General features: G+C 49.4%; 1 protein-coding gene across 1 annotated transcript; it reads right to left on the bottom strand.

The window, feature by feature from the left end:
• Window positions 1-27652: 27652 nt before the first annotated feature.
• LOC106499407 (heparan sulfate glucosamine 3-O-sulfotransferase 3B1) lies at window positions 27653-58882 on the bottom strand. The gene is made up of 2 exons (XM_067308420.1): window positions 58209-58882; window positions 27653-29102 (listed from the first exon to the last, which is right to left on the bottom strand). The coding sequence occupies exons 1-2, from the start codon at window positions 58715-58717 to the stop codon at window positions 28484-28486; spliced, it is 1128 nt and encodes a 375-aa protein (XP_067164521.1). The 5' UTR covers window positions 58718-58882; the 3' UTR covers window positions 27653-28483.
• Window positions 58883-71659: the final 12777 nt, after the last annotated feature.

The raw sequence follows: 71659 nt of genomic DNA, 5'->3' as shown, positions 1-71659 counted from the left end.
CAAGCAGCAGATGGCTGCACCGGCCCAGGCTAGCCCAGAACTAGCCCAGAAGCAGGGTGCGCACCTGGGCACCAAGAACTCTATGAGCAGTAACCAGGTGCTCAGGGATGCTTGCGCTGGTTGCAGAGAAACTCATTCTCAAGTGGCTGAGGTGCATACAGATCCTTGGGGCTTGCATTTATTAACATGACAGTTTGTTGTTTAAGATGGGGGGAATATTCTAAATAAGCTTGCAAACAGGATTTTTTTCCTTACCAGAGTGACAGCTTTAATATGCTAAGTGTATTCCTTCTAGCTACAGTGTACATGCAAAGAATTTCTGAGCAAAGTAATGACATATACCTGCATATTTGCTAACTTGCTAAAGAAAATCCAAAAAACAAAGACTGACATGGAGAAAAGACCCCCAAATCTGAGCTAGTTATTGTTAAGTGGTTCCTCAGGCTTGCAAGGCTTGCACTTCTCAACTCTACAAGCACTGAACATAATGGAGCCACTTGTCTTCGTGTTCATCAGAGGCATGTCTCTCTGGGGGAACACAGGGTCTAATTCTGAGTTTAGCTGTGCTCTTGTGGCTGCAGTGGTCAGGACCGCAGAAGCGGTGCAGGCGCTTCCTTCCAGAACGATGGCTGGCAGGATGCAACAGCGTCATCATGAAACCTCCCTGTCTTTCAACACAGAGTGTGTGTCATTTTCCAGAAAGTGTCATCACATTAGAAAGCCTCACAGCTGCTCCATCCGAAAACCATAACCAGCTTTACCAACTACACCTTAAACATCCTCAGGAATGGCAAAGATGATATGGAGTCAAGGGATGAAGCTAGGCCTTGAAGATCTGGTCTATCCTGTCCCACTTACAGCCATCACTGCCCAGCTGCTTGTGGAGCTGTGCCACTGGGACCACCAGAAGCAGCTGCCCACCCACCACATTTCCCCAGTCCTGCTTCGGGGCTGAGCCACCTACTTTCACAGCATGAGTGTCGCATGCAGGGCCATGTCTCCCTCTGCTAACACCATTATACACACTGGCTCTTGAGCCTGCAACTGTTGCTGAGCTAAAAGAGCTAGGGCTTTTTTAGGTGAAACAATAGACACATGCATTGTGAGGTGCAGAGAGCTTGGCTTCAGTCTCCGAGGAGAAAGGGTCCAGAAATGTCATTGTAAATCTAAGTTGCACCATAAGCTGGCCATGCTCAGCTTGAAGATGTAACATTGGTATACCTCATGCAGATTCATGTCCCCAGTAAAGCCCTGTGCTTTGCACTTAATTAAATGAGAAGGCAGATTATGCAGCTAGTATACGCTACATGCCATCATGCATTTACTGGAAAATTTTAAAATTTTCATGAATCTCCAAGCACTGAAAAATCAAGGCCATGTGTTTTCAATGAGAAGATCAACTTGATACCTTTGCTTGCTTGTCAGAGTGGCCACAAAATTCAAATGAAGTCTTCAAGTCTGCCAACATCTTTTGATCAGCCACACTACATCAGAGCATCTCCTCTGCTAGGAGAAGCCAGAACAATGCCGCCTTTAAATTAAATTTGAAATTAAGTAACTGTGTATAGTCCAACCTGATCTTTCCTTGAAGTGAAGCCCACAGAGAAATGGTGGAGCCACTGCCTTCACACTGAGGAGGAGAACTTCCTGAAAGCAAATCAGTTGGGGTCAAATCAAGCATCCAGCTGCAGTGTAGCTGCTGGAGGAGTTTTCCCCTAGGACTGCAATAGAGACAAGCCTGCACAGTGACAAGATCTGTCAGAATTAAATGGAGCACAGAATCCACCCAGCAGAGACCCCCGCAGTGAAGTGCTGCTGGAGACTGAACAGATTGAGAAGAGGCACCCTGATTCAGACAGAGCTCAGCAGGAGCAGGAAGAAATACTCCGCTTTGTGAGCAACTGAAGGAGCCCAGGTTTTGTGTGCAAAGGAAAGCTTGCTGGTGACTGAGGCTATAACATCCTGGCACTGTCTGCCGAATCCAGCCCTGGTAACTCCCAAACAAAGGCCTGACCTGACTCTGCTTTTGCACCAAGCTGCGTTTTACCTTTGTGACACCCCACGGTTTTGCTCTGCCTCTCCTGTCTTGGTTTTCCTTCCCCTCCTGAAGCAATTCCAGACTTGCAGGGCTATTTGCTCCTGTGTCTGGCAAGTAGGAATCTGATGCTTAGCTTCTTGCAGCTCCCGGTGCCTCCTGTACTGAGACCCAGGCCCATTCACATGGCTAATCCTCATGGGTGAGCTCCACCATGAGTTCCCCCGTGACCCAGGACGTGCTCCTGGGGAAGCATGGCACTGGAGAAGCCCAAGGACAGAAATTCCACTGTAGAATAATTCAGGGTGGGAGGAACCGCAGGTCACCTCAGCCAACCTGCTCCAAGCACAATCCCATCATTCCTTGTCAGTACCATCCGGCCTCCTCCTTCCTCCAGACCCGGAGGCAAGTTATACTATATAACCCTTTGTCTGACATTAAAATATCTCATTTTTCCCTAACACTTCTCCAGAGCAATTAGCACACTCAGAATAAGTCCCACTCCCTGTTAGCAGTGTGACCACCGATGTCCTATTAGCTGGATAGAGGAGCACAGAGGCACCTAAGGGACATTTGAGAGAAGTACAGCAAACACCAGTGACAATAACCACTGTGACCAAGAGAGGTGGATTCATAGGACACACTAAGGAGAGAGCGGCTACCTTTAAGCATTACACACATGTGGCCATCTTCTGCCAGCCTAAATACTATTGAAATTTAATGCTAAGTATTTCCTATTGACTGGCCTTCAACCTTTAGAGACGCTGGCCAGCAGGAAATACGTGGTTCAGGCATGTCAGTGTGATTTAAACTATCTAAATATGTCCCTAAATCTTCATGTATTGCCCAACTTTATGGTGACAACTGTCCCACCACTTTGAAAGATTCAGATATCCCAAAGCTGGGAGCAGGACCAATTCTCCAAGAGCTCACAGACACAAGATTAAAACCTAAAACATTAAGAGTCTTCTGGGGTTTGGGTTTCCCCCACACACTTCCTCTCTCACTGGAATCAGGGAGTGCAAAGAAGCAACTGTGAAAATAAAACTTGGTTTCTTTTAAGAAAGTTACTTGAACTTTTTGAACTTCACGTTTCATTCCCATTTAGGGCAAAGATCCAAGACAGTTATTCCTGTACTTAAACCAGGTTCAGTCATCCTTAGTAATTAAGGGCACTAGATCAAAAATGAAATTTATCGTACCAGTAATATAACCACAATGGATCTTCATAAAATTTAACCACATGGAGAACTAGGTTGCCTGAGATCTGCCATTCAAGCAGGTTTTATTGCATTTATATATAGAATCATGAAAAATAAATTAAGAATGGGGATGACCCTTTGTCTACCTAGAGGCCTAGGAAAGATGTTTGCCTCTGATACAGTTTGAAAATTAGCATTTTATAGGGCCCGTCATGCAAAATAATTTAAAATTCTGTAAATAACATAAGTAAATTAACAAGAAATAGTGACTACAATGAATAAAACATAAGATAAGTACCCTTCCATTTCCTCTGAAGCCTTGAGGAAAAAAGTGACTACATTCAGCTCCTTAGGGAAAAAAAATTGCAAGTACTCAAAGTGCTAGTAGAATACACAGATAATTTAGAGAAACATGGAAAAGTCAGTCTGAAGCTTCTTCAGCTCTCCTAAAAGAAAAGCCATGTTCTTGTGCTGAAGAGCACAACCATCTCCAATCCCAAACCACTTTCCCACGTTAGCACAGGGCTCTCCCTTCTTCATTAAGTCCATCTGAGAGCCTGGACATGCCTGAACAGCGCTTGTGGGGCTCTATCTGCAAGGCAACGTGTGCCTCTGTAATAAGTCACGTAGACTTATCTGGGGACAGAGGAGCAGTTGGCCCTCTATTAGCATGGTCTGATGGAGTTGCCCACTTGCCTATACAGCCTCCCTTCAAAAAGGCTTTTGGTGTGATTTTGGTCAAGAAAGTTAGTTGTTCATCTGTGGAACAAAGCACATTTCCCAGAGGAGAGCTATGAGGTCAAACGCATTAGAGCTGGTGAGGCACTCAGTCAACATAACTCGTACTTTTACATTTACACTTTGGATCTGACCTTGAAGCCCAAACTTGTCATCTTTGGCCAGCAAAGCCAGGGCAGGACTCCTGCAGGAGCATGCCTTCTCAGAGGCGCTAGCCTTATCAGATGGGCTGGAAATATGACAGCAACAGCCTCTCCCAGGATGTTTTGGCTTGTGATCCTAGATGAACACCTGGAAGCAAAGAGGAGCCTGGAACAGATTAAATGAATTGGCCAGACTTTCTCATCTTGTTAACATGCTGTCGGCTTCATTTGTGTTTTGGGCAGGGGTTCAGAGTGGATCTTTATTTGATTTAAACCAGATAGCCCATCACAAATCCAAAACTCCTGCTCATATCAGCATCACCCAGATACTGCCCCTGCAGAAAAGGGTCTTTATGACAGAGGCATCTCTGAGGAATTCAAACAGCATACATACACATAAGCTAGGATTTTGCTAGTTAACAGAATAATCTTCTCTGTCTCTTCTTCTCCACCTTTCATTCTCCTTTCCCACTTCTCTATTTCCAGTTTCACTGCCCCAGATGACAGAGACATTCAAAAGGTGGCAGCTTCCAAGCCCATGCAGCAGGCACACATCCTAATGGGGCTGTTGCTGTTTCTTGGGAGCCCTAACACTCTGCTGTACCCCAACAAGGGGCAAGTGATGAAGACATCTCCTTGGAGAACTCACAACCACAGCCCGTCCGTATGCCATGGCCAGGATCCTGTTGGTGCATGGTGTCCCATTACCTCCAACAACAGCTGTTATTAATTTTCTTCCTGAGAAGCAACTTTTTTTATCTCTGTATTTATGGAAGTGTCTCAGCGGTCCTGACAGAGGTAGAGTTTTTGTAACCGTCCCATGTCTTCAGGAGATGGCCAGGAAAAGTACACCCAGCTGACACCAGCAATGATGTACACACATGCTGTAACACTTCTGAGCCATTATCCCAGTTTCACCCCCTACACACTCACAAATACTTTCTCTCAAAGAAAACAATGTTCATAAGATAAGAATTGATTTAAAATTTAGTTGGGTGCCCAAAATTCAACCATTCACTATGATTAACAACCTCAAGCCTTTGCACTTTTGACCGCGTGGTAAAGGCGAATACACAAACACATTCAGCCTGAGAGATTTCAGGCCTGGTGTTTTTATTTTCTTCATTTGCTTGGTGCCTTTCAGTGGCACTGTCTCTGTTAGGAGTGCCCGTAGCTGATGTAAGCGAAAGGCTGTGTAGGAAAGGATTAGCTGGCAAAGAGAAAGGTGATGTGTTACACCACCAGCGTGACAGCAAGAAAAGCGTCAGAGTCTGTGGCTCACGGCACGTGCTCCAGCCAGGGAACCTCTCCAAAAACATACAACATGTTACATTCATGTAACACCAGAAAATAAAAAAGCATAATGCAGATGAGGACCTCTGACAGCAACACCGCAAGCATGAGAAAGTCAAGGACTATTGGCCTTGCAAGCTCTTTCTGTGCTGCTCCCAGAGCAATGGGTTACATGACCTGCGAAGTCCCAGCCTAATCGTTTGCATTTGCAGGTAACAAATAATAGCAAAACAACCCATGAGAAACGCAACATCTTCCCTTGCCCCTATTCCTGCCGAGGACCCAATATCTCATTGATTGTTTCCATGTGCTGATAGTGCTGAAAACTTACTCCATGTGGTCATTAAACTGTTAACATCAATTACCAAATCAAGCAAACGGAAGGATTTTACTCAAGTACCATTACTGCGAGATATGCCTCTGTGTACGACCTTCCAGCAGGCATGTAGGCCATTGAGTTAAACCGTATGGGAGGTATGGGCTTGCTGCTGGAAGAGCGCTTCATTCACAGAGAAGAGGAATGGTCTGGAGCCTGCACTTCCCGGGGAAGCCATTAGCATCTTCTTGTGTCCTGCACAGCCCCAGGCTTGAAGCAGGAAGACTTTGGGTTCTATCCCCAAGCTCTGTCATTCATTCGTTTTGTGATCTGGGGCAATGTATTTCCCATATTTTTGCCTCAGTTTCCCTAGCTTTAAAATGGAAGGGAGCCCAGCCAGCTTCTACAAACTTCTTTAATATCTGTGGGTAAAAAAAAAAGCAAAGGTCTTACAGACCAAACAGTTTCAGGTACCAACAGCTAATTTTATTTCCTTTGCAGTACCAGAAACCTATTCATTTCCCTACTTAATGACTTTTGGTCAAAGCACCCACTGCTTAAGTCTTTTTCTCTCAGAGGATACCAGCATTTAAAGCTCTGCCTAAAACCAGGCAGAATGGTTTTGTTGTTAAAAAATATTTTCCATTGAAAAAATGACCATTCGTATTCTCTACCACTTTCCCATTTTCTTGCCCTCACATACCAGTGCTACTGATTTGGATTTAGTCTGTTTAAATGCTATTGAGAGCCATGGCGAAAACAAGTTTGTTTGTACCAGAATTCCCTTGACTATCAATATTTTTGGAAAGGACAGTCCAATTTTACTTCATTTTTTCCTCAAAACTGTTTTTTAGGCTTGCAAAGTATTTTATTTTATTGAAGACAGACAGAGACCTAAAAACAAGGATGACACAGCTTAGTTCATGCAAACCAAATATCATTCTGGAGGAAGGGGCAGGGAGATTTTATTTCCTTTCTTTTCTCAAAACATTGCATTTTTATCTTAAATTTGTAATTGCAGGCAGAGGGGGAAGACATTGCAGGATTTTTTGGCCCCAGGGGAAAAAAAACTTATTACTCAACAAGCTCTAATGTTGAGAGATGCTAGGTACAGCTGAGCATTCCTGCTGCTCCAAAGAGCGGGGACCTCACTGCCGTGCGCCCAGCTACATTGAGCTGCCCCAGCAGGAGAAGCTGAAACGAGGAGACTGCACACACAACACGTACCCCGCCACTGTTGTCAGCTCAGGACAGTTCACAGCACCCTGGCTCACAGAGCTGGGGACCCCGCAGCCACTCCTGAGCTGTCACCTCCTCTTTAGCATCCCAGCACTCAGGAGGGGACCGGTAAAGCCTTGCTTACAGGGTTTTCCTAGGAGAAAAAGGATCCCAGGGACCTCAGACATTTCAGCATGTAGGGATGGACTGCTAGGCCACTGGTTTGGGGAAAGCTGCAATTAAATCCACATTAAACTTGGCTATTCTTGGCCCAGGGTTGGTTTGAGTGTTGGCTAGATGATGCAGGTCGTTTAGATGCTTGCAGGCACATTAGTGCTTTAAGGGAACCAGAGCTGAAGAAGGCTGCTCAGCAAAGTGTTCGGTAATTTGTTACTCCTGCAGCAAGACTGGCCTGGTTTACACCAGGAGCCCATCCTGGAAGGGACCTTGACTTCAGACACATCAGTGAAGGACACTGCAAAAGGGACTCCAGGAACCACACTCTGAGACCCAAAGTGCAAGGTGGTACACAAGAGAGAATTAATCAGTCTGCACAGAAGAAGAAATTCTCCTTACTAGTAAAGGAAACAGCTTTTCCCACATCATGAAAAATTTAAGAAAGCCTGGCCTAGCTGTTTTCTCTTGGGGAGAGTTAAACAGCAGCCTGAAGAGAGAGGCAGACCTTTCCCTTTACACATAAACAGCAGGTTTCCTGCAGCATCTCAGTGAATTTGCGAGACAAATCCCCCTTGTTACTCTCTGAAAATCCAGGTGGACGTTCATCCTTTCCTCTTTCCGGAAGAGGAGTGATTAAAAGAGGAGAAAGCCTGCCTTTTCAGTGAATATTTTGCTGAGACCGAACTCACGAAGCTGCACCACTCCAGCCCGAGCTAATCACAGTATCTCTCACACGCATGGATACAACGTGGGCACTTGCTACTCTGAGTTTCTAGGAAAGAGGCTAAATCTGGGGAGTTCCTAGCCCTGGAGCCGTTCCTAGTAAACCAGCAGAGTGTCTGACCAAGGAGTCTGCATCATATGAATACATAAATAAATAAATAATTGGGATTTCGGTTCTTTCCAGTGGTTCGAGGTGATGGGAACGTCATTCTCCTTGTAGCTCATTTCCCCCGCAGGTAAAACAGAGACAATAACGACATTATAAGGGTACATGCATTAATAGTCGGTACTGGGAACCACACAGGGCGTGCAGACAGTGGCTGTATTCTCCCATCCCGCAGGTCGCTCCTCAGCGGGAGACCCGTGTGTTTTCCCTGCAACCTCAGGACACAGGCGAGGTCAGAGACGCAGTTCTCGGCGCGGGGCCGCAGGGCTCCCCGGGGAGCCCCGTCCGGGGCCCCGCTCCATTAAATGCCATTTTGGAAACACCAAGCAAACTCAACGGGGGCTTCAGAAAATGGAAAGAGGGGCAGGCGGCGGTGCGCACGGAACAAGCGGTGCTTTATACCAATATCTGCACCTTCGCTCGCATCCCCCATTAGGCCAAACAAAAATAAAGGCACAAGCTTTCCATTTTCTTCTTTTATTACCCACCTTCAAAAATAAAACAAAACGCTGGTCAGCCCCAGGATTCCTTTTTTTATGGAGGCCGTCCTGCCATGCTATTGCTCCACAAGGACGTTATTAATGCCATTTACAGCTCGCCTAATAACCGAGCCCCTCTGCCTCTCCGTAGGCAGGAGCCATGGAAGAGTCATTACAAAGGTGATCACAGCAAAAACCTAATTCTGCCTGGCTGCATGCTGGCAAGGCCAAAGCAGCAACCGTTCTGCGTCCTGGCTGTAAAATCAAATTAAATTAAAGATCCCACTTCACCAAAGGCCTAATACTAATTTGTGTAACGTTTCCATTAAACAATGCTGCCTACAGAAAACATGCACTCAAGCACTTTGACAATTTAACAGGGAACATTCCAATAGGAAACATTATTAGATTTTCCTATTAAGCTGCTCAGGGCACACAATCACTTAATAGACGTTAATTACATTAGCAAGGCTGCAAATTCAGTCCTGGTGGAATCTAAGTGACTTTTGCAAAATGACTCAGTACTGAAATTTCTGTAGTGACAAAAGGTAAAAAGCGTAGATAGAAAATTGGAACCAAGCCACCATGTCACCACTTTTTTAGCAGTGGCTTTAAAACACTTTTATGTACTGGCGTACTTTGCTTTCACATTTCCAGAGCAATATTTTCTATAATTTCCCAGGCTGGCAAAATAATCGGAGAAAGCTCATGATACTTGATTAATGGCTTTTTTTGCAAGTGGAAAGACTGGCTGATGTTAGAAACAGCAAAAAGGCAGAATATTTCAATTTACTTTTTTTTTGAAGCCATTAAAAGTATTTCACATGTCTTTAGAACATGCTTGTGTCCCATTATGTTCAACAGGGATTTAAATGCACACTTTGAGTTAACAAGGCATATAATGATTAGCTTAAATCAAGATCTAATTATAAAAGATTGTTGACAAATGATTTCAGACAACATGTAAATGCAAGCCAGACAGTATTTTGCTTGCACCCAAAAGAATTACTCTTTTCAAGATAATTGACTTTGGCCTACATGCACTATATCTAATATTTGGGATTCACACATCCACAGGCAGCTAACCTCAGCCACTTTTTGGAAGCATCTCCAGTTTTCCACTGACTGCAGAGGGAGCCTGCACATGGATTTAGGACCCCACAGTTACATAGAATTAGTTCTGGCTCAGTTCTTAATATTTTGGCAGTACAATTTCTCTTCAGTTGCGCTGTCCACCGTCATGCTGGAACTCTTTTTTGCTAATAAATGGCAAGAGCCTTTAAAATCTCTGTCACAGTCTGAAAAATGATTTCTGTTTCACAAGCTCTAAAATGGGAAGCACTGAAATGGCCAAGGCCAGCGGCAGAACCGGGGCTGAGCCCCACTCCCTGGGGCTGCCAGCCTGGCCATAATGTTTGTGTACGGACGTACACCCTTGTGGTTCATATGCAATCCCCGCTCAGGGTTGTTCTGCAGATTGTATGGCTACCTGATCAAGCACAAGCAGATAAGAAAATATTCTGAGATCCGAATGACAGTGTGGCACGCTCCAGCCAGAAATCACTGCTGTAGGTTGTACAGAGACAACACAGCTCGGCCCAGACAGGTGAGGTCCATGCACGTGTTCTGCTGTTGTGTATCTTCGCACGTGCAAGCACACGAAGAGCACTTACATATATAATGCAATGCAATCTCCTAAATCTAGATTAGTAACACTGTACCTTAAATTCAATAATGAGCTGATGACTGGGCCCTTAAAGAACCTTTCTGTTCATTTAAATCTGTCTGTATTAGAAGCATAAAATACAGTAGGTAGTTTAAATATATCTGAAATCTTATCCTATTCCCCCCCACCTTAATCTAAACCTATACTATTCCTAACAAGTATGTTGAATTAATAATTAAGATAAGTTTAAGGGAAGATTAGATCTGAATGCAAGTTTCTGGAAAAGTTAGAGATTATGGAGTTAAGAACAAGCAAATACAATGGAAAAGGATCCACCTGACCTATATTTGCTCTTGTTCATCCAGAAGAATGTCGTCTCTGTTTCCCCTCTCCGCCTTTGGTGCTGTTGCTTGCTGCTAGGTTATCAGCTTCACAAGGGGGAAATCAGCCCTAAGTTTTCTATTAGTAATAATTTTTCCACTTCAGCATAGTCCGTTTCTGCAGTGCTTGGGAGCTGGGATCCAAAGCGCAGCCCTTGCCATGGGGTCCATGGTGCTGATGGCTCCATGTTTTCCACCAAGGTGGCACAGCATGTGACAGCTCTGAGCACAGCACAGGTGTTGTAACAAGGTAGCATGAATCCTGCAAGAACAGTGACCATGCTGTGGGTGAGCATCCTAAAAGAGCATTCACATCCCTCATGGACTGGTGAATCTTCACAGCCCTTTAAATTTAGCATGGATACACCTCCTCAGCCTAAACTCAACCCCCCGAGTGCAGTGTACACAAAGCATCTTGTACCCTGGTATGCAGGGGCCCTGTTCCTCCTCTCAGGTGGAACCAGTCTGGGGAAACCAAGATCTGCATTGTCCCCAGATACACATCTCAAAGACCTTAGCTTCCAGAGCAACTTGTCTTAGGAGCTAGGAGGAACCAGCTCTCCAGAAAGCCTCCCATCCTGCATGTGGAAGGGCTCTAACTCAGATCAGCCCATGTATGAAGGTGTCTCATTTTGACCTCTTCCAAGGAGAAACTAGTTGGAATTCAACACCTGAGGAGGAGTTTGATACTGGGTACTGCTCACTGTATGCTCAATGAGGAACAACCCATGGTGCCAGGTCCTGAAGCTTTCGTCAGGGGCTGTGGATTTGGGACCACCTGGACTGCGGGGACCTGGGAGAAGATGGAAAACTATGGAGGAGAAGGGGAAGGAATTTTATCATGGAAATACTGGGTAGACCTTGGGTTTGATGGAGCCTTGGGTAATTCTTCTCTGCTCAGTTCCTCTGAGCTTGCTTTGAACCTTTATAGACTTGCAGGCAAAGGGCTCCATCTCCTTTACCACTCCCCTCCGGGCAGGTACATGCTTGCATCTTTTCACACTTACTTACCAGATAGGAATGGCTATTTCCCCTCAATACACTGATGAGATGGAAACAAGAAACTGCTTGTCTTGAAATAAGACTTCTGACAGCTTTTAGGCAGACAGACAGGAACTGAAAGTCCCCCATTAGCAACCCATCTCCTAGGCAATTGCTCATGTTCTGTCATTTTGGCTAAAATGTCATTTAGACTAATTGGCCTTTTTCAGAGGCCAAATACTACTTATGAACCCTCCCTTATAGCTACATTCAGCCAATGACATCCCCAGTGTGAAATCTTTTGAGTTCAAAACATCTAATTAGGTAGATGATAACATCAGCACAACTTCTGCTCCACTCCAGGAGCTGTCAGCACACACGACTACCATTTTTTTGCAGTCTTTATCATGAAATCCATTATATTTGGAATTGCTCTTAAATCTCTAGCACATGGAGTCACACAATTATATATTCAACTCTTCAATGTCAAATTTAAGTCAATTTCTAGCATTAATGTTTACAAGAAAAAAAAAAAAAAACTCTAGAAATCATGACCTGAGTGTAATTGAGGCCTCAGAAGTAGAAGTTAATTCAAAACAAACCAGAAAACTCCCTCTGCCATCATGCTCTCATTTACAATAGCAAATCTAGACTCATAATCATTTACGATACTACTCAGCTCAAGTGGTGTGTCAGGAGCAAGGCTCTGGCTGCAGCTAATTCCACTGAAAAAAGCACCAAAACCCCAAAGGCACAGAGGGACCTTGTGCTATCTTCCGTGTCCTTCTGCATGCTTTGACAGCCTAAGAGACCAAGCTTGGCTGAAGAAGACAAGCACCTTACTTCATAAAACCAAAGCATTCCTCCAAGAATACTTGATGAACATGATTATGCCAGGTGTTTTATCCATTGCGAACAACAGAAACAGAAAGGAGAGGCATTTTGAGCAGCAGCTAAATAGCACAAATGCTACAACTTGCCCCCTGAGAAAGCTCCAAGCCAAAGAGCAGTCAGTGGGCAGCCACTGAGAGCCCTGGAAAAGCTCCATCCTTGGGCCAACTTCTGTCTCATTGACCCAGCTGAGAAGCCTCCAAGGCCTGGTACCATCGTTCCATGTGTAATGGCAGGTGAGGCACTGAGGTCTCCACCCAGCAAGGGAAATTCTAGTATAAAGAAGAAATTTTGCTTGGGATAGCATAGTTTTTTCTCCTCCCCAGCTGCAACCCAGACAGACAGTGTTTTTGCATTGCAAGATGATTTCACCTTTGCATGCACAGAACAGGGACTTTGGACTGATGGATATGGCCTTCTATAATAGGCAGTTAGACCATCGTAAGGGCCCTAAAGGCACAGCTAAGGCTACATTTGATTATAAGGGACTATAACTGAAACACTGCTGCTTTGCCTCAGAAAATACATTTGTATCTATTCATCTCTGTACCCTAGCTAAGCAAATCTAGTCATCCAAACCAAAAACTCTCCTGCTATAGACGTGGTGGATTCAGAGCCCCCATTTGGCCATGTTACAGGCTGATTCTTCTCTCACTCTTTGCCAGAGGCAGGTCTCACTAAGGCCAGTCAGCTACATCTGAAATTGCTTTATCAGTATGAACACACTCTTCCGCCTTTCTTTTTATTAAAACCCTTCCAAAATCTGCACCTTTGGCTCTTTCTTGGGAACAGCACAGATATACATTTGTTTGGGTGTTCATGCTGTCGGTCTGCCAAGAAGTAACTCTGGCGCCTTTCTGCCACTCAGCACCCCATAAAAAAATTGGAATATGTCATAACTTCCAGGAGCAATCTCTAGACAGAGCTCTTACTAATCCACGTGGCTGAACACACACACATATACACACACAGATTTTTGTCAGTGGGTTCTAGGATTTCAAGAAGATTAACCTTTGGGAGGTTCATGACCTGTCTATCATTCCCTCTGCATTCAGAGAGGGCAGGTACCTGTGAACAGCAAGCCCACATGCTTCCCGCGCCAGTACACAGCTCCTATTAGCATTGCTGTCTGTGTACTTATATCCGTCCAAGAGCTGAACTTGCCTGACCTCGCTTGGCTTATGAGATTACAGCCCAGAGAGGTATGGCTGCAGGCCAGTAGCAAAACAGATGTCTGCTATAGACACCACTCATTGATACTTTATTCCTATTTATTATTTATCTAATACACACTCTAGGGCAATTAGAGTTCTGTTATTGTGAACACTTTACTAACATTTTTATAAACAAGGTCCGTCTAAGAATAACCACTCAAGGAATGGAGACACACCTTTGCCAGGAGACATGATAACTCTCATTTGCTGCAGGATGAGGACTGTCTTGGTGATGTGGGGGTTTTTTTGTTGTTTTTTTTTTTTCCTTCTATCTATCTTCAAAAGCAGCAAGGAAACTTGTATTGGTAGCCAAGGGACCTGGGCTCTCCCCTAACCTCTAAGCACAAGCCACAGTTCACCTCCAATTTCAGAACAGAAGTTCCCCAAAATATCTAAATACCTTTAGAAGTAACAAACGTGTTCCATACCACCAGATTCATGGCCCAACTTCCATTCATTTCTGTAGCTGAGGACCTCCAACATGACTTCTTTGCCTCACCTTCCCCACCATAAAACAAGGAGCACTAACAGTCACTTCCATTGAGTGCTGTCAGGAAACCTGTGCCAGTATGAAATCTTTGGGAGATCCTCAGGCAAGAAGAAACACTTTGGAGGAGTCTCCTGGACCAGCAACTTGAGGCCTTCTCCAGCCTGATGGCATTCTCCCCAAGGCAAAACTCCCCAGGGTCTCAGTGAGAGTCCTGAATCAGTTCAGTCTTCAGGATTAAGAGAAGTTGATGACAGGTACCCAAGTATTAGCTTTCCCAGTACATCACATGGTTACCCTGAATGGAGTCAGCCGTGGGATACCTCCCTTGTTTCACAGCAGACAACTGTTTCTAACCCAGCCTTGCCATCTTTATGCTGAGGATTTTACAAGCAGGAAGAAATGGTAGAGTGGGGAGAGTGGAGAAAACAATCAAGAAAAGATGGCAAAAGTTATGATTGTACCCTTTTAAGATCACAGAAGTAACTAATGGGACTGCACAAAAGTCAGCCATGTGGATATAAAAGCAACTGGGGGCAGAAAGAGCAAATATCACCCTGTGGGAGCAGACAACACCTCTGGCATTGCTGTGAGCTCTGTCCATGGGGAGAGGCAGAGCTGGAGACCAAATTTGCCTAAAGAGAGGGAGGCATCAAATTGGCTGTGGTGTTGTGACTAAGAGAAACACTCATGCATTTGCAACCAGAGCAGCAGCGTCTCTGGAGAGGCTGCTTTGTCGTGAGGAAGGTCTCCCTTGTCTGGTTTGTCAGATCTACCTGGGAGGAGAGATCGGCTTTATGGCTATTTTGGTCCAGATTCACCACAGTCCTGTGAGATGCCTAATGCAGCAATATAACTGACCTGGGCCCCCTCCACCATCTCTAGACAGAGCTAGGCACCTGGACTCATCTCCTCCAGTTCAGTTTGTTTGGGAAATCTAGGCCCAGAGATAAGGAGAGGATGGTCATTTTATTCTCCTTCTGCTCTAGGGCTGTACAGGAGCCTAACCAGTCCCAGCATGATTTACAGCAACTCCCCAGCAATGCTCAGTGGAAACCAAAATCAGCTGCAGTAGACGTGCACCCAAAATCCGTTTCCTACACTGCACTGCAGGGTTAGGGCTAGGGAGCAGCCTGTGCTAAAGCATCCAGGGAGGTATTATCAAATGACATTTTCTTTTATCCAGTGATAATTGATGATCAGGCCATTAGAGCATAGATTAATGTCATAGGGTCACAGAAGATAGTCTAGAAGGGACCTTGAGGTCATCTAAATCCATCCAACTGCCCCACAAAAGGCTCATTCGTGACAGACATTTGACCCCTTTGAAATAAGTGGGAATCTTGTGACCAGTATTTTAAACAAAAATTTTCCTTGGCTGGCCAAAAAATGCTTTATTATTTTTTCTTGGTCTTACCAAGTGTGCAGGTATAGAAGGCAGCTCTAATGGCATTTTTTTCCTAGGTATTTTCAAAACAGAATCAAACTTGTTTTAATGTGCCCATCAAAAGAAGTACTTCTGAACTTCCACATTGTTTCTAGCAAAATAATTCATCTTGGAACAACCAAAACTATAGAACTGGGGGGTTGTTTGTTTGTTTGTTTTTTAAGCTTTGGGATCTGCCAAGAACATCAAGCTGTTTCCAATTAAAAATTTTGTTTAGAATTGCCAGCAAAAAAGAAGAAAAACACTTATTTGCACAGATATAAGGATCACCCATTTAGGATCAAAGACACAAGTTTGTTAGGACACGCACTGCAGCACAATACCCAGGTCTGCCTCCTAGGAAGTAGTAAGGACACTTGAGGGATTTGTTTGGAAGCATCTGGTGCAATATCTCTTTTGTACACTTTTTCCTTGCCTTCTCTCTGCCTCAGTTCCAGCCTTTGCCAAACCAGGAGGCAGGTATGCTTGCTGGCAGACAGGGAAGAGAGGGTTAACAGACATTCGTTAAGTACTTTGCTCAGCTTGATTGAAAGGTGCCACCTAAGCGTGCAGCACTGAAATGACGGATGTGAAAGTGTAATGCAGTGTTTCCCTCCCATAATTAGAATTTCATCATGTAATAATAATAGGTAATGATTGATCGTGGCCCTTCACCGCTGCAGGATGTTGGTCGTTAGGAGGAACTGATTGATCGCTGGAGCTGCCATTTGGCCATGCAGAGCCCTTCCACTGCCTTTTAAAAGGTGAATCAAAATCTCTTTAAAAAAATAAAACTTTAAAAGATCCCAGATCATTATCAGAAGACGCTTACCTCCTCTCTACCCTAACTGCATCGGTCGGCGGAGCAGGAGGTTGCCAGCCAACTGCCTCAAAAGGCATCCTTTCGGTGCTACAACCCCAAAGAGACCCTTTCTTCCAATATTCATCTGCCAGTCTGGGGAGAACAGCAGGTACTGACCCCTCAGAAGCTTGAGGAACTGCTTTGGCTGGTGGCTCCAGCACAGGGACAGACTTTCTCTTCTCTGATCACTCAGGACAGCAGAGGTCTAGTCCTCAGATAGGACTTGTACGTGCTTTAATACTGCAAACAACAACGGGGGGCTGAGGGAACAGGAACTTGCCTTTGTTTTCGGGCTCTGACACATGCTTTTTGCATGCCCTTGGGTGAATCAGGTCATCTCTTTGCACTGGAGCAGGGATGAAGCTTCTTTTGCCTGAATTACACAGTCTTTGGGGATAAGGACTGATCATTACACTGGGATGCTGCCTTTCCTTCTCAGTGGGGCTTGATAGGGCTGGAGACCTCTTGGTGGCCTCCTATAACAACCAGAAGAACCTCAGGTCGAGGCTGCATCCCTCTCCATCCTTCCCATCCCCTTGAGAAACCCATCAGCTTCCCAGGTGACTGTAGGCACCACCTGATGATGGTATATTAACAAGCAGAGAGCTGTGCTGTCTGACAGGGATACAGAGCCTGCACTCTGCTAGCATCTGCCAAAAGTGTTATCAAGCAACTAACTGCCTGTAATTGAGCTCTCAGAAGTATCTGCCCTGAGGTGAGCCGCAGGGAAATTTTACAAATGAAAATAATAGATGTTTATGTCACACACACAACGAGAAGCAGCAAGCTACAATCACTCACTTGATAAATTCAGCTTCAACAGCAGCTGCAATGGCTTAGTCCATAGCTGAATTAGGGTTTCCCTAGCAGCATTCAGTGTGTCACTAACTGGAGTGAAACTGTTTATTGTCCTGCATTAGGCAGCCCCTGGAGCTGATCACAGTAACCCATGTAATGACATCTCTAACATCTTTATCCCACAAATATTCATAAACTTGTCCTGATTTCCAGACAGGATTCATTATCTGCAAGCATTTACCAGAACATCTGGAGAAACAGGGTCAGCCATGTTACTAGCATTAATCAATGCAGCTCCCTTGAACTCAACACAGCTATGCCAACTCATTCTTGCCAAGAATTAGTCAATATTTTTTAACCTAGAAGCTTTTCCTGAATATTGTTTGTTCCCTGAATACTGTTTATTCCCAAGACACATCATTATTTACACTTTTAAATAGGAGAGTGAAAGTGGTGAACATCAAAAGAGATATACACACCTGTTCAACCGTAATATCCGAAGGCAGCACCAGAATTAACAGCTCTATCAGGGTAAGCTAAGGCAGTACCAAAAGCTCCACTTTCAGGATGCAAACAAAACAGAGGCATGCAGGCAGGGTAAGTAATGCTTCAAAAAAATATCGAAACAATCCAGAAACAGACACTAAAGCCCCCTAAATGCAGGCTCATTTCTTCTTTTTAGATGATCTCCTAACAAGATTGTAGGCCCATGGAGAAACAGTGAAACTACCCAAGTGCCTGGAAAGTTAGATGCTGAAAATAACATTTTCAGAAGAGATTGACCCTGGGGCCCATGTCCCAGTTAGGTGTCTAACTGCCAGCAATTCCAGCGGGAGCAAATTGCTTTTATATTTTGAAGGTAGAGGCCTTAGGAACATAGTTCCCATTAATTTTCCATAGAATGTAAGTGCAAAGTGCCCAAGTTGCTTTTGAAGATGGGATGGTGCACAATTAGAAAAGAAGTCTCATTATAAATCCGTTTAAAAGTGCCTGTAAAACTCCAAGAAACACCTAGAGGATCAAAATATCCCCCCAAAGCTACCCTTCTTTGAGAAAGGTGGAAAATGAAGGTGAGCCCCTGAAACAGTCATGCCTTCTGAATGGGGCCTTTTCCATCAGCCTCTTGGTTGGGTCATCTGTGCAGACCCAGATGGGGACTGTTGGCTCCATCTTTAAAGAGCTACACTCAAGCCAGAGGTTAACCTTTTGCTGGTGGCTATTTGTGGGGCTCTGCCACATATGGCAACACAGGCATTTGGCCAGTGTTTCATACGCCCCCCTTCCACACCCAGTTCAGTCCTTATGCCCCTGAGATGCAGCACACCAGCCCCTTGCACCGAGAGGTCCCCTGCAAGATCCCTCATCCTGCATTCTCCATCTCCTCTGTACCATTTGGATTGCATCCCCCAGTTGTCTGGAGACTGTTGTTCACTGTTGATATATAAATACTGTATGTTTTCCAGCACAATACTTGAACAACTGAGCTTCCAAGAATGCGCTCAAACAAAGCGGTATAAAGCATATACACACAGAAGAAGTGTAGCAAGATCCCTGATACATCAGATATGCCTTACTCTATATCTGTATCTGCCAGATAGACAAAGAAAGCAAGTCTGTCACAGCCATCAACAGGGACATAGGGCTTTCATCTCCCTTTCTGCTGCAGAGACATATCCAGCTGTATAGGTGCTTGCTCTGATCCCCATTGCCCCATCTGGCTGCCTTATGGTGAGTCAGAATTACAGTTAGCCAAAGTGTTAGTGCCACCTCATTTTACAGGAAGTTGTTTTCTTAGCTTTTAATTACATGGAAATTTCTGCAAAGCAGTTTTCCACAGAAGCAGCAGATTTTCCATAGGAAGTAATGAAAATCTGGGCAGGGGAAGCAAGTCAATAAAGTCCTTTGGTTTTAAGGGAGTTTTTCTTCTCAGATTTTTAAGTTTTGTTTTGGCTTCAGAGGAGGAAAAGGATAAGATGTACACCAGAGCAGCACCACAGCTCCTACAGCAGGTTGTTCATAACATGGTCTTTCCTCAGCCCACTAAGATGTACAATACTTGATCTGGAGCAGGTTGGCTAGATCCTTTCCCAGTCCTTAGTGGTGACATGTCATTCACAGACCAGAGTCCTCCAGTTTTATGGGCTGAAACCACATGGACATGATGAACTTGCTCACTTTACCCCATCCCTCCCTGAGCTCAGCTTTGAGAAGTTCAGCATTGGATGGCCAGTCAGGCTGCAAGAAGACATGAGTGAGAGGAAGGCTGTGGTAAATCCAAGCCAGCTGTAACTGCATTCCCCTTGAAGGCTGTTGGGAACACACTAGGAACATGCTGGCCCACAGGTGACTTCTCTTATCCCAAACCAGCCAGAAGTGGAATTTCACTCTTGATGAGAGTTTCAAGAGCTCTTGCTAGTCAGCCATATCCAGCTTGAATTACGTTTTTGTCTCAATAGGCATGATCCACTGGGTTTCAGAAATATTCTTATGTATAAGGTACCACTAAGCAACTCCAATCTATGCAAAGGGCACAGGAAGGCAATATTTGAAGCATCCCTTATGGTCCTCTTACCTGTTCTCCATATCACCCTTCAGCCATCTGCTTACTGCCTGTGTTTCCTCCCCAGCTCACTCTTTGAAGGCAGTGAAACTCTACCAGCTGTGGATCTGCCTGCCTGGCATTTCCCTTCTGCTTTCCCAAGGAGGTATTTGAACAGCACTAGCTGTCTGCCTGGGTCATTTGCCCACCAAGCTACCTTGCAGCAGCCAAGACTTGCTGGTAGACTACAGTTCCTCCTGCAGGAGTCGTGGTGGAATTTCTCTCTGACCATGGGTAGCAAGCCCTGCTTCTGCACTGGTTGGAAATGAAGGAATTTTTCAGATGTTCAGGCCAATATATGTTAAAGTACCCCATACCTGCATGCTTTTCTAAACTGCCTGAGTTTCTTTGATCTACAGTTGGGACTGCAAGTGTCATGAGAAAGGGCATTTGCTAATCTCTTTACATTGTATTCAAAGTCTGCCTTGACCAGAGAAAGAACCCAGGTGCACTGTTAGAGAAAGCCCAGGCAGAGTGCGCACCTCTAAATTATAGATTTGCCACTGTTCAGCTATCAGCTGGGGGCAGGGGGGGGGGGGGGGGCGGAAAGCACGCTTCATCTCCAGTTCCTTATTCTTGGAGCTGTCTGGGGTCAGGGATGGGATACTGGATGCAAGCTACATGTCTTATCCAGTCTAAGCAATTCCTGTTTTGGATCATCCTCAGAGTTTGCTTCAGAGACTTGGAAACAAGCTGAGCTTCAGATAACAAATGTTTAGCAAAAACCAAGCTGTGAACCAAAGCAGTAAAGCAGAAAGTCTGAGACTTCCAATAACCAGGCCACACGTGCTTGGAAGAGACCCAGATGTGCTAGGTGGAACAACCAAGCCTGGTATAGCTGAAAGCAGCTCTAACTTCTGCAGTAGCCTGCATGTATGAGAAGAGCTGGGGATGCTATGAAGAGCAGAAGAACCAGAGATGTTCTGCTGAAGAGCTATGAAAGGCACCTGATGATTTTCCCTGGAAAGTTCAGGAAAATGTTTGAGGGGGGAGAGGGAGGCTTGGTTTTTTTGTTGGTGTTTTTTTAAACAGACCCTGTTTACCCAACACTGTACCAGAAGAAGGGACATGGAAGGCCTCAGCGAACAGTGACAAGTTGAGGTCCTGAGGAAGACACAGGGGCAAAGCCTACCAGGCCTGCTGGGGAAGGCAGCTCCAGTCACACTAGGAAACCTGAGCTGGGCTCTGTGCCCCCCCTTCAAGCATGATGCAGAATTATCCAAGGATGCTGTTCTTTTTAATAAGAAAAGAAAAAAGGAAAAAAAAAAAAAAAGGATTTCTTTGCTTCAATGCCAAAAAGTTATACTGTATAAAAAAATAATTCATGGTCAGATTAATGAGAGAGAGAAAGTCATTAGAACTCAAAAAATGAGATAATTCTACTGTAGACATGAGTGATGGTGAGAAATAAATTATATTTGGCTGACATTACTTAATTAGTTGGAAACATGGTGCTTTCTTAAATTTGCTTTGGTGAAGCTTTTAAGCTTTTGACACATAAATTCTCAGTTAAATATCCTACATGTCAAAGCAGCCAGTTGTAGCTCCTCTGCCAAGCCATTTTTGATCATATTGTTTTAAAACTTGATTCCATTGCTCAGGGTTTTGGTTGCTCCCAGAGCATGGCACATCATAATTTCCCAAGGGAGCCCAATATCCAGTTGTGACTTTGTTCTCAAGGATAGTTGGTACCAATGTCTTCCCAGGCAACTTCTAGTGGGACAGGGAGGAGATCAAGCATAAGACAAATGGTGGCGTCTTCACTGCTGTAAGCAGCTTTGATAACCGGTAACACTTTGCACTGCTGCTGTGCTTCTCATTTGAGCAGCTCAGGTGACTTAACGAGCATGAATTAAGCCTCACAGTTACAGCTACCTGTATAAATGTTGCAAATAATATTCCTTGAGCATGCTGGTAAGGTTTAACTGAATAGTTATAGCCACAGCAACTGACTTCTGCATTTCAGTTTGTAAGCCTCCACTCAGAGGGAGGAGAGAATTGCAGAGGTTAGGAGCCTAAGAAGCCTGCAGGACTGAACCGTAGTCTGTTGGAAGAAAATCAGCAGTAAACCAAGCAAGTAGTTAAGTGCAAAGAAATCAGAAGCTGGGAGATCAGCCCACCCACCATGTCTTTTGTACTACTCCCCATGAATTAGTATGTAGGGCCCTGCAATGATCAGAAATAGGTGTTTTAGTGAAATTAATTGTAATCTGCAAATGAGGAAAATCCTGATTGACAGACTCACAATGGCCACCAGGTTTTATCCCAGCTGAAGGTACCAACACTAACATTTGACACAGGAATTCTTTTCTCTAATAAAGAGGCCATTAAACAAGGTGCTGAACACTTACCTCACGTAGAAATGTTTGAATGATTTATAACAAATTAGTCAGTATTATTACCTTTTTGGATATATGCATTAGGAAAAGAGTTAACACCATAGCTCTTAACCACAGAGAGAAATTGGAGGATAATAAAGTTTAGCTTTAAATAAAGCTATTAATGGACAGATCTGGTGGCTAAGTAAAATTTTTCAAATGGAAAAATAACACAATTCAGGAAAAGAAGCAGAGCAATTCCCATTGCAGTAGCCTGGTGGCTAGGGAACTGGGGTTAAGGCAAAAGGACAGCCAGCAGCACAAACTCACAGCCACCTAGGAATAAGAGATTTGCAGTACGCCCCAGACCCTGGCAACAGCATTCAGGAAAACAGAACTTTTTCCTGAAGTCAAGTCCAGGTGAAATTTCTCTCAAGCTTCAGAGTTGTTTTAGGCTGATCATTTTGGTTCACTACCCAATAAGCGCAGAGCCATCTACAAAACCCACCATGTCAATGACTTTTAGAGTGGACTGAACTGCTCACATTTTGCTAGCAATTTTTGCCCTCCCAAGTTCTGCCCACCTCATTTTCTAGTGTAGGCAGGCCACCCTGCCCTTCTCCTCCCTCTTTTTATTTTCCTTCATCCTCCTCAGAGATGTCTCCATGCTCTCCAGGTGCAACAAGGAGGTGCTCACAAAGGTAGCCCATTCCCTTACAACCTAATTACTCCCCACTCTGTGTTTACCCATCCCTGACATCTACATCTTTGCAAGGTGACACTCTTCTGAGATGTTTTCTCAGCACTGGACCCCAAATGTCTCCTTCACTAGAAATACCACATTGGTTTCTACAACATGGAGACAATCTTCCAGTTTTAAGCAGTAGCTCGTCACGTCTCTCCCATCAACCTCTTCTCACCCAGAGAAAAATAAATCCACCTTTGTTATCACCATTATTACCAGCAACATTTGGATGGCTGCCTCAGTCTTGCATATTTCTCCATCAAACACCTCTTCAAGAGCTTTCTCCTTTAGCAGCTGTCTCCACTCCTCAGAGTCATTAGAAAAACCCTTCAACCCATCTACTTTGGTGCAAGCACTTCTTTGCATTCAGGACCTGATCCCACAAAACACATGGACATCCTGACTCTTACCTTCTAGATGTTCTTGCCATCACCCACCCAAAACAGCATCTCAGAATGAGGTCCAGCCCAAACTGAATGGGAACCCTCCCCCCATCCATAGCTACAAGTCTGGGCGCACCTGGTAGGGAAATGCAGAAGACAGGGCAGGTGCTAAACCCCATTTCACAGGGACTTACCTAGAGACACAAGGCAACACCTTCTCCTTTCTTTGCAGCACTGATCCCTCCACAAACGACAAAGCACCTACACTCTTTCCATCCAGAAACTGAGTAGTTTTTTTTTTTTTTTTTAAATACAGGAACAGGAGACAGCAGTGCCACCCAAGAGCCTAGCAGTTGGGCAGGACGCAGGAAAGTCTGCACCCGTTCCCTCCTCCACCTAGGCTGCCTCAGGTTCTGGTCTCCTATGTAGCAAGGAGCCCTCAGGTGATGCCACCAGGCTGAGCTGGTTTCCAGGGGACCTGCAGGGCTGACATCTGACAGTAGCCAGGACGCACCTGCCTTTAAATCCTGGCCAAGGTGAGGCGTCGATGAGGTAACAAGCTGCTCCACTCTGTCACAATGGAGTCAGTCCTCAGCACAACCAGCAGCGCCACTCAAACACTACTTGGGCGCTTTAAAATAAAACTTACGGGCGGGTATTTAAAAAGTGAGGTATCTACAGAATTTAAACACTGCCAGAGTTTGGGAGCAGCTAATTTCAGTCCTCGAAAGCGCTTCAGCGCCTAATTCTTCCTAGATCCTTATAGTGAATGTTGTGTTTAGTTTTGACTCCTTTTATAGAAAGCCTCTGAAAACTGGACGAGTCTGAGACTCCCATCCATCAATTACTACACAGCAGATGCAAAACTCGTTAAGAAAAATCAAATTATTTTAATACTGTTTAGTTAAGCGGCAATTGCTACATTACACAAATCCATAATGCTTTTTAGACACTGCTTTGTATAGCACTGGCCTGGGACTCTTCTGAATCTAATGATAATGTATTTTTATACCTTCCAAGTGCTGAGCGCGTAGGGAGCAATAGCAACTACTGGCCCCAGGGGGTTTGGCCCAGCATCCCTAGCAGTTAAGTGCAATGCTTTCAAAAAGAAACTTGGCATGGGGAATGTTCCCCAGCACCAGCCAGGAGGGACTGGATTTGTCCTGCAATATCCCCAGCGCAGGAAGATGAGGAGCCCTTTCGCCAACTGCCAAGACCACCCGATTTTCCTGGAGGAGCTGAGGGCCGGCCCATGGGTCCGCCGTGCCAAGACCATGCTGGAGGAAGGGGCGTTCAGTGGGGTGGATCAGCCCACGCGCGATTCTGCAAAGCCCCAGTGCACGTGTTGACCATCCAGCGAGGTCACCAGCTCCCGACGCTGGGCTGCAGAGGAGCTCACGCGCTTGATTAAATCCTGCTGCCTTCGGCACGCGCTTCCAGGCTTTGCTGCGAGGCCGGCACAGGTTGCCTACACGTTCATGGGATGCCCAGGCGATGGCTGGGGGCTGAACGCAGCCCCAAGTGCAACCAAACCCAACCTGGTGAGGCTACCGCGGCCTCCGCAGCTGTCAATGAATGCAACCGCGGCCATCGCTTGGTAAAATATATTTTTATTTGTTCATACAAATAGTATGAATTATCAGAATTTCATTTTCCTAGAAACATCTTTCTCTGTGTAAAATTAATTTGTGTTTTACATACCACAAAATACTTGATTTACAATTTCTTTTCAGATTTTGGGGGCGGGGGGTTGTGGCTTTTTTTGCTTTTAGGTTTTATTTTGTTTTGAGGGGGCTTTTTTTGTTTTTTACAAATTGGCTATTCTCTAGTACCATGTTACAGACAACACATCACTAATATCCATACTGCACTTCGGAATACAGGACTGAATGAAACTCAGCCATAAATTAATGTTACAATGTGAAAAAAGAACTTCTACTCACACCCCCAAGCTTAACTTAAAAAAAAAAAAGGTATATATATATATATATATATTTTTTTTTAAATGATGACAATAGCATTGACTCCAGTATTAGCAAGCCAGATGTAGACCATGGGGTATTCACCTTTACTGTCGTATTGGTTAGGTAAGGCCTTTCTATTAAATGAAGTCTAGTAGTCTAGTACAGACTTCGTTACAAACGATATTGAGCCAGGGCTAACAATTTGCTTAAGGTTAGAAGAGTTATTATTCACTCTCAGTACTTCTACTCTCCAACAAAGATTGCTTCATGAGGGCACTTTGCAGCGAGGCTCGATTACACAAATCAAGCCCCCAGTCTGCTGCGTTTCACGGAGCTGAGGAAGGCATCAGGACATTAAAAAGTTGTTTCCAAGAAAGCAAGAGGGAAAAGATATGGGACGCTAAATCTTCCGGCATTAAAAAACAGGCAGGCACGCGCACACGCACTCCGAAGGGAACCAAACGGAAATGAAGCCACGGCAAAGCAATAAATCCCAGAGGCTCTTGCCGCTCGGCCAGCGAAGCCGCTTTGGGGAAGTGGCGTAGTCGAGTTTGGGAGCTTGCCCCGGAGCACATGGAGACGAGCTTCGTTCCACCCATTGCATAAGCCAGCTAGTAGGAAGACCGAGGATCTGAGACCCAAAAATCATTCTTTTCCACCAGGTTCTGGTTTCCCAAAGGAAGTATTTTTTTTTTCTCACCCCCCACCCCCAACCCATTCCCCTCAATCACTCAACGCTAGCAGGGTGCTTGTGATAAAACGGACACACCTGTGTATTTATCACCTCGCCCTGGCAGCAGGGAACAGAGCAGGGGGTCCTGGCTTGAGCAAAAACCAGAGACTCCAAACATGCATAGATCCAACACCACTCAAGGGTTTCATCTGAACAGGGCAGCACAGGACTCCTGTGTGCTGCCTACCAGCCTGCCTTGCCCTTTTGCTACACTTGCATTTTTTTGTGTGGTCACTTTTGTGACTTCTGAAAGGGGGACTGCGTTGATCCAAAGCGGCACTTCTGTTGCTAGAAATGACTTGGGGCAAAAAAGAGAGGATTTGCTAGAACTTGCCTTTCCATGGGAGCAGGAGACATTCTGAGGCAATCCCCCAGGGGGAATTTGTATCTTGCTCCTGCCGGCTTTGCTACAGGGCTCAGTCCTGACACAAGGCATCCTCCCTTTCCTTAGCTGAAATGGCTCCAAAGAGCCTTTTCATCACGAAATAGCCACAGCAGACAGCTGTAAGGGGCAGGCAAGAGCAAGGAGGCTGTTAAAGTAAATGAAACAGCTGGGAAACACCACTGACTACACCCTACCGCAGCTGGGCACGGCTCAGCAATGTGCTGTTCAAAGGCTTTCTCTATGGGCTACTGCAGGGAGAGGTGCAGGGCACCTAATTTATCCAGGCAACACATATAAAGCTAGAGTATCGGCACCTGCTGGTGCATTTGCTGTTTCAAGTTTTACTACATTGCACACCTTATGCAAGGGCTCAGATGGTAACACCATGAGATTTACTTAGCACGCTCCAAGCTGGTGTCAGTACATCATCTCAGGTGTCCCTGCACACTGTAAGTTAGGTGCGCGCCTATAGCATGTTGCATCTAAATTCTGAGTTGGATTAAAGGTTTTAAAAGCCCACATTCATGCCATAGTTGCACAATGACAACACGGCCCTGCTTCTATTAGAAGCTCAAGGAGCAAATCGTTTCTGATGTTACCTCATTCCATCTCTCAGGGGTGGCACTGCTACAAGAAGTGCCTTCCTTGGGATAGGGAAAGGGGTCAAAATCCCAACTGGGGCCTGAGACACAGCAAGTGGAAATCTTAATCCAGCGTGTCCTGATGCCTCAAAGCGTTCAACCCCACCTGAGGGATGGGTTTTTAGGTTACTGCACCGTGGTCGGCCCGCTCCTGTCTCTGAAGGCTCAGGTTCCTGGGCTGCGCAGCTGCCACCCCAGCGCTCTCGTGTGCCGCTCCTGAGCCCAAGTGTAACCTCCACTTCCCCCTGCTTTCCTACAGAGCCATCTCTGTTGGAAAAGCAGCATCTCCTCCTGGTGCTGAGCAAACATTGCTCCAGGGAGAGACCACAGACAAGGTGTTCAACCAAAACATGACCGAAGCCAAGACCACTAACAGGGACAAGGCTGAGGTCCCCCATTCTCCTTTCATCTGCTTCGGCTCCCAAGGTGCTGGAGGTGCAGCCAACTGCGTTGTGTCCTCTGCGATCTTCTGCTGATGGGGACAGCCACGAGCAGCCACTTCGGGTTTTGCAAACAGCTCCGTGGCTCTGGTGGTGTCTTTGGTGCATGCAAACAGGTTCCTCTCTCTGCATTGCCGGTTTAGCCTTTTCCCAGTGGGGCTGTGTGTGCGCAAGCGCTCCTAGGGGTGACGTTTAAGAGTCATTCAGACCAGCACTGAAAATGCCACATATTATATATATATATTTTTTACATTTGTCCTGCAGTAAAGATTTAAAATGCATAGAAAGATAGCGGGAAAGAGCCTCCTTGGCAAAAGGCAAGAAGGAAACGTACACTGAGGAGACAGCTCTCCCCATGCAACAGTCTCTCAACCTCCCCACTTCTCCTTTAGAAAAAGAGAACGTTATCCGTACAGCAGGGGCTCGGGATACGGAAGCCAGCAGAAGACAACCAGGTCAGTAGGAGCTGTATGGCTTGGGGGTCCCTACGCTTTATATCCACTGGGAAAACAAGCAGCTCTTCAGCAGAGGTATCCAGTTGGACGGAGATGCACAGACTCCCTCCCCACCCGCCTCAGCTCCTCCGTAGCCCACAAACCCCCCTGCCAGGGCCGCGGGATCTGTCAGGAAAGCTGCGGGACGAGGGAGCACAACACCCGAGCAGAGACTGGGACACCGTAATAGGGAAAGCAAGTGTTTATAAAGGCCAGATACCCGTAACAAAAATAAATTTGTGCTTTCCCTCCTGCCCCACCCTCACCTTTTTTTTGTTTTTTAAATACAAATTTTTGTTTAGGAAAAAATGGAAGCACCATCTGTTACAAACCAAACCAAAAAGAGGAGAAGACAGGGAAAAAAAAAAAGGAGAGACATATTAGAATTAAACACCGTGGAATGTTAAACAGGTTATGGGCTACCGTTCTAGCCAGTGCGGTTAGGCAGCTTAGTGAATTAATTGCTTAGGAATTAAAAATAAATTATTATAAAATAGATTTCTGTACATTTTACATACATATATATCTCTTTATATACGCAAACCGTGCTGGGCAAGTAATTACAGAGGACTTTCCCACGCCAGCCTCAGTCCCAGCCGAAGTCCTGCCCCGTCATCTGGTAGAACTTCATGTTGAAAGGCCGGTAGAAGTCCCGCAGTCTTTGCACCACCTCTTGGTCTATGTCGGGGTGGGTCCTGCCTTTCGTCTTCCCCAGGCAGTGGGGTTTGCTGCTGCCTTCTGCCTTCTTCAGGCACGGGAAACCCTTGGTTTTGTTGAAGTAGAAGTGTTTGTCCGTGATGATCCTCTTGAGGCCCAGAAAGTCCTGGACCCTGCCCAGCTCCCCCGCAGGGTCACTGATCAGCCTCTCCCCGCTGACAAAGAGGATCTGCCCGATGGGGAAGTACAGGAGCCAGTTCTCCAAGTGCTTGGCGTAGATGCCAATCTGGATAGCGCTCCATGAGGTGTCGATCAGGCCCGTAGTCCTGTTTTTGAAGGTCAGGCTCTCAAAGGTGGGGATATCGGGCTTCTTGGAGAGCGTCTGGGTGTAGTCCGATATGGCTCTGGTCACGGGGTCCCGCACGACCACGATGAGCTTTGTGCCCTTAGACATGGAGGAGATGCGGGCCGGAGCCTCCTTGGTGACAAAGTAGCTGGGAGTCTTCTCCATGGTGATCTGCCCCTCAAGGGTCCTGGGCATGAGGTCCCTGTCAGACAAAACACACACACACACACACACACACACACACACACACACACTGGTTAGAAGGGCAGGGAACAGGGAAGGAAAAATGCATATATACATAAATATATATACCCAGACACAGATGCACAAGAACTTTCCTCCCTAAAATGCCTACACAGGTCATTTAGCCCATACAGATAAATCCAATTTCCAATGATTTAGGGATTAGGGGGGATTATTATTAAAGGCCACTGCATTAGAAATCCAGCTCAGTAATCCCCCAGTTATTCATGAGTGGATTTTCTGTAGCATGGCTAGCTGTACTGCACCAGCCCTATATGAATCAGGATGAGTCCAGAGCTGCATTTTGCGTGGACCTGGGCCAGGTGGCTTTCCAGGCTCAGCCCAACACCAGTGCGGGAGAGTGGAGATCCCTCAGCCCCAGCCCACTTTCCTGCATTGCCCGGAGGTTTGTTTTCGCCAGGGTAACGAGAGGACCCGCGTAATGCAAAGGCATTTCAGGTTCACGGAGCACATGTGCATCTTAGCACGACCCAGCATCCAGCTAGGATGACCTATCTCCATACAGAACGCAACATCAGCTCAAGAGTGGGGCTTACCCTTAAAAATACACCCTTGAAACCTAAATCCTTGAGCAATTCCACCCTATTCCCCTGGCTCTTGGGTGGAAACTAGAGGGATCGTAGGAATGACGGAAGTGGTTTGAAGGAGAAAGAATGATTTTCTTTTTCCTAACATTCACTAAGCAGGCCTAAATATTTTAGATCATTTGCCAATACTTTCCCTTTATAATCCGACGGGACTCATTAGCACCGGGCTGCGAGACAGTTAAAAAGAGACGAGAGGGGAGTCTGCCGCAAAATTAAAGCTATAAAACTTGATTAAGTTTTCAAAACAGCACAGAGAAATGACCAACTAGTGTGTGATCCGCAAGCTTTAAACAGCATTTACCTCGGACGTATTATACTGCACACAGAGAAGCTATTCGTTCCCAGAAGCCATTCTCTTCCCTTACTGTTTTAATGCTTCTATGGCACTGCTCACAGTAGGCCCTTTGCAACCCCAAAAGCCACCAATGACTTGTATTAAATCCAATGGTTGCCCCAATGAAGAAGCCAAAGGGAAAAAAACTGACCCGTCCGATCTGAGGCCAAATAATCGGAAAACCAGAAACGAATAGCTTGATTGAATTAAAAATCACAGTGTGCCTATGCAATTTGGTCAGTAGCTATTTATGCACCTGCTGTAACAGTATTTTACTCCATCGTCACCTGGCATTCACCTTACTGCAACGGGTTTACTGGCACCGACACCTCTATCCTCCACACTGCGGTGAGGCAAGCTCAGGTCCAGCCCAGAAAGCCCCTTCTGCACCAGCCCACCAGGTCCCCATGGCAAATCTGTGCAGGTCACTGGGAGAGGCGGCAGGGCAACCCACTGACGGGAATGCCCAGTCGTGGCTGATGGGGATATCAGCTTGTGGAAACCTCCACGAGGGGTAATCCTCCAGCCACAGTTTCAAGGTCAGGCATGCCGAGTTTCACACGTTACACACAGTGCCAGATAAAACGGTCTACTGGACTCGTGGGACAAGTGACCTTCTGGAAGTCAGAAGCCAGCTCGTGCCAAAAAATAGTAACCAAAATAAAACTCTGATTAATCTTTTGCCTCTCTGGCTACCTCTGCAAACCCCTAATGGCAGCACAGAACAGAGCCAGTCAATAACGCTCAGAGAGTGACTCTTAAATCTAACGTGAGCTGATGCGGATTTCGACAGACTACTCATTAAGTGGTGTCTCTTTTTATGGCCACATTAAATCTGAGTTCTACATCCTGCGCTGGCCACCGACTGGTTTCCAGCTTGATTTAAGAGGCCAGTTTCGACCCATGAAGTCCTTAATGGCCTGGGACCTGCCTAGAGAGGAAACTGCTTTCCAAGATGTGCTCGGCATGGCAGTGCTGGCAGACAGACATACTGAAGCCCTCCATGGCAGTCAGTCTGTCAGGTATGGGGGCCCAGACCGTGAGACTGACTTTTCCTCCAGGGCTACCAAAGCCAGTATTTATTAGTCTCCAGGGAATGATGCAAGACTTATTTTTTTTCTCCTTGCACAAGAGAGACACTGAGTAGGGCTGGGCCACTGAGCCGTGTGAAACACGGGAAGAAATTGCTGGGGTGGAGATGCTGAATCAGTTGATCTGGTTTGGGAAACAGTGGCTCTTAATTAGCATTTCAACGAACATAGGTGAGTGCACCAGTCCACTCCGTAGAAGTGGAGAAAAACAAGGAGCAACTCTTTGTCCACTTCTTTGAATGAAGATCCACCAGCCTCACCTCAGTGGCCTCATGGTCCAGTCAGCATCTGAACCCACTCTCTTGACTTGTTGCTGAGTTCATCTAACCCGTCTCATTTCCAATACAAGTTGAGGGCACTCAGTTCTGTGCAGGTTTAGACCCTTAATTTGGTATTTTTGCAGAGGACCCAAATGGGTCCTCTGTGCCATGCTCCCTTCACTGCACCATCCTTGGCATTTTACAGATGGGTTTCTTTAACTAGGAACTTCTCCGCTGATGAAGGCAAAGCACATTGACACTGCTACCACAGTCTGCCTTGGTCAGCAGAGACTAAAATGGGCAGGGACAGAAATGGGGTCTCCAACCCAAGAATGAGAACTGAATCAATCAAAACCTGCCTTCCAGACCCTAGCTCTAACACTCTCCTTCCTTCATTGCACCCAGACAGATGCCAGGCACAGCCCAAGACTAAGACCCTCAAGATAGTCTCAGACTCTGCCTTGTTTAAAAAGTGGCTGCATAAAAGCCAGACAACAGCAAGTGAAGACAAATATTGTGGTCCACGGATATGGCTTGAATCTCTGACAACATCACATCCAGGAAAGCAAAGCTCAGGCCTGCGCACAGCAAGGATCTTTCCCATAATTTGCATAATCTCCCAGGGAGGCTTCATCCGTAATACTGGCAGCAGGAGACAACAGAGCCTCAGGGACAGGAGTAACTGGTAAGTAAGTTTGCTGCTCTGAACTCACATAGGTGAAGACGCCACCAAGAACAGTTTATTCCCATTCAAACCACAACTGGAAAAGGGCAAACTGACCCACATATAGCACTACAACTACAATGCAACACTCCAGACGGAAGTGTTGATGGAAGCAGGACCAGACATCTGGTCCTGAGGCTCCAAGACAGCAAAGGCTCCACTAAACCACAGACACTGCAGAGCAGGAGCAAAGGAGCCATAATGGCCAGAGCAGCTGTAGACACAGTGTGCTGGCAGGAGGTAACCCTTTTGGGCGAACGGAGGGAGGGTCAGCAGAAACCCACATGAACCACAGCCCCGTGGCAGGTGGACAGAGCCGCTAATACTCTCCACAGTTCATCACTGGGGCAGCTCGTGACAGTTATGGCATCCTTTATTTCCATGGTGGCTTCACAGACACTGGAGACCTGGGCAGCTTCTGCCCTCTGTTTGGTGCAAGATAAGAACCGCAGAGGTGCATCCACCACTGTTGGCAGTATAGGAGTAGAAAAGGAGATCAAAAGAGGAACTAGCCTATGGGAAACAGGGAATTCAGCCTTCATATGAAAGCAGCCACACCAGTCTGGACGGGGGCTAGACGGAGACACAACAGAGGGCTGTAGTGGGTACTCAGGTGGAAAATAAAGATAGTATGAAAAACTTGGCAAGCAATCCATCGTCTTGTTATCCCTCTGCCTCCTGGCAATCTGGAATTCAAAGACCTCTGGAGCCAGCAGTTTCATCCAAATCATCATATTTAATATTGACTATGAAGTGTCTGATCTTTTCAAGCCCATGAATACTCCTGGCCTTGAGAACATCCCACAGCAGAGTCCCAGCACTGAAGCGCTGCCTTTACTCGTCCTTTGAACCCCTGTCCCTGCTCAGGGAAGGGTTAAGGCACCTGCTTTAGGAGCATTGAAGAGGAAAAGCCAAGATGATGAACACCAGCAGACTCCGGCATCTCTCATCCCCCCCCCCCTCCCCCCGAGCTCAGTGGGCAAAGCACTGGTGGATCTCAGTGCAGCTCCGCCGACCCCGGTGGAGCCGCAGCCTTGTGTCAGCGGGGGACCTGCCCCCAAAAGTGCCCGGGGACGAGTCTCAGCAGGATGAGGGAGCTGCTGCGTGAGCACAGCTATGAATTTTCCCCAGGCGGAGAGCAGAGCCCCTAACTCTGAGCTATTAACATGTCAAGAGAGACAGAGGAAAAGCTTTTTCTTTAATGAATATTTCCTCAGTGAAGCCTGCATCCTTCGCAGGCGAAGTGATAGGCTTAGCCTAAAGATGGATTGGCCTACTTTACCTATTAACCACTTAGACTAATGTAATAAAGGCTCTCTTTATTCAAACAGCCCTAATCCCCAGCCCTGTGCTGGAATAAGAAGGGATGCTAAAACGAACTTCACCAGGCTGCTCTTTGGAGGGGCACTGGGAGGGGATTTTTTTTTTTTTTTTTTAATCACAAACTTCTCTAATGCAAAAAACGGACCCGGCGCGAGATAAATTTACAAAGTCAGAATGACAGGTGGCCACACGGTAATCCAATCCTGCAGCCTAATGCCCTTTGTGGCAGCTTTTGTCTGCACAGAGGGACTCGCAGCTAATCTGCTGACACTTTGCAATAAAGAATATGGAGCGGGGCTATTGCCAGGGCTGGGAGGTGGGGGACGTGGGGGGCTTTACAAACTGGTGAGCTGTTGCTCATTTGTAACGAGCTGGCAGGTACGAGAGACCTCGAGGACAGCCTGGCTAACCAGCCATGCAGCTGGAGCTTGGCAGGACCGGTGGGGAAACCCAACTGGGAACCCGGCGGGAGGACGGCCAAGGGCAAGGACGTGCATTCGCCCGCTCTGCTGCGCTGCGCCCACGCACGCACCCTGCCCCAGGGAGCATTGCTGGGCATCCACTGCCCACGCAGCCCAGTGAATCACATCCCATACCAAAGCCCTGATGGATCTCCCTGCCAAGAGGCCAACCGGCAAACACACCCGTAACCCCGTGGCAAAACCCCCTTTGCGCTGAACACGGCAGTCGTGACCATTTTATCTCCAGGGATGCCTGGGAAGAGCTTTCGTTCCCTCCACGCACCCTCCCTTGCTTCCTGTTATTCACAAACACCAGTCACCCACCGGGCTAAATCCGACTGGGGATTTAAGGTGTCTAAAGCCTCTACCGTGATGCTGACTCATCCCAGGGTGGCTGCAGACCCAGCTGCCCCCGGCTGTCTGCCCAGCCCTGAGGTTACCGTCATGCTGCGAACCACAGCCATGCAAAAGTCCAGGCACCGGGAGCTCCAGCGGCTCCTGCTCCCAGAGCCATTGCCTCCAGCGCAGGGATGGCCAGGGACAGCAATCCCTCCCGCGGGGATGGGGACGGCTTGGGAACTGGAGTCCAAGCACCAAGGCAGATGAGGAATTGTCCGTCCTGGGGAGGATTTCTTGCTGAATATATCCTTTGCACTACCCTGAAAGGGACCAGGAGCAGAAGCTACCAAACACCCGGGCAGTAACAGCCCTTTTGGAGATATTCAGATGTTGTGTTAAGCGAGAAGCAGGGAGCTCAGCCCCGAACCTCTCCAGTGCCAGAAACCTCCCTGGCACGGGACCTGCCCGCTTAACACACCATGCACAGCACCGCTGCAGGAGTGAGATCTTGAACTGATAGCTGCTGTCGAGGCAAAACAAGCCAGGAGGCAGAGAGAAGGGTGCAAAACCTCCCCGTGCCCTGGCGTGCTGAAGCCCCACGTTGCTGCAGCACCGGTGAGTGCCGAAATCAGAGCGTCTCCTGTGCGGCAGCGACGGCATGCTCCAGGCTCAATCCCCTCCGTCTTGCGGCCGCTACCCAGCGGCTGGATTCGCCCTCTGGCCATCCCACATAAGCTGTCTCAGCTTCCTCTGCAAGGATGACAAAACTTTGCTCCTAGAGGGAGAAGGATGAGGTAAGGATAGTTGTGTATAGGGGATTCTGCAAATAAGAGAAGTGTCGTTATTGCTAGGATGAAACATCTCAGTGTCCATCAACATCTTCACAGCCTACCAGGCTGGAGGCAAAGCCCAGTTCTCTCCCAAGGAGCAAGAACATAGGGGAAAGGGGGAAAAAGCAAGTCAAACTATTTTAGATTTCAGCCATATTCATGCCAAGTTCAGGCCTGTAATCCAGAATCACTTGCTTTTCTGCACAACAGTGCACACTCAGAGCATCTGACCAATTTCAGGCCAGTTTCTACCCAAATTCCTGACCATTGTTTCAGGAAGACAAGAAGTGCTCTCTTTCCATAAAACTGATATTTGGAAACCTGGCAGTTCCTGGGGAAAGTACCCCAAAATCCTAACAACAGGCAGTCTAACAAACCACATCATAGATTAGATTCAAAACTTATGGAGAGAAGGTGAACAGAAATGAAAAAAGCTAAATAAATAAATTTAGACCAAGTGAGCTAATTCCAGTGATCTTGAAAAAGAGCTGGAGACACTGAGAAAAGGGTGCGTATAGGGGGGGGTGATAGCTCCATCACCGGCACCGAGCAGCTTTGCCTTCCACCTTGTCCACCCTGCCGGGGTGATAACCACTTGTTCCCAGTCTCTGAGACAGCATGTTGCTGACAGCAAGCAGGAAAAATTTACAGCGGCTATCAAAGCAGCCAAGGGCCAGATTAAAAACGCCGCCTTGCAGTCGGGCCTGATAGCAAGTGAGAGCTCCGAAAGGAATAAGGTCTGGGAAGCAAAAACGCAGTCCAAGATAAGAGCTTTATACAACCTCTTGTCTTGAAAATACTGTATTAGAGCCCTGTTTGAAGCATCTTTTCTGCACGCAGGCTCCGCGCCGGCTCCCCCCAAGAGCTCAGCATCAGCCACTCAGCTCCCACACCGGCTGCAAGCAGATGGTTCCCGGTGCAAGGCGCCTCCCAAATTCACACTTGCTTCTGCGGGAGCCGACAGCACTCAGCACCTTGCAAGATGCCAGCCTCCGCCGCCAGCTCAGCACAGCGGCATCAGGTGGAAAAGCCTGGAGTCAAGCAGAAGCCGCGGCGCTCGATCTGCTCTGACCCCAGCCAGCCCTCCTTAACGCGGAGCTGACCCGTTGCACCAGTCCCAACGTGCTCAACAACTGGAGAATCCGCCTATTCCCAGCTTTCCCGGGATGTGGGGGTCTTAGAGAGGATTTTGAAGGGCTTCAGCCCCCATCTTCTTCCTGCGGGGTATTACCGTACCCAGACCACATTCACTGGAGTTCACAACCAGCTTTCAACTGGCTTTATGGAGCTTAAATTAGGCACTGTTATCTCCATTATCACTAGGGAGCAGAACTCCTTCATATTTGTTATGACAAGCCAAAAGCCAAAACAAGCTAGATTACTACAAAGGCCTTTAAAATCCACAGCAAATTTTGCAAAAGACTTTAAAATCACCAAAAGGAGTCCCAGTCCTTCCCAGCACCCACCAGCAGAAGGGGGGTCTCTGTTAGAAATACCGCACGGTTTAGCCAGCCGCTCAAAAGCTGGACATTTTAACAGTGGCTCTTCCTTCCAGCTTGATAATAAAATGATCAAATCCCAGAAATACTATTTTAAAGCAAGACTCTGACAAGCCCAGGGAAAGAACGTTAAAGTAATAAAGCGTTTTAATTACATCCCGGAGTCTGCCATCAGCATCAAGGTCAACAGGCTTTGAAATTACCACTTGGCTCTGATTCTGCTTTCTCATGGCAGCAGATCCGGGTGGGGGCAGCAGAAAGATGAAGGAGGAGGAAGAAAGGGAGAGAGAGGAGGCAATACCAAATTCCTGTTTTGGGGCAGGAGCACTCACAGGCTGATTATTTCACACCTCAGGTTTTTCTTACCATAATCTCGCCTCGCTTGGGCTGCCCTCGTCTCTTGACGTCGCACCAAGGACCTGTACGGTAGCACCATGGCCTCTCCCCATTTTATTAGCCGGGAGCGAGGGCGACATGTGCGCCTTTGCCTCAAGCGGGAACCCCTCGTTTGGGCTGGCAAATTATACAACAATAAAATGGAACGGCTGTGAACCAGCCTCGGCCTTTTTGAAACGGGTGTAACTCTATCCGGTGCCGTCAAACACTTGCCATGACATTTACACAAAACAGATGATGGGAATTAATGAACTTCAGGGGTGAGGAAGAGGGAGATGGAAAGGAGGAGGGAAAAGGGGAAAAATAATTGGGCCTGAGAGTCACCTTCTCCTCACCCGCCTCTCCCCCTGCCCCCAGGTCTCTGCCAGCTCCCCTTCACCTGTCGGGGAGTTTGGGGATTAGCGGGCGGATGGAGGGAGAGGAGGGTAATAGCGTGTGAAGGCTCCCCATCACGAAGCTGCTCCGGGGCTTTGATGCAGCTGGAGAGCTGGCACCCAAGTCTCCACGGGAGGCACGGCCCCACGCTGCGCTGGTGCCCCGCGGGAACGGGGCTCACTCCTCAGCCGGGGACGGGCAGCAGGGTCTGATCTACATTCCTTTGAAGTGGATGGAAAAATCCCATCAAAGGCTGGGGAGCGAGGGGAGACACGGAGCCCTGGCAGATGGTCCTTTTGCCTCCCGCGGCCTCCCCGCTAAGACCCAATCCACGCATGCAAACCTGGCTCGCACCAAACCGCCCAGGCAAATCAATGCAAAGCAGTGCCCCAAGCGGGCACGACGCGCCACTGTAGTCATTAGCTATTTGGAAAGACTTTATCCACTCCCCAAAATCGCTGCGTTCGGTGAGATCAGACCTAAGCACTGCCCCAGCAAGCCAGCGCAGGCGGTCGGATCCTCCCCACTTTGCAGGCGAAAGGAACGGAGGCAGCTTGCCCAGGCGCAAAAACACAGCTGAGAAGACCCAGCCAGCATCTCAGGCTCACGTCCAACCACCTAAGCACACCACCGGGGCGGTGCGTGGTCACAAGACTTTCAGCGTTAGTAGCTGCCTGAGCTCCTGACCCGGACCATGCTGCATGTGACCACAGGCTGCAGAGGACCTGGGCCATGCACAAACGAGGCCTGTTGCCTCCAAGGCACCAACCTCTCCTCCGTCCAGCAAAACGCTGCCCTGCGACTGGCCCAGCAGTGCCACAGCTCCAAACTCCACCACTCTTGGAATGAAAGCAGCCAAGCAAGAACCCCACTGTAGACAGGCCCTGAAAATGAAGCAGTCCTCATTGCACACTTTTCCTCAAGCCACACAGCTAGGTTAAAACTCCTGCTCTCTGCCTTCCTTCATTGCTCCAAAGACAAGGGATCACCCCCAGTAGGAGGTGAAAGGCAGGACTTCCAAGGAAACCAGGTTGATCAAAGGCTGGTATCTAAGCAGGCCTCAGCTACGCGTCCACCTTCCCCTTTCTGGGGGAGGCAATCTGTCCGCAGCTTCCTGCCGTGAAGGGGACATCAGTGCTGGATGGATGAGATGGGAGGGAAGGGGGTGGCACTACTAAAAATGGGCTTCCAAAAAACAAAAAGAAACAGCGGCGAAGCGACACAGCTGGAAACGCTGCCTGCCTCCAGGGCTGGCAAGAGATGGGAAGGAGAAAAGCTTACGGCCATTGAATCAGGTGCCACCAGCAGCTTTCTCCTGGCAGTTCGTTCCGTCCTAGGAAGGCAAATCAGTTTTATGTGCAGAACCGGTCTCCGGCGCAAAGGTTTCCTCCAGACACCCGCTCCCGCCCCCGCGTGCCGAGGCACCGAGCCACATTGCTTTCAGGGCTGACCCAAATGCAAGCCAAAAAACACTTCCCTCCCAAATACCTCCCCCACCTCGCGGCTTTAAGTGGCATAATTAGAAGTGCAGACTCACAACCAAGATAATGACATGTTATCCCTCGTAGGGCTGCAGCCTAGTATAACTAAGTGCCATATATGGTGCATTGTATAACTACAGCCTATAGGGCAGGGAATAACTTACAGCAGCAGAAACACTTGAAACACTTGAAAGCAGAAATACAACTTCTCAAAGCCTCCCTTGCGGCCAACAGGCAACACAAGCAGCCGTCACTCCCAAGACATGGTAGAAGCAAAGTCACAAACTCATTCTCTGAGGTCCGGAAGCACCTGGATAGGGCAGTTCACCTTCTCGCTGGAGATCTGGAAGCTTTTGTTGGGAACCTCTGGGAGGAAGGTCTCAAAGGGTTGGGGATCAGCCTGAAAAGCTTGGGAGAAACAGACCCTACTTGCAGATGTTCCTAAGAACGCAACCTCAGGCGGCAACCCTTCCCTTCTGCCTGGTGGCCAGCTAACCAGCTACTTCAAGTTTGACAAGGACAAGCTCTGGTGGCAGACAGTTCAGAGCTGTTTTGCAGACTTTTCCCAGCAGGAAATATATATAACCTTAAAAAAACAAATAAACAGAAAAGCCTTTTGTTCCCTGGGGTCACCGTTCACAACCGCCCTCTACATCAGGTACTTGCACTGGGGCAGAGGCCAGAGCTGCTCCCTGGTCAGGCTGAGCCTTCCTCTAGCCCAGATCTGTGTGTCTAATCCTGTCCGTAAGAGGACCAGGGCAGAGCAAGAACCGGGCAAGCAGTACTTCCCCTTCCCCCTCCACTCTCCCAGCCTTCAACTAAATTCAGCTCAGGGACTTTCCTGGGCCTGACGCAATTTGTCTATCTAGTAACCCTCAACAGATCTCTCTCTACCAACCTTTTGTCCAGGTTCCTCTTGACCCCATGTAAACTTTCTGCATGCACACCCTGCCCTCATTCCTCTCCTTGTGTGTCGCGCACCAGCTTCATGCAACAGCCCCGTTCTTGCACCAAGACACCAATCAGCCCATCCAAGCCCACTATCTCCAGCCCAGCTCACACATTGCAGACTACCGCATCTGCCCCCAAGACGGCTCTTTGCTAAGTTGAGGACTCCTCACACAGAAGCTATTGCAGCCCTACAGAGCAAACCCAAAACGATGCCACTGTCATCAGGTGGCACTTGTGCACCAACCGAACACGTGCTGCAGAGACCTGGGGCTTTCCTCTGGCTCGAGAGGGGAAAATTCCCAATTATTTCTTCCCCTCTTCCCCCCAAAACAGCCTGAGAAGCTAAAACTGCTCAGTGAGCGTTCCCTCCTCCTTTGCCAGAGCCGGGCGAGAGGTTCATCAACTCCGTCAGTTCATTATATAGGCCCTCCTCTTTATGTAAACACTGAAGCCTCTTTCTATCCCCCGTCCTACTTAAAAGCTCTGAACTTCCACTAAATAATGATCTTCACTCGGGGCAGGATGGGGGGGAGAAGAGGGGGCAGCGCTTTACATATCAAAGGGCTGCTTTGGAGGGATTTACAATAATTTCAGATGAAGTGGTAAATATTCTATTCACTTCGGTTCGTCGCCAGTAGTAATTATAATCCTATTAGCAAGGTCCTAAGCAAGTGATTGCATTATCATCCAGTGAACATCTATGTGGATTTTTTTTTTTTTTTGGGGGGGGGAAGCATAAGCAAGTAAAGAAGTAAAAGCAACAAAAGACGCAATGGCCAGCACCTCCCTTCCCCCAGAAGGATTTGGTCTCTATTGTCCTACTGCTTCAATAGTGCTTCGCTCTGAAAGTAAGAGCTTTTGAGGGCAGTAAGGGGGTGGGGCCCAAATGAGCATCTTATTCCTTTCGGTCAGCCCCCCGTTTCCTTTCATGCCCTGCGAGATCCCCCTCGCCGGGGACCCTCGCGGGCAACAAAGAGCGCGAGGCGAGTTCCTGTTCCCGGCAGGTCCGAGGGGTGGCCAGCGGTGACACTTCGATTAAAAGCTAATTGCTGTTTCTGGATGAGTTCTTTAGAATATCGCTCAGCCTTCCCGGGCTTTTAGCGCCCACTGGTCAAGTCATGTGAGATTACTCTAATCTGTCTCCATTTCCAATAAATAAATAAATAAATAAAGACAGTTTTTGTCTAAAAGAAGAGTGGGGAGGGAGTAGTTCTGTGAAACTCATGATTTGGGGGTGGGGGGACCCTAAACCCAGCAGGAAACATGACGGAGCTAACTAGCAAACTAGGACCAAAGACTTTTTTCCAGCAGATCCCAGGCACAACTGTCTCAGCCGAGCTGTGTGTCTTACTCCTGCCTGATGTCGCCTCTTAGTACGGCCTGTTGAAGCGTTTAACAACTTATCCCTGCACCTGTGCCCCAATCGCACCAGTATAATCTTCCCTCTCTTATGGCACCTCACGGACACCAAAATTAGCCCTCACCAACTCCACCAAAAGGCTTTTCACCCCAGAGCACAGCTAGCTCAGTTCTGCTCAGTTCATCTATGGACAGAAGTCCACAGGTGACACTGGACTTTGGAGTCACACTGGTGCAGGTCTGGGACAAGACAAGATCACCATGATGGTATCCAAGAATTTATTGCAAAGCAGTAGGAACATTTTTCTCTGTAAATTAAATGGAAAACAGTCTGAAAAGCAGGGGGGGGGGATTTTAGGCATCTGCAGAGATTGAGAGCTCACAGCTCACTCAGGGGGAAAGATAAATTGTCAGGATTGCCTCTGCCTGGCTTCTGGCTCTTACACTATCATAACCAGAAGGACCAGCCATTTCTCTTTCCTCACAAATTTATAGCCTTGAGTTAACGCTCTGTTTCTAAGCTTCTGCTAAGTAAAGATTTGGTAGATCTACTTATGCATTCATAGAAACAAGGAGCTCTGCTCTTGTAGTCTAGTGCAAAGACAGCATCCCTTTGGCACCAGGGACATTACTTCTTGAATGTAACACTACTTTCGTAGCACAGATGTATTCCCATCCAAAAGAGGCAGAGGAACAGAGTCAAAGTCTTGAGTTATCAGCTAAACTGCAGTAACAGGAAAAAAGGCAAAAACCAAAGTGGGGCTTTTGCAGGCTTTTGCTAGCTCAGCTTAAGCAAAGGAAACCCAGCATGGAAGAGGTTTAAAAACAGATCAGCAAATCAGAGCTGGTGGGAAATCCAGCCCCCAGCACTGGTAAGTGAAGGCAATGAAAGTGGCCACTGCAGAGGAGAACAAAGGGTCAGTACTGCTGTCACTTGGGTTCGCCCTAGTCACTAGACCCCTCTGATCTTGGGCGGGGGGGGTGTGTGTGTGTGTGGCTTCAGCTCTGGGCTATTTTACACAGCTGTGCCATGGGAGTACCCTAACTCAAAGAGGAAAGATGTTGTCTTGGGCTGGCACCCTCACAGCACTCCGTGAAGGCAGGGATGTGCTGCCTGGGACCCCTCGTGCGGTAAAGGACTTTATACTTCACTTGGGGTGCTTGTAGCCCCATCGCAGTAAGAGGCCATGCAGCAGATGGCTGTACCAAGTCGGCCATGTCCAAGCAGTACTGGCACCTCGGAGGGGCATGAGCAATATTCACACTGCAGACTTCTCCCAGAGGCTCTTCCCTCTTGCCCATTCCTTTCTCCCTCATGATGGACTGAACCAGACAAAGTCTGCACAAAGCTGAAGCTCCCCACCAAAAGATGCAGCCTTCGCATGTAATCCAGCTCCTCTGTACTCTTCCTCAGAGCCTGCAGTGGAAATAACGGCTGTCAGGAAATGGTCTGAGTTATCCCAAAAGATCTCAGGTTACGGAGGCTGTGAGTAGGAAGGGCTACAGCTCTTCATGGGGCAACCTCTCACACACCAGCGAGGAGCCCAGTAGAAGGCAGGGCTGCCGCCAAGGCTCAGCTTAACGCCAAGAGGGGAGCATTGGGCAGCAGCCTGCTATGGCCTCTGGTGGTATTCATCCTTCAGCAGCGCACACACAAACCAAGCAGAGAGCAGAGCCCTTAGCCCCAAACTGCTGCCACATCCACTGATCTGCTCCCTTAATTTGGAGATGTTGGAAACCCACCAGCACTGCCACTTGCCTGTCTTTCAGAGATCTCTCCTCCTCATAGTCCTTAGGAAGGTACTTCCTTGCTGCAAAGGCATCAATCTCCTAGAGGGTTTAGATGGTTAACTGTCCAGGAAGGACCCCATGGACACGGGGATTTGGGGTACCGGGGGACGTTGTAGCAAGCGTTCAGGTGTGCAGACAGCAGCTCGGCAAGCGTCATCGCAGACTGGCTACAACCTGCTGGCTTCTAGCTGGTGGCCCTGAAGCACCAGGTACTTCAAGAAGCAGCGCACAGCTTGAACATGCGAACCAAGTAACACGGCCACTAATCCAAGCCCCTCGCCTCTCCCATGAGAGCGAAGCTCGTGGAGCTCTGCCTGTTGCTCCCCACGGAGCAGAGCCCCCCCAGCCACATCACAGCGCTCTCCCGGAGGGACATGTCACAGGGCAGGACCCTCTGACCTACCCACTGCACAGGGAGTCCCCGCTGCCTCCTGTCTGGGGAACTGAGCAGACCCAGCAAGTCTGGTGTCTCGTGCCTCCCGCTAGGACATTAGGAGATGTTTCTAACCCAGGAAACCTGTGGGAGTTTATCCCCTCAGCCTCATCCCTAAAGTCCCTGTTGTTCAAGGCCTTTTACAGGACCCCTGGAGGGTCCCTGGAGACAGTCTGGCATTTTTATGTGGTATACTGGTGGCCCAGTGCCCAAGTGAGAAGACTGCATCTCATTTTGGACCCAGTGGGCACGTCTTGTGCGTCTAATGCAGAGGAGACATCACTTTATGCATCCACCAGCCACCCATACAGTAACAAAGCACCAAAGCAGCATTTGTGTAGTCAATGTCGCATTAGCCAGAAGTTTCCCGGAAAATAAGTTTGTTTCAAGCGAAGCAGCCCCTGCCTGGGTCCGTTCCAGGGTGGCAGCCTGCAGGGATCATACAGATGTGGAGTTTTTACACCATACACTTGTAAATCAACTTTCCGGTTAAGTAGAGGTGCACCAGGGACTCCTACATTGCCCCTCTCTAACCACCAGCAGCGCCACCGAGGCATGCAGAGCGAGCTGCTCTCTCGCCTACCGCAGCGGTACCTGCCATGTAAGAGCAGGGACACGCGGGACATGCTTGCACCGACAGGCCAGCTGGCTCCATCCGGGAGTTAATTCCCCCAGCAGGAGAGAGCAAGCTGCTCCCGTGGTGCCCTCAGCTTCACAGCACGGGGACGCAGCCAGTGCTTCTGCACGCCTTCCCTCTCGCCTCGGGCACCGGAGTGGCTGTGACACTGCATTTCACCTGCGCTAATTTTGCTGGGGCAGGGGGGTGGGGGGGAATCCCACACACTAAAGAGTCAACCCCTACCTAGATGTTGCCCAAGTCAACAGCCGCCGAACAAAACAGAGCCAGCAAGATACGGGCAGGACCCTGGTTCCTCGGTTGCCCCGTCCATAAATCACTGCCCCGCTGAGAGGTCTTTTGTGTTTTCCCCGAGCACATAAATTACCGCCCTAATCGGCGTGCCTGTACGGACAGGTAACAAGTCACCCAGATAACGCGGCCTTTTGTTAGGCACCCGCGCGAGCGGCCCAGCGTTTGCACAGGGAGGGCCTTCCTCGCCACCTTGACACGCATTCCTCCTCGTCGAGCCCCACCTTCCCGCGCCGGGGCTTTACGGCCGCGATTAGACAAGCGGTCCCCGATAAGCCCTGGGCAGAAAGGCGCCCCACCTCGAGCGCTTCGGTCGGCGTCCAGCCCCGGCGTTTCAAGCGTCGGGGGCTGCATTCGGCCGAGGCCAGGCCACCCTTCGCTCGCCCAGGCCTTCCTCCCTCCCCCCCCTCCTCTTCCTCTCACAGTCAGGCTCTGTAATTCCCAGTGAAAACAATCTCCTCCTCTCCCCCAACAGAGGAGCAGACCTGCCACCGGGGAGGGGGGATTAAACCCCCCATCGTGCAAGGTTAGGAGCCCTGCAAGGGTCTGGTGCCAGGGCGGCCACCCGAGAGCCCTGCTCCTGCCCCTCTTCCTCACTGCAAGATTGCGAATGAGGGAGGGGAGCTTATCTCCTCCCTTGCTGGATACACCAGGGAGCGAGGTTTTCATCTGCAGAAAAACTCCTTTTTTAATGCGTCAGCACTTTCCCCCAGCACAGAGAGCCCTGGGAGCATCTTCGACTCAGCTGCCGAGCAGGAGTCGGTCTGCCGATACACGCAGAACCGGCTCAGCCCCTCCGCAGCAAGGCAGCTCCCGGCGGTGAGGCCAGGGCTGGCTTGAAACAAGGCTGAGATAGATACAGATATATATATTTGTAAGAGCTGGAGGTCTAATAATGGCTTTAAAAAAACAAGTATGGTCTCCAGGAACCCATCTTCTGCCCTAAAGGGATATCACTGGCCAAAGGTGAGCAAGCACCCTCTCCTGAACAGCAGAGTCCTCTGAATGACAGCTCAGAAAGTGGCTAGCTTCCCATTTTCAGCATCACCCCCCAAAAAAGTAACAACTTTTTTCTGTCCTTTTTGCTCAAAGCTATATATGCCTGCATGTTCCTAGCACAGGCCTAATGATGCTGGCAGGTTTCTGCCAAATCCCAACTGTATTGCTCCAACTGGCTCTTCAGCAACATCCAAAGCAGACATCTAACTTTTTCGCACCAGGGTTCCTCCAGTTTTAAAGATAACTGGATGCTCTCTCTAACTGACAGAGCACAATTTACTCGAGTGGTGCCCGGGACCTGAAGTGATGAACAAGCTGCCAGAAGAAGACCTGCTACATTGGAAGGGACCAACCTGGCGAGCGCACCCTGCCCTTGCATGGCCCAGCTCTTGGGCTCACCTGCTTCCTGCAGTACAGCAAGAATTAACATCAGTAAAGTGCTTTGAGAACCTCACATGAAAGACTTGGCTCTGCCACGAAACCAAGAATTTCTGCCTCAGTGCAGGATCCAGGCAGAGACGTTAGGGAGGGCTTGGCCCCCGTCGCTTGCCAGCTGGCTTTTCATTACCCTGACCAGCCAACAGGATGGTTCAAGAATTTAAAATTGGTTTAGACTTTATTCCAGGCTGATCTATCTAATTCATTTACCCAGGTCTCCTGTCTCCTTCCTAGCATAAGCAGATGTTCCTCGCTAAAGAAGGCTGGAGCCTCCTCTGGGTGCAAGGAAGGGGCTGCGCCGAGCAGGACACAAACCTGTGGTAATCTGGAAACTGGCCTGGCCAGCATGCACCACATGAGGATGAACTATATTTGCCACCCCCTGGAACGAAAAGTCTAGCAAATTAATACACTGTTGATCCTCTTGGTACTGATCCCCAAATGCATTTTATACAAATGGGATTGCTGTCTCGACCCATTCATTAATGGATTTGCGATTTACAGTCATAAAGGAGTGGCCAGTGCACTGGAAATTAAGGGAGCTCCATTGTAAACAGATCAGGTTAATGAGTGAGAACACATTTGCCCAGATCAGGATTCTTTCCCCCAGCAACTCCTATCAGACCAGTATGGCCCTCCTTAGTCTCTCCCCATCCTTTTCACACCCCCCCCCAACAAACATCAAAACCAGAAAATAAAGTTAAATTCCAGAAGAAAGGAATAGTGTACCAGGACTGCTGCCCATTGCTGCAAGAAATCTATGGGTTAGCTGTGCTACTATATCCCAACGTTGGTACCCAGCTCCACGAGGTTGCCAAATTAAGGATAGAGCAGGAGGAAACAAGAACAGCCTTGAGAAGGAGTGAAATTCCCAGGAAGGGAGGGAGACAGGCACCAATTAAGGAAACATGAAGGAGCAGGTCTGCCTGCAGACTCCTCTTCTCCCCCAGTCCTTACATGGGATCATGACTTGGTCATAAACAGTCAACTAAATGCAATCAAGAGCTCTTTAAAGAGCAGACTCAGCTAGTGAAGATGCACTGCTGTAGGTACAACAGATGCAAAGCACTGCTTCTAATTAAAAAGGTATTCATGTAATTAGAGACTTTACGTTGCCATACCAATGATTTGATCTAGCCCAGCACACTCGCTCAGGCTGTATTTAAGAGGGCTGTTCATACTCGCCTTTTATTTCTGACTGCGTGGGTCATCTTTCTTTTAACCTTGCCCACTTCTCCATCAGGCTGTAGCCCATCCTGGTGGCTGCGACAAGTGGGTCTGTGGCCATGGTGACAATTGGAAAGAACCTTGCGGAGCTGAATCAAGCGGGCCAACAGGTGCCTTCAGCATCTGACCCGGCGCAAGGTTTCCGTCGGGAGCAGGTCCATCCCGCTAGCCAGCTCCTGGCCATGCTGCGAAACGGGCGCACAAACCAACCCGGTCCCCCCTTGCCAAGAGCCGATATTCCTTCCAAAGCCTACTACAGGGACAAATTATCCTGTCGTCCCTCAAGCTCCTCTACATAAAGAGCACAGTGGGCTGTGTGCTGAGGCCTTGGAGCACAACCCAAGTGAAATGACTTTTCCCTGAACACTGAGGAGCCTGAATGAGAGCTATTGTTATTCAGATGCAACCAAGTGTCAGATTAACAAATCAATGGGCATAAGAGATATAAAATGGGTTACCATTGAAGCCTTTCAAATACCCAAACATATGGATGAACCAAATGTGAATTGTAATTGACTCACCCGCACCTTTGATCTCTACACCCTTGGATTCCCAAAGAGACAGCGGAGTCCCCCTCGGCCGGCGCTGAACTGATTGGGGCCTCCATTGTGAGCCCTCACAAAGCCTATTCTCTCTGCTTCCATCTCCTGGATGTAGATATATCCCGGCACTCAGCAACTGAGACAAGCCAGCTCCGTCTTAGGGAGGGTGATGGAGCAGAAGAACTCGACTTGAGTGACCCCACACAACTTCTCACCCGGGAGCCCCACGATCCCAGAGCACTCTCCCCCCCAGCCTGTGCCATCCTCAGCCTCTCCAGCATGGCCTTCTGCACGCAGGCTCCCCTCGGAGAGGCACACAGAGGTGCAAAAAAGTCATTGGAGAGCAAGTTTGTGCAGTGAGGACGCATGTTCCCCCACCGCTCCCCGGAGCCGGCGGTGGGTTTGGTTAGGTTTTCCAAGGGTTTCACTGTACATAACCAAGGATCAGACTTTGCCATAGTGTGTGCGGAAACCGCAGGCACTTGAGTATACAGCAAAGCCTGGACTGATATGGACGTGCTGGAAGTTGCTTTGCTCTTCTGCAGCAGCCTCAACATCTGACAGCTCATATCACCTCCACTTGCTCAGAAGAGACAGCCGATTCTTCTCCTGTGTTGTTACTGTAGGTACATGAGAAGTAACTTGAAGTTTAAACCAAACCTGATCCCCAAATTCTTACTTTTGGGGTTTGCAAAGAGTGAGTTTTAACCAGTTTTGGGTAGATCTGAGAGTGTTAGTTAAAATGAAGCACTACTTTTGTTACTGTACTAACCTGACAACTCTGCAAAGGAGTCACATGGCAAGTATTTGGCTTTTTGTGCCTCATTACAAACTCAAAGTTTGCTGTAGATCTTCCAGGAAACCCAGTCCCACTCCTTCTTCCGTCCCCACGTTCCACATGCACAGATGGGTTTTGTGTATTTTACCCCACAGCGAAATTTTCCCACCACCTAGGTAGCAAACAAAAATTAAGAAGCTCAGTTCTTGCAATACTGAGCCTCCCAGCACCGGAGTCTCGAAACTCTTGTTATTGAAGGTGAATCCCTGGTAGCTATCCCCAGCAGTAGGCACTGGATCCCAGGGGAAGCGGTTCCCGACCAGGAACGCTGCACGTGCTCCTTCCTCCACTGCAGCAGGAGGAAGACGGGGGTCTGATGGGGGAACCATAACCACCCTTCCTGAGACGGCTGAGCGTGCAACAACTGCAGAGCTGACCCGCAGAGGACCGGAGGAAGGAAAGGAGCCCGGGGAGAGGGAAAAAACTCACAGGCTCTTAATCTGCTTTAGGACCGCCTGAGCTTGCTGTTTATATATAGCTTAATTAATTATTACACTACATTTAGCAGTGTGACCTTGAAATTGTCTCTGGGGGAAGCCAATAGCCCCGGCATAGGACCAGCAGCCTGCCAAGGAGCCGGTGTACATGGCGGCACCGGGACGCCCCTCGGGCGCCCACCACCCGGCGAGCGGCAGGAGCCCGACTCCACGCGGGTGGCAGAGGAAGCGCGAACCTGCAATTACAGGGCTTGAGAGCCGCCGCCGAGAGCTGCCCGCTTGCAGCAAAACCCAGCCCGAAACGGCAACCTGCTATTCCACTTCGGCTTCGGCAAGTCCGAGACCTTCTCCCGAGGCTTCGCACGCTGCTCAACGCCCCTATTAACTCTTCCCTCGGCTTTTTGAATGCCGTGCAGAGAGAGGCCAACGCTCATTAGCTACCAGAGCAGCTACAGAGGGAAATTAAGGGGGGAAAAAAAAAAAAAAAGCCACGAGCTTTGCGTGAAGCTGCAACAAGTTCACTGCAGAGCGCTGGGGCGGGTGGAAGGAGACGAGCTTTGCTAATCGCCCCGGCCCCAGTCCTCAGAAAGGAGTCACTGTCGGTCCACGTGGCCGCGAGGCGAGCACGGCAGCGGGACGAGGCTGGAGAGCCGCCCGGCCGAAACGCGGGCACTGAAGCGCGCCCCAAGCATCCTCCCTCCGCCCCTCCGCCGTCCCCAGCCGGAGCCACGTTTGCACGAGGCCACCGGGTCCATTCGGCGGCCGCTCCCCGTCCTTGCGCGCGCACGTCGCCGCCTGCACGCAAACGCCGCTCACGTCCAAGGGTTGGGACACGCCTGCGATTTACTCCAGCACCCTTTAGCTTCACTCCAAGCCCGACACATCTTTAAAAAAAAATTATAAATAAACCGAAGGCATGCCAAAGCTGCAGGCCTTGCCAGTTTTTAAACAAATATTTAATAGCTAAATGAAGCAGCAAAGTGTTTTAATAATAAAACTCCGGGGCTTCGTCCTCCCCCTAGTGACCGGAAAATCGCTACACCAAGTCACCAACGTCTTTCCAGGCTCATGCCACTAACTGCAGCCACGCAGACCTTAGTGCAAGATTACAATAAAACCAAAAATATTTATGCAATTTAATGTCAGCATAACGTCAGTCCTCTAGGTTCTTCTGTGTTTAATCGCTTTCACCAACTCAGCAGTTTCCAAAAGATTTCCTAAGCCGTCACACACTGCGCTTCTGCGCTTTGTAGACTTTTATATTTTGAGACAAGTTTATAGTCAATACTTGAGACAGGCTGCTAGCTGCAAACTAAGGGGTTTAACACAAAGCTGTTTTCCTAGCTGCTTTATCAAACTTCATCACTGCGATGGATTTTGCCGAAGAGGATGTGCACGCTTCCAGGGAAACATTTCCTACAGTCAGTGGCGCAGATATGCACAGAGGGCCTGATCCTGCGGCCCTCACTCAGGCAGGGCTGAGGACCGCACTAAACAGAGCGAGAAATTCAGGCACCAATACGGTTACTGAAAAACAGCAGCTTACTGCCGAGGCCACCAGCGCGCTATTGAAGACATGTCTCTTCACTAGAGCCAACTTCATGCATGAGAAGTACATTTTGTGAGCGAATCAGTGTTTTAACTCCAGCTGTGCTTGGTCTTGCTGGTCACAGGACCGCGGCTGCAGCAATGCAGGATTTGGTCTCACATTCACGTTCAGCAAGGGATGTATAAAATATATACACCCACCTATAATATTATGAGCGTGCATATATATGTATACACACACACACACACACACACACACACACACACACACACACACACACAATTCTCACTTGCTTCTGGCCTGACTGCTAAGCCACCAGGATTCACACCGGAGGGAACAGACCATGCCAACTCAAAGGAGAGGTTACAACCGATCATTTTTCTAATAAACTAGGCACTTGGGTGGATTTTCAGAAGTGCACTGCAGTACAAGCTGAGCAGAGCGGCCAGATTACAGCTCTGATCTTATGGATTTTACCAGCGCAAGGCTTGCAAGAAGGCACTGGGCGAGGACTATTCCTCTGAGCAAGGGCTAGCAGATCTGACCTCCTCTAACACCACTGCACAAAGTTACGCGCAGACCAAGGTTAGCACTGGATGGCTGCAAAATGCAGTCTGCGTCAGATCTTCAGCTGCCATAAAGTGATATAACTCCCTCGAAGTTGGCATTAACTCGCCCAGGATCTCAGTAGAGACCTTCTCTTCTCTATCCCTTTTCTGCAGGGAGAGGAGAAAACAAAATAGATTTTGAGCACCGCTGAGGAGGTTCAAGCAGTCGTAAAGGATTTAGGAGAACTACAGTGAGACATGGCGTTGCTTTTCTTCAAACAAAATTCTCCCCTCCCCTGCTACCACATAACAGGGCACTGCTACGCTCAGGGATTTTAACAGAAGAAGCAAAAAAACCCCATGAATTAGCCATTTCCTTTAAATGAGTGTGAGGTCTTCTGCTCATAGGTATGTAAGAGGAAAATACATTTAGAAGTGCTATCAGTATCATCAAGATCCTCAACCACCTAAGTGTGAGCCTCTCTGAGCAACTCCAGCAGGACTCCTCAGATAGGAGCACATGTGCTTGCAGAACCTGGAGGCCGCATTTTGCAAGGCCACGGCTAAGGAAGGCAGCTCATGGTGTCCCCGCACTGCCCATTCCTCACCCCAAACATCCCCCATTCCCGCCCCAACAGGTGATGGTGCCATGCGCAGAATTGCCGCCACCGAGTCCGTTTTCCTCCTCCACCTTCAGAACTACTGCCAAGAGCAAAACCACCACCAAGAGTGTTTGAAGCCCAACACGGCTTCAGAAGAGATGATCTGCTTCCCTTAACATCTATGAACAAACTAAGATTGACTGTGTATCACTAAATCTGAGCTGTCCCTGCAGTCCCCAAAGATGCCCTTACAGCTCCAGGACCGCCCTCTGCAGAGGGCTCGCCCCGCTCATTACTCTGCTAACGACCTTCCTTGCCTCCACTTGCCCAGGCTTCAGTTCACCGCCTTCGAGACTCATCTCTAGGCATCTCGCAATGACCTCCAGACCAACTGGAGACCAGGAGATGGCAGGGGACAGGACATCATTAATAGCAAATCATAGGAACTCCCTAATGGCAATGCTAGATTGCCAATAAATCACTGCCCTAAATTAACCTCACGTTCGTTTTGAACGTGCCGATAATCAATATGTTTCATCATCAGACGCCTCATTAGGAAAGTCAAGAGGAGGTCCATGTATTCCGTTGCCTTTTGGCTGCCGTTGGCAAGGCCCGATGAGCTGAGCCACGTGAAAAAGCCCATGGTCTTTCGAGCAAGCTAATTAAGAAAAACACACCGGGAGCTGCTGCAAGACCTGAAATTGCAGCGGCGTGGGCAAGCCCCGATACAGTCATTAGCAGCAAGTCAGGACCAAGCACAGCACTTAGTCATTCCTCCAACGAACCGAGAGGCCTCTCCTGCCGTCACTCCTCACGCGCCACGTGGTGACAACAGGTAGCGGCCGATAGCCCCCTGACCCCCTAATTATACCGCTGAAATAATGCGCCAGCTATTTGTTGTGCTTTGAGCCCATATGTTAACTGTCCTGTGTGGCCCCGGCCTATTAATTATCCCCTTAACCCACCGATCACTGATCTTCACACCACCACGAGAGGTCAACGCACACGCTGAAAGATCCTTAGCCTCCTTCCTATGTGGGATGGATTAACAGCACCGAATTTGGGCTCTGACGGCAAAATGACTTCAGTATCGGGTCAGATCAGAAAGGCAGCTCAAAAATATGTCCATTTAGGTAGAATTTTAATAGCGACTGCATCTGGGGCTTGCTGGATCTGCCTGAAAACAAAGCATTCCCTGAGGGAGCCTCGAGGCGTCCAGAGCACAGCGTGTTGCGGAGCGCTGCCCTTGCCCACTTGAAAAGGAAAGAAAACGTAAAAGGCAAAAAATCCCCAAACCCGGAGTCAAGGCCGTGGGTTTTTCTTCCCATTGGTTTTACGCCAAGAAGGAGCGCCGTGTTCCGCCGCACAGCGTCGCGCTAATCCGCTTAGCGGGGCAGAGCCACCATCCAAACAAGTTCCCCCCCAATGCATGGTCAACTCGGAAAAGTTCAGCCGCTCAACAGGTGAGGCCGTGAAACCCGATCGCGGCAGCCAGCGTCTCCCCCCGCCCCCAGCGTCGTGCTGGGAAGGACTCATCACGTGCGCCGTATCGGGCAACGCGCTAGAAACGGAGCGGCGCGCCGAAACCCCAGCAACACGAGTAATCTTTGCCATCTGTTTGAACAACTCAAGCCTCCTCAGATGTGAAGGCACGATCCCACGCGAACACAAGGGCCTTGCTGACTGATTACAGCAGCCCAACCCTCCTTTTTTGGGGCGCCGTGACTACAGCCATGTTGCCCGGACCCGCGGAGGGGGCACTGCCGACCCCGCTCCCGTGGGCACAAGCATGCCGATGTCCGGGGGGGACCACTGGAAGTCCCCGCTTGCTCAAGGACAGCGCAATGCAAGGTCGATAGTTGATTTTTTTTTTTAAATCAAGAAAAAAAATAAAATCGCAAAGGGAAAGCTGCTTGGCAAAGCTGTTCTGGAGGACAGAACCGTATTTTGGGATATACTCGCTCCAGTCCAGCACAACCCGCGGGAATGTGCTGAAGGCACCGGTCTGCGCACAGATATGGCCCTTTGCGCGCAAAACCCGGTTGGCAGAACCCGTCCCGTTCCCAAACCTCCCAGGCCAGCGAACCTTGCAAAAGCTGAAGGAGACGACTCGTTCGGTTTTGCAAGCCGCCGGCCGCGGAGGGAGAGCCGCCTCGGGGCTCCCCGCTGCCCTGCCGGAAAGCGCGGGGGCCAAGACAGGGCCGGTGTTGAACCCCAATAACCCACCACCGAGTCGGGATTCGTAGGGAACAGCCGACCGCCCCGGCCAAATCCCATCCGGTGCGAGATCTCCAGTCGGCCTTTTAAGCGGCAGCAGCCGGATCCTTGCCCTGCTGCCAGCCCAGCGCCGCTCACGCCCCCGCGCGCTCCTTCGGGCAAAAAGGAGGTTCCCAGAGGGGGAAAAAATAAAAAAGAAATCAAACGAGGCAGCAGCTGAGGAAGTTTCTCCAGGTTCGGGAATTACCGTGAAGCAGCACTTTGCACATGAAGGTCCCAAGCCTCACGGAGGGCAACGGCAGAGCCTAGGGGACGTAAATTTGAACGGATTTATAGCGCGCCGCCGGACCGCCAGGCCCGATCCTGCTGAGCTGGCCAGCCCACGGATCCCAGCCAGGAGGAGGAGCGCAGGCAGCTTGGCACTAGTGGAAAAGATGAAGCCCCAGGCCTCTAAGCACTCCCCTCCTTCCAAAAAAAAAAAAAAAAAAAGGAAAAGGGCAAAAAGCTCTGCCGCCTGGGTTTCTGCAGACTAAGGAGCTCGGGATAGCTCTGCAGTGGAGATTTCAGCCGGCGTCTCCATGGCACGGGGTTTCCTGGCAGAGGGCTACAGACTGGCCTTATAAATCAGTGATGTTCAGCGGGACGGGGAAGGCGCAGCCCACGGCAGGAGGGCCTGGGTGCTACAGCCCACCGGGCCTGAAACGAAAAAACAACAAAACCCTAACTGTAATTACTTCATCTTTTTTCCTTACCTCACATTCATCGCAAGACAAAAAGGCTTCCAAGTTCCTAGCTCCAATTAAAAATGGGGCATTACTGCAAGAAATAAGAAACAATATCCAAAGCAACCGTTTCTCCGGGCTTGCAAGAAGTCTTTTTTTTTTCCCCCCCTGCCAGCCCATCTCGTACCAAAAAAAAGACTCGCTAACGGACCGCAAGGACGGCTGTGGGTCTGCGCAGAGGGCGGCGCGCACGGGCGCCCTGCTACGCTGACATTCTGCCTGCCGCCCGCTGCAGAGACGCAACTTATTTATTATCCAAAAATTCCCCGCGCTACTTATAATTAGTTTGCAGTAGTGGCTGGATCTCATTTCTCTTCTGTCATGGTAAATATTTTCACTTGAAGCAGCTAACATGCTGTATTCATTACCGGTGGGGAAAAAAAACCCACAACGTGCTTACCGGAGTTGTTTGCGTTAGATCTCTGTCTCGCTATCAAAAATCCATTTGATTTTTCCTCTTTTCCCACCACTATTTAGGAAAGGGGGTCAGCACCACTCGATACTGTTTTGCTGGCCACGCAAAAGAAAAACACCTTGCATTTCACTCCAACTCTTCCACTGAGCAGAAAATGAGGCAAGAAGAAAAAAAAAAGTTTGCTCTCCCTCCTTCAAAAGTTTTTTTTAAAACCACACATGAAAACTTCAGGCACAGATCAGTCATTATATAAATATGATTAATTACAAATACTTCAGAATAGGCACTTTCGTCAAGCTAAATAAACAAACTTCTGATACCATCTGCCTCTCAGGAACATGCAGAAACATTAAATTGGAAGACGTCGTTGTAGGGCAGGGACAACTTAAAAAAAAAACAAGCAAACAAAAACTCTTTAAGAGATATGGCCAGGTTTGGTCAGAAGCCAGCCAAATAAAATCTCTCTTAAATGAGGCAAGGGTTGAAACTTGCATCGTCCCCTTTTTAAAGGCAGGCAACTGGATTTAAAGTGTAACGACCGGGTGCTGAGGGCACAAGTTAACTGCCCCTGTTCCAAAGTTCAGTTGGTCAATTTGTGCAAAAGCGTCTGAAAAAACAACGACGAGGATTGCCCAGCTAAATGCACGGCTACTGGCGCAGCAGATATTTTACAGCATTTTTAATCTGATTTTATTGGGCCATTAACAAGAAAATACAAACGCTTATCCTTATTGACATTAAGATAATAAATAAAAGCCTCATTGGGGCTTGTGGAAATAAGCATGGTCCTGAGAAGCGCTGCGGAGCCAAGATTCACTGAAGTCAGTGGGAGTTTCGAGCCATATAGTATCTGATTTCTAACACTGAAATTTATGGGAACAAACTCCTGCATCTAATTCAAACTGAAGTTAAAAATGTTGCAAAATTACCCAACAACTTGTCTGCTGATTTCAGAAGCACTTTCCCCCTAATAGATTCTGCATTATTTATTCTTCCTCTCTCGTAACTCTCTCCCTGCAAAATCGATTCGAGTCCCAGTCCCACAGATAGGCAAGCGTGCTCCGGACGTCAGGGCAACTTGTACCCAAGTGATTTCAAGACTTTTAGCATCACTTAAATTTGATGCTTGGGAGTTTCACCAATGAAGATGAGTCATATTTAAGTTAAAAAATCCACTTGCCTAGATAACTCTTTAATATGTAACCCTGTGTACCAGGGATAGGGCCCATGCTTCTTAAAATTAAGCAGTTCCTAAGGTGAAACTATTTAAGAACTTATGCGCAACTTGGGTGCCAGTTTCTCCAAATTTAAAAATAATACGTTTTCTTTAAATATTGACTTTCCCCCACTGCATCTGGGATAACAGATTAATGTAATCATAAGCATTATTCTCTCCTTCTCCCCTTCCTCCCCTTACTTGTAAAAGATTAATCAACCATTTTATGGTCTAATTTAGGTACCTAATTAAAAACAGAGTTCAACACATACAACACCATTTTGCTAATAAATCTTGACAGGTCTTCTGCTTTGTAATATGCAAGTCCTCCTTTCAAAATGCTAGATTCATATTTGTTAAACCCAACTGCATTTATAAAGATTTCGTCTCGGTCGCTCTGGGACGGCACGCCGTATACTTCACTGAAATCCTAGAGTCGCATAAAACGAAAGTGCTTTCAGAGAGACTTCCTTCTAGCCAGATCTTATCCTGCCTTCACTTCGCTAACTGCTGAGGGATAGCAGCATTAAAAAAAAAAAAAAGGAAAAAAAGACATAAACCTAACAGCACTCGGAGGGTGTGAGTTTCTTAGACTACAAAGCCGTTAAAATCCACAACTTCGCAGCTACCACCTCGGTTCCAAGTTTCAACTGTTAGACTCCGCTTAGACTCCTGCAAACGTGCGGCACAAAGACAGATTAAAAACAGTGGTGATAAAGGAACCTGAGCGACCCAGGCACGAGAAGAAATCCAAGCCCGTGCCGGCCCGGCGGCGCGGAGGGCTCCGCAGCGCAAGCGGTGCCAGCGCAGCGCGAAGGGCCCCGGGCTCCCCCGCCCGCCCTCGCCCCTCCAAACCCGGCCGCCCGCGGCGAGGTCGCGCGTGTCGGTAGCCCCGGGCTGCTGCTCGCCCAGCTCCCTATCCATCCGTGCGCTTGCGGGAGGGCAGCGCCTAATTTTTTTTTTTTTGGGGGGGGTTTAAACCTCATGCGCTTCTGATCAGATCTCCCCCTATTCCCAATGAGCCCGGGCATTTCTCCCAGCACCCTGAAAATTGCCCCCGAAAAGAGCTGGATCGGCGGTAACAGAAAGCGCACGATCTTGTCCCCAGTGCTACGCCGAGAATTATGCGTCTGAGCAATTAGCATCCATAAAACTGATTGCAGCGGTGGGAGAGGTAGCAGGGAAACTGCACGCCGCTGCAAAAGGCAGAAGTGACCAAGTTTCATCTCTAACACAGACGTGCCGCATGCCAGTGCCACGGCTGCCCGATCTCTAGCGTTACCACTGCGCTTGGAGCACTGGTCGAAAATAAAAATCGGGCTTTGCTAAGAGCACTGTACTGTACGGCGCTGGTTCAGTATCCAAATGATATTTAAAGCACGCCAGCCATCCCATAACAACAGCCCGGATCGTGAAAGTTAAAGGAAAATCTATGTTAAAAACCTGCAAAAACTCCGGGAGCACAACGAAATAAGAGTGTTCGGAAAATTAATATTTAACCGTCAATTTAAAGATTAAATGCAGTTTACCTAATATAAAGTCTACAAACAGCTAGCTGCCGCTTACACTAACGGGGCCAGCGAATGCGGCGCAGGGAGAAGTGGGCTTTTCGGCGGTGGGGTTTATTCCACTTTATTTTATTTTGGTTTTTCTCTAGCAGGTCGTTTAGATCATTTAAATTTAGCCTCGGGCGCTCCTTCGACCTGCTCGAAAGCCGCGACCGCGGGGCAGCGCGGAGCCGTCGCATCCCCGCGGAGCAGGGGGCCAGCAGCCTCCTCCCCCCCCCACCCCCCCCCCAGCGAAGCGCTCCGCGGCGGCAACACCCGACCCCGGGCCGGGGGAAGCCCGACGGCCCCGTCCCGCCGACGGCTGTCGGGGCCCCGCACCCCTCCCCGGCAGCGGCACCGCGGGCTGCCCCGCCGGGGCGCACGCTGCCGCGGCAGCGCCGCAGGGAGCCGCCCCCCTTCCCCGCGGCCGTCGGGGGCCCGTCACCCCGCGGTGGCGGCCGCGGCCCCGCAGCGAGCGGCCCGCGGCGGGGGACGGCGGAGGACGCAGCGGGCAGGCAGCGGTACCTGTACCAGGCGAGGCCCCGCTCGTAGTTGCGATCGAAGAAGTGGGGCTCGGCGCCCACGGCGCGGACGTCGGGGTGCACCCGCAGGAACTCCAGCAGCGCCCGCGTGCCCCCCTTCTTCACGCCGATGATGATGGCCTGCGGCAGCCGCTTGGTGCCGGAGCCGTTGAAGAAGCTGGAGATGGGGCTGGCGGCGTCGGGCGCTGCCCGCTGCTCCTCCAGGCTGCTCTCCTCGGCCGGCTCCGGCGCGGCGGCGGCCGCCGGGCTCCCCGGCGGGGCGCGCAGCAGCAGCGCGGGGAGGCGCGGGGCGGCGGCGCGGGGCGGCGCGGGGGAGCCGCGGGGCGCCAGGCCGGGCAGGGCGGCGCAGGAGCCGGCGCACGAGTAGAACATGTAGAGCCAGAGGAAGAGCATGATGAAGAGCAGCAGGAGCCTCCGCCTCAGCGGCAGCAGCGGCGGCGGCGGCGGGAGCGCGCCGGGCACATCGAGGCAGCGGTTCAGGCGCTGCCCCATGTGCCCGCGGGCGCGCCGCGCTGCATGGCTGGAGCCGCCCGCCCGGCGCGGCACGGCACGGCACGGCCGCCCCGCTCCCGCTCCCGCTCCGCGCGGGGATGCTGCATGGGGCGCCGGCGGTAGGCGGAGGGGGGCAGCCTCAGCACGGCCCCATGGCGAGCGGCGGCGCTCCGCTCCGCTCCCGGTCCGCCCGCCCGCCCCCTCGGCGCCGCGGCCGCCGCCCGCCCAGCGCCGCTCTCGCCACCGCCGCCGCGGGCAGCGCAGGCAAAGGCAGGGGCGGGGGCGGAGGCAGGGAGGGGGCGGGGCCGGCGCTCGGCCCCTCCCCCCAGCCTATCGCGGCCGCGCGCCGCCGCATAATGAGCTCCACGCGCTGCCGGCGCAGCAGCCAACGAGCGGCGCCGCTGGGCCGCGGGGGCGGAGAGCTGGCCGCGGGCGGCGGCGCTCATTGGCCAGCGAGCCGGCACCGCGCCGGGCCCCGTCCGCGCCGCCCCGCCCCCCGCGGCCCTCGCCTGGCCCGCGCCCGTCCCGGCGCCCTGCCCGCGGCTGCGCGGGGGCCGCGGGCGCCCGTCCCGTCCCGTCCCGTCCCGGGCGGCGGGGCTGCCCCGGGGCGCCGCCCGCCCGCGCGCCGTCGGGGCCGCCGGCGGCCTCCCGCCCGGCCCGGTCCGGCTCGGCCTTTCGGGTGACGGGCGGCGGCACGGCGGCGGCAGCGCCCTGACGGCGGCGTTCCTGTCGCGCCTGTCGCGACTCCGCCGCTCCCTTCCCCGTCCCGCTCTCGCCGGCGGCTCCCCCGCCCTGGCCGGGCCCCTTCCAGCCCAGCGGGCCCGGCCGCTCCCGGCGCCCCGGCGCAGCCGTGCGGCGCCCGCGCTGCAGCTCAGCCGGGGCGGGGAGAGGGAAGCGTTTTGGGGCAAACAGCGATTACTGGCTCCCGCGCACGACACGCCGCGGCAGCAGCTCCCCGCGCCGCAGCACGAAGCGGCGCCGTTGCGGGGGCAGGTTGCTCCCCGCCGCCCCGTTAGCAGGAGCCGGGGGGGGGGGGGGCTGCCAGGGCTGCCTGCGGCCCGTCGCCCCGTCGCGGGCGGCACCGTGCCGGAGCGCGAGGCTCCGCGTCCCGGGGGCGGCTTCGGCCGGGGGAGCCGCGTCGGGCCCCTCTCGGCGGCTCCGCGCCCCGGGCAGGGCGGCGGCGCCCGGCCCGGCTCGGTGCAGCACGGCTCGGCACGGTGCAGCACGGCCCGGCTCGGCGCAGCACGGCCCGGCACGGCACGGCCCGGCTCGGTGCAGCACGGCTCGGCCCGCGGCGCAGCCCCCCAGCGCCGCCCGCCGTCGGATGGCCGTGTGGGCCCGGCGCGTCGCCGAAGCGGCCGGGGGAAGCGGGGTAGCTCCGGGCCCCCCCGGTTGTGCGCGGTGTTGGGCACCGGCGTTTTGCCAGTGTGCACAGGGAGAGTGTGTGTGTGTGTGTGTGTGTGTACGCATAGCCGGTGTGCACGGGTTGTGCCTATGCGCATTAACAGCGTGCACGGGGGCTGGGGGGTGCGAGTGTGTGTGTGTGCCCAGCCAGTGTGTACGGAGGGTACGTGTGTATATATATACGCCCGTATATATATGGGCGTTTGTGTGTACACCTAGCTACTGTGCGTGTGCGTCCAACCGGTGTGGACGGGGGGCTTATCGTAGCGGGGTGAGTGTGTGTGTGGCCAGCCCGTGTGCGTGGTGCGTGTTAGTGTGAGTCCTGCCAGCGTGCTCCGCAAAACGGCCTCGCACCATCTCAGCACATCATCGGTGCGTGGTGGGGAGGGAGCCCGTCCCGACCCTCCCGTGCACCGGGAGGGACAGTGGGGAGGGAAAGGGGAGAAGCCCTGTACTGGAGAGGCAGCGCCAGCTCGACCTACCTGCTCCCCTCCGGGCTGGGAACAGCGTCCACCCCGTGGAGCCGGAGCTCAGCAAGGGGACAACGCCGACGGGACGTCCGCGGAGCTGCCGCGCCAGCTCACCGCCCCGTCTGCCCTGTGGCCCCGGGCTCCCCGCCGTCCCGGGGACCGTGGGAAAGCACCCCACAGTCACCCAAGAGGGTCCCGAAATGGGGTAAGCCACAGACCCAGAAGGAGTCCCTGTTGAACACATCAGAAATAAAATGCTGCCATATCTTTTTTAACATGGATCATAAATAGGTATTCCACATTATATTAAACCATACAAATTTTAACCATTACTGTTACAAGTCCCACAGGGGCAGGTATTTTTCAAATACACATAACAAGAAAGAGCACAACAACATCCATTTGCTGTAATAGCTGTATGCTGGGCAATACAGCAAACAGGCTATTGTTGCCAGTGAAAATATTCATAGATTCACAGACCTTAAGGCTGGGAGGGATCATTATGATAATCTAATCTGACCTTCTTATAACACTAAACTGTTGAAGTGCAGTCATTTCTGCATCAAGACCTTAACTTCTGTTGGATATACAACATCTCTTTTGTAAATATAGATACAATCCTGATGTGAAGCCTTCCAGCTCTGTAAAATCCGTCACATCCCTCACTGATGTATTTCAGGTACCCTAGCACCTTATTTCTAGCCAAATTCACGCTTTATTTCTAGCCAAATTCAGACAGTTTCAACTTTCAGGCTTTGAATCTTGTGAGGCTTTTTCCTACATGTTACAGAGTCAGGTGCTATCTGAAACATCTTCCCTAAAACACGACACTTCCCAGCTTTTCTCAGAACACTCCTATAAAAAGTGCCAAGGAACTGCGGTAACGGCAGATTATCAGGCAGGATGAAGCATGAATTTTGAGATGAACAGAGATCCTTCCCACTTCTCTGTGCCACTTTTTCACCCTAGCATGTAAAGAGTGCCCTCAACTCTCAGCTTTGGTGAGTATTGTGGAGGTCTCCAAACCAACTGCTTTCCTTCCCTGGAAGGATGATCCAGTCCTACAGGCCTCATGACAGTAGTGCTCAGGTTCAGACCTTGCAGCTCACTCTGCTGCCTCCAATGAGGCTCTCTGACTCAGGTCCAAAAATGACTTTGGATGCTAAAGCTGCTCTGTGTCTCGTCAGGCACATGGTGCCTAGTCTGCTCTCCAGAGCCTCACTGGGATTTGTACATGATCCTCAGGGATTTGTATTCCCACCACAACACTCAGTCCAAGAGCGATGGCCTTCATCTCCTGCTGGACTGGATGAGGCTGGTCTGCCTGCTCTGTCATTCGCTGATCAAGTGTGCTGGGTGTGAGGAGCTGGAGCCTGAGAGAGATTAAATTGGACAGTGTCCCTCAGACTGCCTCTTGCTCAAAAAGGTCCCACCAGAAGGCAGGTGCCATACCTCAATGTTGTACCATGGGCCATGCAAGATCCAGGGGTGAGGTCCCATTGCAGGTCCAGGTGCCCGAGATACCAGGCATTAGGACAGGAGGGCAGTGAGTGGTGCTTAGCCCCAGTACCCCAGGAGAGCCCACCAAAATCAGAATCTGAACAGGAGCTGCTTGGAGGCAAATACTGCGGTCTGGGATGTATCTTAGATCTCACCCCTCTCTGGACTTCTGCTACTCAGGACTCAGGTGGGTACCAGAGCCTTCCTGTTCAGAAACAGACAAAAGGTTGTAGTTTTGTTTTTCTAGAAAGCTAGAGGAGGATCTACCACTGGTAAGTCAGAACTCTAAGTCAGGCTCACTTCCTTCTTCTGCTTCCCACCCCGTCCTTCTCCACAAGAGGAGATGCCCAGACCAATAAGCTGCTGACTCTTCCAGCACTGGGGTTTTTAGAGTTCTCCCACTTCCAGGCCTTAATTTTAGATATGGCTTCAGCCCATGAGCCCACCTATGGATGGGGAAAAGCACACCCTTTTTCCAGCTGGGCTTGAGGAGGAAGTCAGAAATTTTGTAAGCTGTTCTGTCCAGTTCTGTTTGCTACCCACTGATAATCCAGCATGGGCTAATGAGACACCAAGTACAGACCCGTGTTCATGCAAAATTACTCAGTTTTGCAAATTCAGCTGTTATTTTCAGAGACTGCAAAATCATTGCAGATTATCCTACCTAGTACACTTGTCAAAATAAGATGCCTAAACTTTTGATTTCCTCATCAAACTCTGAAGCCCTTTGAGACCTTCTTGCTACTCCGTTTCCATCTCATTGGCTGTATTTCAGGGATGGGTGATGTGATCTCTGTAAATGATTTGGAAAGTGCTTTGGGATGAGAGGTGCTGTCTAGATGTGAGACAGCAGTGCTAATGCTTTTATCATTCCTAGGAGTCTTGGCCCCACCAGCAGATCTATCCAAAGTGACAGTGGAACATTATCAAGGTACAATACATTATATTTAAACAGACTTCACTCAGTTGTAAATTCTGCCTAACTGGGATTTCTCTCACAAAGCTATTCTGGTTGTGCCTCAGAACTGGGGTATCCAGCATCGTCTAAAGCTGTAGAACCACCAAAAAGGGAAATTTGAGTGGGTTTCAGCTTACAGACCATGGCTGGGCTCCCAGGACATTACTTATTATTAGAGACTCAGGCTAACATTTACTGATGGAGACTTCTCTCCACTAATCTGGGTGAGCGGCTCACAGCCCAGCCCCAGACTGACGTGGGGAGTACCCCTGGCTCCAGAGGCCTCTTGCTGAGGCACCCTTCACGTTGGCCATCCCCTGGGGGATTTCACTCAAGAATGTTAATCAGACTTGGCTTTATCCCTAAACAAGATCTAATGACAAAATAGTAAGTTTAATTGCAAGACTAAAGACAGGGGTTCAGAGGTCTATTTGCTATACAGACACAAAAGAGAACCGTAAGACAAGATAATGCAGTTCTGGATTATACCTGTCAATCCACATTTCCCTCAGTTCTTTTAGTGTCTCAGTCAGATTAGGACAACAGCAGCCCAACCTGCCCACCCTACGGGCATGCCCAGAAGAGTTGCTACAGCCGCACAGCCCTTGTCCCCCACGATCGCTGCCTCTGCCGGCGTCCCTCCTCTGGAGACTGGATGGAAAGAGAAGCAAGGACCTCGTTGTCGTCATGCCTGTCCTCATGCAAGCTGGGATTTCCAGCTCCCCGTTCACCACACTGCTGTAGGACCTGTTGCCTGGACTGGGGGATGGGGCACTGGGACATGATGGTGTTGGGGGTATCTAGGTCATTTCCTCTTCCTCCTCTTTCCCAAAATGTTTGGATGTACGTACGCTTTTGACTTGCATTGGCTTTCTGACAAGCTACACCTTTCCTAGCTCTATTTTAGAAAACGCCTGTTGTCATACAAACACCTTGTGAGACCTGTCACAGTCCACATACTGGCAGTACCACATAGAGACCAAACACAATGCAACAGCCCTTGGAAGCGGAATTAGAGCATTTGACTGAGAAACAACTGGTATGAGGAGACTCTTCCCGCGACACTGTGAGCTTTAGGAACCTCCTTTCGAGGACCAGCTCATGCTGGCATTCCCCGAGGAGCCTGTGGGAATTCTGCACACTCCATGGAAGTGCCTTACCCTACATTCATCAGACAAACATGTAACCTAGCAGCTTCAATGCATCTGTGCAGCTTTTCTGTCACATTATTATTATTAGAAGCAGAAAATGTTGTACTAAATCAGCCTGATTTCTCTTCAGAGTACTCTTGCTTTAAAGGCAGAGCTAATGGGCCAGGGTTTGCTGGAACATCTATTTTCTTTTTTAAACTTTTGCAACACAACTGCTGGAACAGAGCAAAAACAGAACAAAGAGCAAATCTTTTCCTAAGTGCCTTGATTTTCTTGGATGCCAGAGGAGATAGCATGATGCTGACTCCTTCATATATCAGCTTTATCTCAATTAATGAAAAGTGCTGTGTAAGAGCTAATTGTTCTGATCACACTGGGTGTTGTATGATCATCTTGTAAAATAATCCCTACCACAAAGACTTTACAAATGAAATAGAACTGACATATAGAAGAGGGGAAACAAGAACTAGAGAAGTGTATGACTCCTCCAAAGGTACCCTGTAGAGTAACAGCAGAGCTAGAATGGTGCTTGGGTCACCTAAAACCCTATCAGTATCATAGCCACCTGGCACCCATCCTTCTCAGGACCAGGTATTTGCAATGCAAATATTGGGATCATGCAAGCAGATCTTATGTGCTTCAGCTATGGAGTTGAATTGCAAAATATTTCAAAGCATTTTCTGCTGTGCAATAAAAAGGATGGTGTTGTTAGGCTATGCATATGGTATTAATGGTGGTATAATCCGAGCAGTCATGAAATCCAGTTACAGGAGAAATCATTTCCTAGTTTCCCTCTGCATGTTGGTAAAGGTCTGCCAGTAGGCAGAGGCTGGTATTTGTGAACAAAATTAAAGAGAAGACTTCTAGGGAATGTATGAATCACAGTTAGGGGTAGCAACGTTCAAGAGATGACAGGCTGGCTCTCAATGCAGATTTACTCACCTCTTTACTTACTGTTTTGTACAATTCAGAACATAAAACCTGCTGCTTCCACGCACAGGTTGTTCCCTTGTACACTGCTATGCCTGTGAGGGACAGAGAAAAGCCTTCAGAGAGAATAATTCTTATTGTTCCTTATGTCAACCAGCGCTAGCCAGGGTAACATCAACAAAATGTCACAGAAAGTTTGGTTTAAGCCCTTAATGTATGTCAGCTGGAGCTTGTAAAATTTGGATTGGCTTTTTAAGAAAAATAGCCCCGAGATAGGTTTTACTGTAATTGTATCTTCAACAGTTGGACTCCTGTATTTTTTCTCAGGAATGACAAACTCGTAAGTTATCAGGAACAGCTTCCTAGCAAAGGTAGACCAGGATGAGGGCTGAGAAGGCTCTGTCTGCGCCATCCCCGGAGCAGGGCGAGGATGCGAGAGAGGCAGGTTTTGACAGGCGCTTTGGGAGCCAGTTGTGACTTCAATTCAGGCTGACCCAGCTGCCTCCAGCTCACAGAATCACAGAATGGCTGAACTCGGAAGGGACCTCTGGAGATCATCTAGTCCAACACCCCTGCTCAAGCAGGGTCACCTAGAGCACGTTGCACAGGATCATGTCCAGACATCTCCTGAATATCTCCAAGGAAGGAGACTCCACAACCTCTCTGGGCAACCTGTGCCAGTCCTCAGTCACCCTCACAGAAAAGAAGTTTTTTCTCATGTTCAGATGGATCTTCCTGTGTTTCAGTTTGTGTCCGTTGCCTCTCCTGTCACGGTGCACCACTGAAAACAGTCTGGCCCCATCCTCTTTACACCCTTCCTTCAGATATTTATACTCACTGATGAGATCCCCCCTCAGTCTTCTCTTCTCCAGGCTGAAGAGTCCCAGCTCCCTCAGCCTTTCCTCATAAGAGAGATGCTCCAGTCCTTTAATCATCTTAGTGGTCCTCTGCTGGACTCGCTCCAGTAGCTCCATGTCTCTCTTGTACTGGGGAGCCCCGCACTGGACACAGTACTCCAGATGTGGCCTCACCAGGGCTGAGTAGAGGGGGAGGATCACCTCCCTTGACCTGCTGGCAATGCTCTTCCTAATGTAGCCCAGGATACCAAGCTGCACCTCTGCGCGCTGGGGCACCAGCCTTCCCCTTGCTCATGGCCCCCTCAAGCGCAGGGCTCCAGCAAGGCTTGTGCACTTGTTCGCTGGCTCCTGCAATTTGTTTAACGTGATATGCACAGATGTCACAGCAGGCGCATGTATGCTGTCCCCCGCTAATGTGAGCAATGGAGGATCAGGGACTAAATCGTGAAGAAACGTGTTGGCAAGAAATGGGCACAAACAGAAATGCAAGATCGGGTTTGCTCCGTGCTTTTGATGCAGCCTCTGTTTCTGAGCATTTGATTCATATTAGTAGCATATAAATGTCTTGCTGATTCATCAATAAACTAATTGAGCTGCATCGGTAGGGTGGCTGGATCCCGTTTCTTGATTTATTATTCAGACAGCACTGGGAAGGTGCAGCTCGTGACAAGAGGTCAGCGTGGTACTTAGCGGAGCACCGTCGCGAGGAGCCTGGAGGGTGGCCAGCTTTGCAAAACGCACTTGTTAAAACAGGGAAGAAAGCAGAGAACCCAGCAAACGCTCCAGTCGAGATGATTAGAGGATGTCACCCAGCAAGGACAGAAAGGGTCAAGCCCATGAGCTCATCTCTCCGGCATCCGTGCCGGATGCCTCCGAGGCCGTGCGTGCGGCGGCTGCAGTGATGTGCTTTCCAGCACCTTCTCTGAGGCTTACACAACGTCACATCTCCCGGGGCTGATCCTATCCTGTCAGCCTAATGCTGAGTTTCACCTTGTTGCTTTACCTTGTTGCCTTTCCCAATAAGAAAATCTTCATATGCTTTGGGGCAAAAGTTATTTTCTGGCCAGTGAATAGCCCAATTCTGAAATGCTAAGTGTTTTTTTGTTTCTGTTTTTCTGAAATATGAAGATTTTTATGCCTGTAAGAGGGCATGCAGCTTTTAAAGATCTGCAGAGGCAACTGGTCTTGCTCATGGAGATAAATAGGTGCAGGTAACTGAAATCAAGCCAGGGTGCTCTTGATCCCCACCCAGAAAGGATCCCATTTTCTTGACATGGTCTGAAAAGCCTTGCTATCCAGTTTAGAGGAGAGTCATTTACCTTTTAATGATGTTGATCAGGTGCATGTTCACAGAAAAATAAGACTTTCTGGACTGTTTAACCCTGGAGGACCATAGCATGCAGTGACCTGACTGGAGACATGACCAGCCAACACCATCTCTAACACCATCTCTCTTTTTTTTTTTTTTACATATAACAAACATATGTATCTCTCCATGTTGTTTTTCTGTCCTTAATGGTCTTTTCAAGTTTTCTGAGATGTTCCTCAGTCACGGGTCCATTTACCCATGCAGGGTCCCAGGGAAGAGAGATCCTGCAGATTTTCGTTCCACTCCCCCAACCCCTAGGAGCCCACAGTTTTGTCCTCTCCTGTCCTCTCTGCCACGTGTCCCCTTTGCAGTGTCGTCTGCGGGCTGGTGGACCGGAGCTGTTTTGGAGCAGAGGCGAGCTGAGGATCGAAGCCGTACAAACCTTGCGCTGTCTGTCTGCAGCCTCCTCTCCTTCTGCATCAAGGCAACTCCAACGTCACACACATCTGCTGGGCTCCCGTTAGCCTCACAATGGTGAGGTTAGGGAGAAAGGGCCCGGATCGTTTGGGACTTTGTTTTGACAAACGCACGCTTTTGGATTAACCCAGGGAGGCCCAGCTTGCACCGAGCGTCACGTGGGTCAGGACTGCTGCCACAGAAGCCAGCGAACATCCCAGCTGCAAATCGCCAGACCGCCGCGGCGCCGGGCCACCCTGCAGGCGCAAGGCAGCACGGTGGCCACAGCCAGCGTCCCTGGGACTCGCAATGGGGCAGCCTCCGGCCAGGGGAGCATCCCTGGGCTTCGAGCGATCCCCCCGCCTCTGCACTCCTTGCAGAGCACGTCCTGGTGCCACGTACTACACCCGAGCTCTCAGACATCCTTCATACCCACACCAGGGCTCAGGGATGCTCCGGGGACACCATCGCGTCTCCCGGCATTTCCACGGCTGAGGCCCACAGCACTCTTGCAGGGGCAGCAGGCAGCACCGCTGTACATATGTAAAAGGAGATCTTGTTTCTCTCAACCTGAAACCATTTCCTCTCCCCCACTGCCCTCCCTCCCCCTGCCCCCCTAATTTGTCCCTGGGGTTTTAATATCTATTTCTCCAAGTGCCACGGGCCAAATTTACTGCTAGCATAACTCCACCGACTTCAATGGAGAAGAGCGTTTAGGGTGCTCCAAGGAGGCATAAGTAGGAGTGATGTGATGGAATTGAGTAAAGGAAAATATAGGCTGACTGTCAAGAAGAGTTTCCTACCAGTGAAATCTATAGACTGTGGAAGTTTCCCATGGGAACAAGCAGAAACCAAGTTGCTGAAGTCATTTTAAAACAGCACAAGAGAATAGGAAATCAACCCAGTGACTGGCCAAAAGGAAAGGGGAGATGACATAATGCTACTTCTCCCTCTCTAATTTCTGTGGCTTGTCTCGCTTTGTCCATGGAAGCATTTTCAGGCAACTGGATTTCTCCTTGTTTTCTGAGCAATGCGATGGTCTTGTTTCTTCTGGACACGTTTCAATTCTTCCGCCAAATTCTGCCCTGGATTATAGGCATATACCCACTGCAACCCCATTAGTCCTCCTGTTTGTCCTGTTGTTTGTAAACCTCTTTTGGGGTCTTTTCAAGCTGCTTTCCTGACTTGCTAGAGTCTTCGGCTCCGCTCCCGTGTTTATGTAGGTGTACAAAATTAGCCAGCCTAATTTGGAAATGATGACCGGGCTCATTCAGGCCGGCCCAGAGGAGTGCCAAGCTACAGGAGCCGTAAGACACACGTTTGTAACTTACTGGCAAGGGGAAGGGAGAGCAAGGATGGAAATCTTCCTATCTTCGAGGATCCTGCAGGCAGATTCCTGGTAGATCATCTGTCGGACACTCATAAGGGTAATTAGCATATTAGGAAAACCTTCTTTCTCTGGTGACTTCTGGTTCGGAGAGCTACTGCCTGCCTATACGGTGCTCGGTATAGAAAAACGTGTCTGCACACGCAGGAGTCATGCCCAGTTAAAAGCTGGTGCTTTTGCAACCTCTCGCACATGGGACTTTCTAATGCAGTTATTAATGACTTAACATTCTCTCATCGTCGCAACATTAGCAACTTAAAGCTTTACTGCTAGCAACCTCCTACCTCGCACAGTTCCCAGATAATTACAGATTAGAACCGGCTAATTTTTATTTTTGTAAAGCTGTCAGAGATCTATGTTTGTTATTATTGTCTCCTAGGTTGCCAGTTGCATAAATACATATGAAACCCCCCTTTGATCTCTAAGTATAATGACACAGATTTATCAAATGTTTGCCTTTTTCTGTCTCTTTGAAAAGGCTGATTTATGGAGTGCAGTCCCTACCTCCCTTCCTCTCTTGAAATATGAAGTGTTTGTGAGCAGCCAAGGTAATATTTAATATCCTGCCAAGAATCCTTTGCACTTCCTAACAAATGAACTACAACCTACCCAAATGGTTCACATCTGTTTAGCCTCTTCTCCTTTTTAACTAAACAAATTAGCATCAGAATACCTGGGAGACACACAAAGTCCCTTTCTAGATGACAGAACACAGACAATTATTAGCAAGGGGAGGAACTGTCCTGAAAGGCTCCAGCATGGATCGAGCAGATGTTTTCACATCTCCTGGAGTGGCCATGAATGACCCGCGCCACGGTGGACATGCTGCTGCGGCCTTTTGAAGCGGGCGAGGAGTCCATTCAGAGTCGTCTTCTGAATGAAATTAAAGGCAGTGGCCTCCTCTGCTTAAATGCTTCATTTAAGCCACTTCCAGCAAAGAGAAGTTTTGTAGTCCCCCGTTCCCCCCCATAAATGACTAAAATAAAGAGCAGCCCCCCCGGACATTGCTCCCCACCCACACACCGATTTAATGTGATTACTTCCAACCAAGTCCCCCCAGTTACCTCTTGGTGGAGATAAAAGAACCGGCAAGGACTGCCAGCTTTGCATTAGCCATGTAAAACTCCCCACGCGAGCTGCATCAGGGCCGCTCGGGCAGCGGGACAGCGCGTCGCGGGCTCACACTCTGCAGCCCCGCGTGGTCCCCGCTGTCAACCGGCACCCATGGGTTCCCGCTCGTCCCCAAGGCGAGCAGGCACCACCAGGCACCAGCCTGGCTCCAGCCTCCTCCACTGCTTCAGTGTCCTACCCCGGGGAAGGGTTTGGAGACAGTCTTGGTACCCTGTTCGGGAAGAGAGCGTTCCCCATGATTCAAGCAAAGAACAGGCAATTCTGGGTTTAATTTCTGCTTTTGCCAGTGGCTTCTTACCCCAGCTGCATCAGCCACCCAGCCTCACTGTCATTTCCCTCTGTGAATTTGGGTAGAACAGGTATTTGTTTTTAAGGTAGAACAGGTATTTGTGGGTTTTTTTAGGAGAACTGCAAGGTGTAAATGAACACCTGCAAAGTATGCAAAGTCTTTGATTATTACAGGCTTCTGCAGTCTATACACAGGCAATCACACATTTGCAGCCCTCCAGCGACGCTGGGCCTTTGAAGCACTGCTATTCCTATCGGAGTTTCGAACACCTTTTAATCAGGTATTTACCATCAGCTTTTTGGGTAGAGACAGGATGGGATGCAATGGGACGAACTCTGCTGAGTGCTCATTTAACTGGATTCATTGCTGAAGAACGGAGCCAAATGAAACACACTTTTTATTAAGACTAACAGCTTTTGTCGTAAATGTTTTGAAAAAGACAACATTTTAAAACCTCGCTGAGATACTGCTATTAATATATCATCCAAATTGCAAGTGATTAAAACCAACAACAGCTACTACTAAAATGTGGCTTTGTAGCATTGGACCGCATGGGATGCAGCAGGAAAAATCATTACGAACAGACCAGCGGGGTGCAATTATAAATAAAAACAGATCTGTAAAGGCTACAAAAGCAGCAATAATCAGTCCGGTCTGCAGTTTAATAAGGGCTAAAGATGTTCACTGAAGGTACTATTTATTACCAGAGACACGGACACTTTTTGATTAAGGAGTGCAACTTCAAGATAAGTCAACAGAGGGAGTTCACTTCCATCGGTGGCCAAGCGAGGCACAGCCTGCAGATCCCAGAAACACTACTGGATTGCTATCCATCTGTCCACAGGCAAGACCATGTCTCTTTGGCACAGGGCACTGCTAGAGGGGCAGAGCCAGACAAGGCTGAGCTCTGGCCAGGCTTTCACACCCTTTGCTTCTGAGGGCCTGAGCACTTAGTTCACGCAATTACACTTTTTCCAGCATGGTGACTTCTCAGCTTATGCACAGACAGCTCGTGAATGTCCTCACGGAGCTGTGCTGGGCACCCAAAAATGCAGCGGAGGCTGTTCCTGAGCAGCACACATGAGACGCAGTGCAAATGC

This window comes from Apteryx mantelli, chromosome 19 (genome assembly GCF_036417845.1).
Source record: "Apteryx mantelli isolate bAptMan1 chromosome 19, bAptMan1.hap1, whole genome shotgun sequence".
In the NCBI taxonomy this organism is placed as follows: domain Eukaryota; kingdom Metazoa; phylum Chordata; class Aves; order Apterygiformes; family Apterygidae; genus Apteryx; species Apteryx mantelli.
Note: the sequence above shows the minus strand (reverse complement) of the source record. Positions and strands in the feature narration are given on the sequence as shown.

What these genes read in the sequence shown, in the direction of transcription:
- LOC106499407 (XM_067308420.1), bottom strand. Translation starts at nt 58,717, where the DNA reads ATGGGGCAGCGCCTGAACCGCTGCCTCGATGTGCCCGGCGCGCTCCCG. An exon ending in CGGGGCCTCGCCTGGTACAG is followed by an intron (nt 29,103 to 58,208) that starts GTACCGCTGCCT and finishes TTTGTCTGACAG; the next exon opens with GGACCTCATGCCCAGGACCC.